This window comes from Acomys minous (assembly GCF_964271855.1).
Source record: "Acomys minous genome assembly, chromosome: 6".
Classification (NCBI taxonomy): Eukaryota; Metazoa; Chordata; class Mammalia; order Rodentia; family Muridae; genus Acomys; species Acomys minous.
In genome coordinates, this window is record NC_140487.1 from 111379394 (window position 1) to 111450320 (window position 70927).

Consider the following 70927-nt stretch of genomic DNA (forward strand, 5'->3'; position numbering starts at 1 on the left):
CCCAAGTGTCTGTTCTAAAATAAGGCTAAACTTCTGCAGCTTTCTAGAAGGCCAGGTCCTTCTGTGTCCCTACTGAGTGGGGTCAGCCTGAGCAAAGAGGCTGCGACCTCGTTTCACCACTTTTTCCTCCGTCTCCTCACCTATGAACTGAGACAGCGTGACCAGAGAGACAGAGTCTTGCATTTGAATCACAATTTAGTCTCACAACCATTCAGCAAAACAGATGGCTGTGTTCTGAATGGTGGTGCCCCTCCCCCCCAAAAAAGTGTGTGTGTGTGTGTGTGTGTGTCTGTATGTGTGTGATGTGTGAGTGTATATGTGTATGTGGGCACATGCAACTGTGAAAAGGCCAGATGTCAACATCAGGTGTTGTTCAATCACTCCCTACCTTATTTTCTGAGAGTCTCTTGTTGAACCTGGAGCTCACTGATTGGCTAGCCTGCCTGACCATCAAGATCCCAGCATCCTCCCGCGTTTGCCTCCCAGTGCTGGAATTACAGGCACATGCCGGGCTCAGGTCCTAATGCTTGCTCATCACGCACTTTACCCACTCACCGTCTGAGGGCTCCGGAGACAGTGAGAGCTCAGACACTGAAACTTAACCGCTAGTGCAACTGCGTCAAGAGCTTGGGTCTTTACAGCCATGATTACATCATGAGGAGGGGCTTGTGGGCGTGTCCTAACCCCTTCGGCTCTTCTGAAGACTTATGATATGGTGTGACACAGACTAAAGTCATCTGAAAGGAGGGAGCCTCAGTTGAGAAAATGGTTCCACGTTATCAAGCTGTAGGCAAGCCTGTGGGGCATTTTCTTAATTAGTGACTGACGAGGAAGGGTCCAGCCCATTGTGGGCGGGGCCATCCGTGGGCTAGTGGTCCTGTGATCTATAAGAAAACAGGCCAAGCAAGCCATAGGGAGCAAGCCGGTAAGCAGCACCCCTCCGTGGCCTCTGCCTCAGCTCCTGCCTCCAGGTTCCTGCCCTGTTTGAGTTCCTGCCCTGACTTCCTTCAGTGATGGACTATGATGTGGAAATGTAAGCTGAACAAACCCTTTCCTCTCCAACTTGATTTTGGTCATGATGTTTCATCACAGCAAAAATAACTCTACGATGGGTGGAAAGTGAGACTTGACCTTGGTTGGACTTTGGTGCCTCCAGAACGGTAAGAAATAAATGTCCATCCTTTATAAATGACCCAGTGTGTACTAGGCCAAGTAGATTGAGACAATAATTACCCACTCGTTAATTAAATTAATCAGCTTTGTTTTTAGACAGGGTCTAATGTAGCCCAGGTTGACCTCAAACTTGCTACAGAGTTGAGGGTAGCCTTGAACTCCTGGTCCTTCTGCTTTGACCTCCCTCGTGGTAGGATTATTGGCATGCACTACCATGCCTGGCTTTCCATTCATTTTCAAAGCCAAGTTGAGGGCAAGGCTGTATTCCAGGAACTATTATTTCCTTTGGGGGAGGGGGAGGGGCAGAGAGAACAAGACAAGCAAGTGTCCCTGCTTTCTAGAATCTTCTCTAGTCTACAATTCAGAAACTGAGACTATAGGAGGAGGCTGATGGTACAAGCTTGGAATCCCAGCACTCAAGGTACTGAGGCAGGAGGATTGTGGAGTTGAGGCCAGCTTAAACTATATAGTGAGACTTGTCTCAATTCTTTAAAAAAAAATTTTTTTTTCCCGAAACTGGGTTTCTCTGTGTAGCCTTGGCTGTCCTGGACTCACTTTGTAGACCAGGCTGGCCTCGAACTCACGGAGATCCACCTGCCTCTGCCTCCTGAATGCTAGGATTACAGGCTTGCACCACAGCGCCTAGCTGACTCATCTCAAAATTTAAAAAATAAAATAAAAATATAGAGAGGGGGTCAAGGCTCCTCAGAGACCAAGGTCTCCCTCATTTGTGAATAGAGGCACTTGAGGCTGACATCGAAGCCATAAACTGTGTGAAGAGCCATCTTACTTCTGTTCCATTTCCTGACTGAGGTTTGGCTGTACTTACAAAGGACCCAGTGATACGGGTCTGCATCACCATGTATGATCAGCTGAGGGATACAGCGGAACGGTCCCTGTGCCCAGATGGATGGGGTGAGACAAGGCCTTCAGTGTCCCCAGAGCTGAGGAGTGACTGGTGGAGCCCTCATCTCTCAGTGGTCTACAGTAAGCCTGGCGCTGTCGGGGAGGTTTTGGACTCTGCTAGGACCACTTTCTTTCAGAGGGTCCAGTTGGAGACAAGATCTCACTCTGTAGCCCAGGCTGGGTCTAGATGCCTGGATCCATCTACTTCAGCCTCCTGAATGCTGGGATGACAGGTCTGCACCACCACGCCCAGCCGGCAGACAGGAGGTGGGGTGGGGGGTGGGGGGTGGGAGGGGGGTGGGAAGGGGCAGGGGCAGGGAGTCACTACTGTCCCCAGGAATATAGATAAACCAGATCAAATCAAGGTGATTTGCTTAAGCTACAAAGCCAGGAGACTGATTGGGATCCTGAACAGTCAGAATCTGAGGTGCCCCTGAGTCTGGTGCACTCCGGAGTCTGTCCCCTTCAGGCTGCCTCAGAGGACAGGGACAATGGGGCCTATGTAAGGGGCTGCGCTCTGATGAGCAGAAGCAGAAGCGCATCACCCTTGGCCATCACAGCCACCGTGTAAATCCAAAGAAGCTCTTTCCAGATGGGATAATAGGAGAGGGGAGGGGGCTGGAGAGATGGCTCAGCAGTTAAGAGCACTGTCTGCTCTTCCAGAGGTCCTGAGTTCAATTCCCAGCAACCACATGGTGGCTTATAACCATCTATAATGAGGTCTGGTGTCCTCTTCTGGCCTGTGGGTGTATGTGCAGGCAGAACATTGTATACATAATAAATAAATACATCTTTAAAAAAAAATAGGAGAGGAGAGGGCAGGGTGGTACATACTTGAAACCATGGCACTGGACACCGAGGTTGGGAGACTGTCAGTTGCAAGCTAGCTAGCCTGGCCTACCTAGCAAAACCTTGTCTCAAAACAACAACAACCAAGAGGCTGGAGAGATGGCTCAGTGGTTAGGAGCACTATCTCCTCTTCCAGAAGTCCTGAGTTCAATTCCTGGCAACCACATGGTGGCTCACAACCATCTATGATGTGATCTGATGCCCTCTTCTGGCATGCAGGTGTACATGCAGATAGGGTGCTCATATACATAAAATAAATTTTAAAATCTTTTTAAGACAACAACAACAAAGAGATGATTGAGGGCTGTAGAGATGGCTCAGTAAAGGTTGGAGCACTGGCTGTTCTTTCAGAGGACCTAGGACTGACTCCCAGCACGTCCCAGGCAGCTCATAAGTAACCATGTGTATCTCCAGCTCCAGGGGATCTGATGCCCTTTTCTGGTTTCTATGGTTAGGCATGCACAAAGCACACAGTCATACATGCAAGTAAAACACCCATACACATAAATCTTTCTAAATAGAAAAAAAATAATAATGAAAAGAATAGTGCAACAGGGTGCCCCAGCATCCTTCCCCGGAGCTACTGTGACGCTGGCCTGGGAAAGGGGATGAGTCCAGGAAGCTTAGGAAGGGCTTTTCAAATACACGGGAGATTAAGATGAGGGCTGAAAAGCTCAGTGCCCGCTCACTCCCTCTCTCAAGGGAGTAGCCTCCAAGCTGTAGAAAAAGCAGCAGCTGCGGTGGGCTGGTGTTGCTCTCCGTGCCTGTGGTCTCAGGAAGAGGACGGTAGAGAAGCCATGTTCTCTGACCTGGAGCTGGCACAGCTGTCTCAGATCTGCTCACGCTCTGGAGGGTCGTGTCCCTTCCTCACGGCTTCCCAGCTCTTCTCCTAGCCCTGCCTCCCCCCACACAAGCATGGGCAGACCAGGAGTAACTGCTGGGATGACGGACAGGAAGAAATCCCACATCTCCACCTTAGCCATCTACGTGAGACCAGGCCCTCTGACTTGCTGTCTCTGTTTCTCAGGAAGGAATTCAGACCAGAGAAGCCGAAAACCTTCCCCAGGGTACCTTGCAGATGGAAGGAAAATTGCGGTCAAACCTATACAGTGGGAACATGTGTGTCCACTTTCCCCAATCCAGGCTGGAGCCCTAGGCATCGCTCTTCCCTCTAGGCAGAGACTGGGGTGGGGGAGGAGCAGCCTGAGGGGGTGGGGGCCATCCCACCTGTCGCTGCCGCCCAGCAGCGCTGGCAAGAAGAGACAGCCCTGCCCTCTGCCTCCACCCTCACCATAACTTCCATCCATTGTCACCACACTGTCTCAGCGCTGCTATATTTAAGACAGTTGCAAGGCTCCAAGATCACATTCTTCGCGCCCGTCCTCACTGAGCTGAGGGCAGGAAGAGACCGGAGATCTTCTTGCTGTCCCGGAGACCCCTGAGTGGACACCACTGTTTCTGTGAGTCACATGCCAGGGGCCAGGGTCTAAGGGAGCCCAGCTGAGGGAGACCCCCAACTTTCCCCAGTGTATGACCTATGCGGGGTGGTACGTACGGTGTATGTGTAGTGTACATACCTGTAGTGTATGTGTGCCTGTGGTATGTGGGCTTCCATATGTGTATATGATGGGAGTGTGATTTATACATAGGTTTACATGGAAGTCTATGATGTGTGTATGTGTTCATGGGGGGGTGTGCGTATTGTGTAGTAGGGTTAGTATTTGTGTGACTACGGTGTGTCTGTGTGTCTATAGTATAGTATGTGTGTGTGTGTGTGTGTGTGTGTGTGTGGTAGGGTATGTGTATGTGTGTGTATGTGTGTGCATATGTGTGCTATAGGGAATGTGTGTATCTCTGTAGAGTATATATATATATATATATATATATATATATATATATATATGTAAATATGTTGGAAAGGGAGCTTGTTTGGGAGATTTGAGCTTGCTAGCACCCCAACTCCCAGAACTCCATGCCTCGCTGCACTTCTCTGTGTAACCTGGGGTCTTGAGTCCTCTGATGTGAGTCCTCCTTGATATTAAAGCTAAAAATAAAGGAAGGAAAAGGCCCCTGGGGATACACTTGGAACTGGAGTCTTTGCTGCATGGGGCAGCCAGTCGGGAGCCAGAGTTGGCAGGTCCAGCGGGGATGGTATGTGAGGCCTGAGCTCTGGTTGTTCGACCCCACAGGCAGAGAAAAAGCACACAAGCACTGCCATCCCAGATCCTAGGCTTGCCAGGTTCATCCCCCATAGGGGATGAGGACACGGGGCTCTGCTGGGAAAGAAACAGCCTCCACTAGCCAGGGCCAGGCCATCGCAGCCTCCTGGGTGCTGGGGAGCCAGTGCATGTCCCAGCCTGTGTCGACCCACTGGGCAAGATCATGCACTCCAGCTCAGCCAGTACTGCTCCTCATCCCGTGGGAAAGGGCAACGGAGGCCACAAACCTGCCCCCACTTAATCCCACACTTCAGTCAGCGCTTTAAAAAGCATCCAGGCTCACCGCAGAGGAAGGGGTTTTGAGGCCAAGTGCCAGTGGGCCGCTGTGCTCATTAGGGCAGAGTATCCGGGAGAGAGCTGGGTGCTGACACCAGTGTTGGGCTTGGAGCCCTGCTCCCTACATCAGCCGGGGGTGGGGGTGGGGGTGGGGGTGGGGGTGGGGGCTGTTTCTGAGGAAGAAGAGTGGGATGAGTGGGTTTGGCTAGTTCTCTGCGTGTAGAGATGCTTTCCAGCCAGAACCAGGCCTAAATGGGCAACTGTCCTTTGGCTCTGCTGAGATGCTTGTCAGGAGCCAAAGGACCTTTTAGAGCAGCCCTTGATGGCCCCTGACCGCTGCCAGCCAGCCACTGTCTGCCCTGATGGCCACAGCTGAGGCCAGCAGAGAAAACCAAACCCTAAGGGAGTGGAAGAGATACATGTGGGAAAGATTAAAACAGAGCCAACAGATACATGCTCAGCGCCTGACGCTCAGCAGCCTAAGCCCCGCTGCCAGCGAGTCGTGTACAGCCTGCATACAGAGATGAACTAAGCAGCAAGAGGAGGCATTTTCTAAATGAGAACCAAACTGTAGAGTGCAGATTTAAAATACCAAAAGGATTAAAGGGGAGAAGAGGTCTAGGCCTGCTGTGTGTGTGTGTGTGTGTGTGTGTGTGTGTGTGCGCGCGCGTGCGCACGCGTGCATGCGTGTGTGCGTGCAAACGGTCAGTCTTGAGTGTTATTTCTTGGTCCGTTGTTCCTTTTCGTTTTGTTTTCTCAACCCCTTTTGAGGGGTCGCATATCAGATAACCTACATATCAGATGTTTGCATTACGACTGATTACAGTAGCGAAATTACAGTTATGAAGTAGCCATGAAATAAATTTATGGTTGGAGGTCACCACAACATGAGGAACTGTATATATTAAAAAGGTCGCAGCGTTAGGGATGTTGGAACCACTGCTCTAGAGAAAGAGCCTCTAAGAAAGAGAACCTCCCCGGCACACTGGAGAACACTCGGGAAGGGAGGTGGCGGATGCCTGGTAGCACAACCGTACACCTTGGCTTTGACAGGTCGTTTGCTCGCAGCCATGACTCTGCCCCACAGCGCTGGGGAGCCCCAAGCCTCCCAGACCGTGCAGGTCCACAGGCTGGAACACAGGCAGGAGGAGGAACAGGAGGAGCGACAGCACAGCCTGCATATGGGCTCTTCTGTGCAGAGGCGGACCTACCGCAGCAGGTGGGAGTGCTCAGCCCCCGCCCTGTGGGCCCCTCCCCAGCCACAGCTCCACCCCAGGAATAAAGGGGGGGGGGATGCCTAGCCAGCTGTCCAGACACATCTTAGATGGGTAGCACAGGCCTACCTTCTGAGACACCCCTCACTGACCGCCACCCCCCTCCCCCACACCACCCATCTGAATAAAAGGGACAAGGGCCAGTCCTCTGCAGACTCTGTCTGAGAAAAGACACAGTCAGTCCCTCGGGATACCCAGTAGGCTGGAGAGTGTGTTGGAGGCTTTTTTGTCACCATGACAAAGCACCTGAGAAAAATACAGTAGAAGGGGATTTTTTTTGTTTGTTTGCTTTGAGGGTTTTTGTTGTTGTTGTTTGGAGGGGGTTTTGTTGTTGTTGTTGTTGTTGTTGTTTGATAGCCCTTTATGGTGTTCATACCCGTCTTGGCTCTATTGCTTTGGGCCTGAAGTAAGGCAAAAAAAAAAAACAAAAAACAAACAACAACAAACCCAAACAAAACAAAATACCACAGTGGAAGAGTAGCCAGGAAGAGAAAAAAAAAGGGGGGGGGGCATGGAACATGACCAAGGCCCCATGACCACATCCTCCAACCAAGGCTCACCTCTAGATGTTTCTTCTGCTCCCAATAAAAACCACCAAACGGAATCCATCAGGGGATTGCCTGACTGGGGAGCCCGCAGCCCCTGGGGTCCAGCTACTTCTGGATGAATAGATCCGGCAGCTGTGGACTGAGTTTTCCACACAACTCCTTTAAGGGATACCTCATACCCAGACCCTAACAGGAGGCACAAGCCCTCTCTCTGGAGCCTGCCTGGAGTAGGGAGACATCCCTGCTCTCTGACACCCTTGCATGAAGGAGAAAGGTCATAATGAGAAGGGAGCTCGGGGGTTGCCTTCTAGTACCCTAATGTACAGCCATGGTCTTGGGAACATTGGGGAAATTCCCCCCAAGGGCCGTGACTTCTTTTTGTCCTGGCAGTGAGGAGGAACAGCAGTTCAGCTCCCAAGACTATGCTCTGGCTGCCGCCCTGGCCCTGACAGCCTCCTCAGAATTGTCCTGGTAAGTCACATGGCTGGTGCTGGATGAGGAAGGGTTGTCTTGTCTTGACCCTGGTCTCTGCTGCCCTGTTCCCCACCTCCCCATAGGCTCCCATCGACACACGATGGACCTGCCAGAAGTTCTTTTGGGGGGGGGGGGAGAAGGGCTGGGCAGAGTGCAAACCAGACACGTTCCCTGACCACCAAGTCTTATGCCACCCCCTGGAAAAGTCCCCACAGCTGAAAAGGACTGTCACCAAGCAGCAGTCCTTATTACTAAAGAGGTTCACAAGAAAGTGAGGGGCTGCCATGGGGTACAGACTGGTAACACAATTCTCGCACAGGAAGGGAAGGTCCCTGAATGCCTGCCTGAGGTACCACAGTTTTAGGAAGGGCCCTAAGCTTGGACATCGGGGCCACAGTCCTGCTGTCCTTAAGCAAGTCACGGACCTCAGCGCTCTGTCCTGGGAAATGGGGAAAGGAACACCTGTCCACTTGGACATAGCGAAAACTAGCCAGTGGTTTGTTGAGAAGCCCCCACATACCCCACTCATAAGTATCTATTTATAAAATTCTGGCTGTAAGCAGCTCATCTCACACATGCACACGCACGCGCGCGCGCGCACACACACACACACACACCTATATACGCACTTTTTTGAGATAGGGCCTCAGGTAGCCTAGGCTGGCCTCAAACTTGCTATGTAACCAAAGGTGGCCTTGAACTTTGTTCCTCCTGCCTCCTGGGTGCTGAGATTGCAGGCGTGTACTACCATGTGTGCTTAACGTGGCGCTGGAGATCTAACCCAGGGTTCTGTACATTTGAGGCAAGCACTCTACCAGCTGGGCTGTATCCCCCAGTCCCTTTTCCAAGGTGTCTATGGGCAGAAGAGGGGTCAAGGCTGTGCTTGTCCCTAAGGCGCATTGCCAAATACCACTGGTATGTTGGGATGGGGTGGGCAGGTAGGACTTCTCCTGCCTCTTTGGACTATGTCTGAGTCCCCATCCCTGTAGGGAAGCTAAGCTGAGGCACCAGTCCACCACAGTGGAGCTGGAGGAACGTGGACAGAAGCGGGTGGGCTTCGGCAATGACTTGGAGCCGATGGAGGTGGCCTTCCTACGGACGCAGAGGCTGCTGCGCCAGAGACGGGACTGGAAGGCGCTGCGGCAACGGGTGAGTGAGGCACTGGGGGACCTCAGCCTTAGAACCTGACACCCGACACATGGCCGGTCCTCACTCTCACCCACTTCTCAAAGAGCATCCAAAGGGCCTGGGTTCTGTTCCGGACGCCCCCTAACCTCAGTGATGTAACCTGAGAAAGGGTCAGACTATTCTTGCGCCTCAGTTTCCCTTCTGCGACTCAGGTGTGATTATAACAGCTCTGCGCTGAGGTAGAAAGTAAGTGAGCTTAGATTTGTAGAGTAACTTCCCTGTGTAAAAGACCTTCATAGTCGAGCTGGGCGTGGTGGCGCACGCCTTTAATCCCAGCACTCGGGAGGCAGAGGTAGGCGGATCGCTGTGAGTTTGAGGACAGCCTGGTCTACAAAGTGAGTCCAGGTAGGCCAAGGCTACACAGAGAGACCCTGTCCCGAAAAAAAAAAAAAAAGAAAGAAAGAAAAAAAAAAAAGAAAAACCAAAGAAGAAAAAAAGAAAGAAAAAAAAAGAAAAAAAGAAAAAGACCTTCATAGTCATGCAAGGTCTGATGTCACCTCCCTGCCCCTTGCCCAGGGCTTTTTTTTTTTACGGCACCCCTGTGTTTTCCATGCATTGACACCCCCCCCCCCATTACAACCCCACAGGGGTGAAACAAATAAATAGCTTCATCATCCACATTTTACAGGCAAGGAGGATGCGGCTCTGCCTGTGACCCTGTTGCTGGCCCCATAGCACACACCCTGCCCACTGAGCAATACCGCCACAAGATGGTGCCGATGAGGGCTCAGCCTGAATTGTGGGGAAGCCATCCCTGGCCCCCTAGGAATCACACACCCTTTCACCTCCAGACAGAGAAGAAGGTCCGGGAGGCCAAAGAGCTGATTGAACTGTGCTCTGGCCGGGGCCCCTGGTTCTGGATCCCACTTCGCTCGCATGCTGTCTGGGAGCACACCACAGTCCTGCTGACCTGCACCGTCCAGGGCTCCTTTCCGTTCCAGGTCACCTGGTAAGCCCCTGGGGTCTTCACCCAAGGTTCCTCTGTCTCGGCAAGGCCACAGCCCACAGACTCTGAGCTCTGTCCACCCTACACACAGAGCAACGACAGCTGCCCAGGAGCCTCAGGCCGCCTTGGGCCTTGGTTATTCTTAGGCACCTTCCTGCCGGCCTGGGCCGGAAAGACTGAACCCCTGGAGAGCCAGCCCTTGTAAAAATATGATTCTGGTGGCATGAGCCATCAGCTGCTTTGAGCTGGGCATCTTCGTCACTAGAGACTGTCTGGATAGAGAGCCCAGAAGTTAGAGACGGGGTAAGGAAGGGCAGGGCCCTGCTGGAAGAACGAGTTCAGATCTACAGTGTGAGTGGAAAAGTCAGGCCTAGCATCGTCTCCTATGAGTCCCGGTGTGGCATCAGGCTTGACCTAAGCCCCCCCACCCCACCCCACCGACCTGCTTCTGGTTTTGCCTCAGTCTCCCGTTCCTATGATAAGCTGAAGACCCCTTATCCAGCTGAATTTTGGCAAAGGGTTTAGTGTCCTATAGAGGAAGTCCTCAGAGCATGGCAAGAGCTAGGAAAAAGCCTGCATGGTTACACAAGCCTGCAGCTCTTAAGAGACCGAGGCAGGAGGATTGGGGTCTTTAAAAAGAAAAGAGGGGTGCCGGGCAGTAGTGGCACAGGCCTTTAATCCTAGCACTAGGGAGGCAGAGGCAGGTGGATCACTGTGAGGTCGAGGCCAGCCTGGTCTACAAAGCAAGTCCAGGACAGCCAAGGCTACACAGTGAGGCACTATCTCAAAAAACAAAAACAAGAACAAGAACAAAAACAAACAAAACAAAACAAAAAAGAAAAGAGAGAAGCGCTGGGAAAATAGGAGACATTTCTAGAAGCATACCAGCACCCCAGAAGCCTTACAGCTGTGGGGAATCCCCTTAACAAGGTAGTAGATATGGGGTTGATCATGGCCACTTCCTAGTAGGAGGCACATTGTCCACAAAGCAGATTCCAAGGGCATGCTTCGGCATAAGAAAGGGATTTCAACAACGTTTGCTGTCAGTTTCACAGTCCCAGGCCCTGCCAGGGTCTCACCCTCAAGGAATGCTTTGCCCAGGGGGAACTGGCCGCAAAGAAGTGTATTCATGGACCCGCTCCAATCAAAGGGCAGGGGGAGGGGAGGAAACGGCTGGCTGGTGTGGTCTGAAGTGTCCAGGAAAGCGTCTCAGAAGAGGTGGCATGGGAGCTGCAAAAAACAAAAACAAAAACCATAAATAAACAAAGAATAGAATAGACTTTTTGTTTTGTTTTTCAAGACAAGGTTTCTCTGTGTAGCCTTGGCTGTCCTGAACTCACTTTGTAGACCAGGCTGGCCTCGAACTCACAGTGATCCGCCTGCCTCTGCCTCCTGAGTGCTGGGATTAAAGGCGTGCGCCACCACTGCCCACCTAGAATAGAATAGACTTTGACCATCAAAATGCACCATGAAAGCTAAACATACAGAGACCGCAGGACTGTGGTCCCCACCTTCAGGAGGCTGAGACCTGAAAGTCACAAGTCTGAGACTGGCCTGGGCTGCCCAGTGAGACACTATCTCAAAGAACAACAGAAGATTTAGGCAAACAGTAAGAGCCTCTTTCCTGAGCCCTCTCTGGCTGGAGGGGCGGGCAGGATGAGGCTAAGGGCCTGGCAGGCCACGGGCAGAGCTCCAGCTGCTACTTCTTGAGAGGAAGACGGAGCCTGGCCAGCCTGAGGTGTCTGGAATGTTTCTGACAGGTGTGGGCTAGGGGCCTGGCCCTCAGAGCCTGGAGAGATGTGTGCCAGATTAGGCACTGCCCTCCCCACAGGAGACTTAGAGGAACCCCTTCCTTAAATGGGTATAGCCTGGGGACAGAGTGGGTGTGCCTCTGTTGTGTGGCCATGGAGAGAAACAGTGCACTCAGAGAGACAGGCGAGGGCCAAAGAGGGCTCATCCTGAGGCTGGGGCGCCCTCTGTCGGCAACAAGTATGCCCTCTTCTTCAACCTCAGCTACCTGTACTTGGCAGGAAGAGGCATTTCTGCATTCACCCCTGAGATACACACATGCACTGGTGCACCCGCGCGCGCGTGTACACACACACACACACACCACCATCACAACAACAACAACAAAAATACTGAGTGTGTTTAGTGTTAGGCACTAGCCTAACACAAATGAGCCTAGAAGGCAGTCCTCAGCAGGGCTATACAGGCACGAATGCACACATGCACACAGGCACATACACACATGCACAGATGCACACACACGCATGCACGCACCCCACACCGGTGCCCAGACCCTATACCCAGAAGCCCTAATTTTATCAGGACACAGCATGAGGTAGGAACTTGGTTTTCTCCCTGGTGTCTGGACGTAGCACTGGCCACTGGCGACTCTGCCCACAGTATCCCAGCCTTCTTCCAGGGACAGGGCATAGAGGAGGTCAAAGTGATGCAAAGTGTGTCAGCAGCAGCAGCCATGTGGCACCTGTCCTCGCTTGCTGTTGACCATTGCCATGTGGCCACAGCTCCCAGAGAGAAGGACAAGGAGACAGACAGTATGCTGGCGAGCTCCACGGTAAATCCTGTTTTCTTCAGGATTCGAGCCTTGGCTCCCAACTTGCCTGACACTGTGACCCTGTAATACTCTCCTCACGCTGTGGTGACCCCAACCATAAAATTATTTTCGTTGCTACTTCAGAGCAGGAATTTTGCTGCGGTTATGAACTGTAATGTAAATATCTCTATTTTCCAGTGGTCTTAGGTGAGCCCTGTGAAAGGGTCCTTCAACTCTCGAAGGGGCCGTGACCCACAGGTTGAGAACCACTGGATTACTGGAAACTGATGTGGGGGAGCAATGGGTGGTCTCTTATGCAGACCCCACAAGGCCTGTATCCAAACTCTGCCCATAATAAAAAGCCTTCGGTGCTGCTGAGACAACCCCGGGGCTCATGCGCGCTAAGCTAAGCCCTGCACCCCAGCTCTGTGCAAAGACCTTTAAAATCGTCCTTGGATGATTTGATTGAGAGCTAAAAGTAAGAACAGAAAGCCAGATGTAGGGGGGGGTGCACGCCTGTAACCCCAGCACTAGGAAGGCTGATCCCTGAGGATCGCAAACTCAAGGCTCACGTGAGCTACAGAGGGAGGCCCTGTCTCCAAAGAAGATGGAGAAGGCAGGGAAGAGGAGAGAGGAGGAGGAGGAGGAGGAGGAGGAGGAGGAGGAGGAGGAGGAGGTGGAGGAGGAGGAGGTGGAGGAGGATGAGGAGGTGGAGGAGGAGGAGGAGGAGGAGGTGGAGGAGGATGGGGAGGTGGAGGAGGATGGGGAGGAGGAGGAGGAGGGGGAGGTGGAGGAGGAGGAGGGGGAGGTGGAGGAGGATGGGGAGGAGGAGGAGGAGGAGGAGGGGGAGGTGGAGGTGGAGGAGGAGGAGGAGGTGGAGGAGGAGGGGGAGGTGGAGGAGGATGGGGAGGAGGAGGAGGAGGAGGGGGAGGTGGAGGAGGAGGAGGTGGAGGAGGATGGGGAGGAGGAGGAGGAGGGGGAGGTGGAGGAGGAGGAGGTGGAGGAGGAGGGGGAGGTGGAGGAGGATGGGGAGGAGGAGGAGGAGGAGGGGGAGGTGGAGGAGGAGGAGGTGGAGGAGGAGGAGGAGGAGGAGGGGGAGGTGGAGGAGGAGGAGGTGGAGGAGGAGGGGGAGGTGGAGGAGGATGGGGAGGTGGAGGAGGAGGAGGTGGAGGAGGATGGGGAGGTGGAGGAGGACGGAGAAAGAAGAGAAAAAGTGGAAGCAGCAGCAACTGGGCTTGGTGGCTGCACGCTTCAGATGCCAGCCTTTGAGATGGAGGCAGGAATATTAGCACTTCATGGTCGTCCTTGGCTACATTTCAAAATCAAGGCTAGCCCAGGCGACCTGAACCCCAATCTCAAACTTCAATAAATAAATAGCAGTCATCTTAGGCATCTGCCCTGGGGAGTTATAGAGAGAAACTTCTGGGGCTTTCATTGGTACAGGCCCCCCAAAAGCGGTCAAAGTACAAGGCCTGGTCTCCGGTGTGCCCTGAGAGTACCTCTGGCAGGTACCCCAGACTCTGAGCATCTACAGTGAGCAAGGCCAAGGAAGTGTTACCCCACCTCAGGGTCACGACAGTCCTGCAGAGTCAGCCCTGTGTGCAGGGCCAGCCCTGTGTACTCCCATTTCCCAGATGAGGACAACTGAGGCCAGTAGTGAAAGTTCCACCAGACAGGGGTGTTGGCAGCTGGTGAGCAGCACATTGCCGAGGCTGCAATCCAGGTATGAAGGCTCTGGATCCCCCAACTCACCGCAGCTACCGTTGTCCCCACAGGTACAAGGATGACATCCGGATTGATCCCCGCCTCTTTCCAGCCGGCAAGTACCGAATCACCAACAACTACGGGCTGCTGACCCTGGAGATCAGGAGGTAAAACCACAGACCCTGCATGGCCCCCCATGACCCCCAACACCACTGAGGCCAATCCTGGGCTCTGGCACCCCAGTTTACTCATCCTCAGACATGGAATAGGATGGGGAGGGGCCCTCGAGGGTCCAGCAAGACTGGTCTTCGAAGCCCCGAGTACCAGGGAACATGGAGCACCAGGGGGCTCTTAGCTTGCTGATGGGCACATCCTACTGCCTACTCTGTCACCAGGGTACCTTGGACAGACATGGGGTTTTTTTTGGGTACACACACAGGGCTGGTCTGGCTGGTGATGAGACCTAGGCCTGAAACTGAAGATCTGGGCACTGTGCCTGGCTCTGGCACAGACTGGCACTAGGCCTCAGCGAGTCTGATGCCCTGTGTGAAAGGAGGAAGTCCTGCAACTGGTTTTTTGACATAGAGATGTCAAGAGGGCAGGAGGCTGGGCCTCCTGGAACCAGGCACGGACAGCTGCATTGAGTTTCCGTTGCTAGGCAATTCTGGCAGAATGACGTCACCACTCTGTCACCACTCTGGTCTTCCACAGTTGGTCACAACAACGATGCAGGATGATGTTTCCAAAGCCCTTTCCTTTGAGCTGTTTTAGACTGGTGTCAGATCTCTAGTGTGTGTGTGTGTGTGTGTGTGTGTGTGTGTGTGTGTGTGTGTGTGTTTGTGTTTTCAGAAAAATCCAGTGACCAGCCCAAAGACACAGAGCCCAGGGTCTTCCCATGTAGCCCAGGCTCCCTTCCCACCCAGCAGGGTGTGAGTTCCTTGCCCAGCATCCTGTGAAGTTCCTTCCTCCCTCCTTCTCAGATGCACAGTTGAGGACTCGGCCACCTACACCGTGCTGGTGAAGAATGCCTACGGCCAGGCCTCTTCCTTCGCCAAAGTTCTCATCCGCAGTGAGTCCAACCCATCCCCAGCAGGCCAGGCCCCAAGAGCCCACGACCAGCAGAAAGCCATGAACCTATGGCTGCACACAAGGAAAGGGTCAGGGTGTTGAGTTGAGACTGGGGACCCGGAGACCTTTGGATTGAGCGAGCCTCCTCTCTCAGACTAGCAAGGACAACTGGGTGAGCTGATGGCATAAGCATAACTGGGCAGGAACCTCCGCCCCTGGGGACTGATGTGGAGAGCCTCCAGGGGGAGAAGGAAGGGCAGGGCGGTCGTCCCCCAGCATTCAGTATGCATCGAGCATATGCTGTCTCTCTCTCTCTGCTGTGCTGGCCTTGAACTTAGCTCTGTGTACAGACGGGGTCATGACAGGCATGGGTCAGTCACTAAGCTTCAGGTGTGCTAGGTGGATGGATTAGAAAGGGGGACTGAGCCGGGTGTGGTAGCGCACTCCTTTAATCCTAATGCTTGGGAAGCAGAGGCAGGCGGATCGCTGTGAGTTCGAGGCCAGCCTGGTCTACAAAACAAGTCCAGGACAGCCAAGGATACGCAGAGAGACCCTGTCTCAGAAAACCAAAAAAGAAAGAAAGAAAGAAAGAAAGAAAAAGAAAAGAAGGAAGGAAGGAAGGAAGAAAGGAAGGAAGAAATGGGGGCTGTCCTACAAGTGGAAGACAAAATAGACTGGGTTTCAGACCCCACTGGCCATGGACAGACCTCCATAAAGAGCCCCTAGCCAACTGTTCCAAATGACCTTGTCAGCGCATCTCCATAGCGTGCTGGACTCTGACCCAGACGAGGGCCTCCAAGAGGGCGGCGCAGCAGCAAAGGGAAAGGCAGCCCTCCCTGACCACGGCCCTTCTCAGCTTTCTCCTGTGTCTTTTCCTACTGGACTTGTCCCTCCTAGATGATGTCCCATGAACATTCAAAACTCACAGCTTATAGCAGGTCAGACACCCAGGCATTGGCCAGACCTGGGTTCCCATGCTGCCTCTACCCCAGCTAGGCGTGGGGGACCTGGACAAGCCACCCAACCTCTCTGAGGTGCGGTTTACTTAACAGTGGGGTTCTGTTCCCCGCTCATGGATGGTCAAGTGGTGCAGATAAGTTTGATGCACTGCCGCTGAGAGATGTCCTCTGTCCCTCTGTGAATGCCACACCTGGCATGAGAGGCCCCACATAGTGCATTCTCTCTGTCATCTCTGTCTCTCTGTTTCTGTCTCACTGTCTCTGTCTCTGTCTCTGTCTCTGTCTCTGTCTCTGTCTCTGTCTCTCTCTCTCTCTCTCTCTCTCTGTTTCCCTGCCCAACCAGGGCAGCTGTCCAGCCCTGCCCTCCTTGCCTGTCACAGTCCTTGTTAAACTGTCCTTTGCAGTCCTCTACCCTCTGTGCATTCCTGAGATAGCTCTTGGGAGGCAGCTGTCCCTGTCACCCAGCCAGGTTCTCCGTGTAGACATCTGAGCTGCCCCATAGGCTGTGCCCAGAGTGAAACCCAAGGTCAGACACTATTTCTCTCTATGCAGCCCTCCCCCTTCCTCCTTCCAGACCTCTGCCCTTCCCTCCCCTCCAGCAAGGCCAGCAATTCAAGGATCCCTGCCCGAGGCATGAACCCACAGATACGACAACCGCCCCTCTGTTTCATCTCCATAGTGACAGGGGGTCTCTATGCATGTTCCCCTGCTGGGAGATGGGACCCCAGCTTCTAATACCAAGTCTCCCACCAGCCCTATGGGCCACCTGGAACCTTCCTCTCCCCTTTCAAGACCTTACTCTGGGGACCAGGGTCACATCATGGCTCAGGCTGCTGGGGCTAGCCTGGGTAACTCTGCCTCAGTTTCTCCATCTGTGAACATCAGCAGAATTAAGCTAGGGGCTGCTGCTCTTACCTCCAGAGTCCCTGGCCAGGATCGTCCACTTTGAGGACAGTGTATGATCCCATCAGCAAGTTCAGACAGACGAGGAAAACCAGCATTTATGAAGCACCTTCTGTGTGCCAGACGCTCAGTAGGGGCTTTATTTAAAAAAAAAAAAAAAAGTTTGTTCATAACCCACACCACCAGGGAGTAATCACAGCTCCCATTTTGCTAGTGAAGAAACTGAGGCACGGGAACACAAAAGACTTGCTCCAGAGCTGCTACAGGAGGTCACTGACACATCAGAAGTCAAATCCACACCCACAACCATGTCCCCAAATGTAGCAGGATGGTCGGGGCCTGAGCCCTCTCCAGCTGCAGTTGCCCTGTTTTTTGCAGATTACTTGGGGAAAGATGCTGGTTTCGACTCAGAGATCTTTAAAAGTAAGTGGGATGGGGATGGGGGCAGGGCATCTGGGATCCCCGTGGTCCTTCTGAGAACAGTCACCCTTGCCCATAAAAGCTATTCATGGAAGGCGGGCACAGGTGCTGACCCCCAACTGACGCGCTGACTTTTGTGGTTTCCCCCTCCTACCCCCCAGGACTTCTTTCCCTATTAAGTCACCTGTAAGAACTGTAAATAGAGGGTGTGGTGCTGCACGCCTTAAATCCCAGCACTGTGGAGGCCTAGGCACTGGATCTCTGAGTTCGAGGCCAGCCTGAGCATGTTCCTCCAGGACAGCCAGGGTTACACAGAGAAATCCTGGGGAGAGCGGAGGAGGAGACTGTGTATCCTGACCCAGAGGAATGGGGACCGCCCAGAAGAGTCCTTGCTTTCATTTAGGCCCTGGGACAGGCTTGTGTCTTAAAAGACTTTGATCTCACGTTTCTGTCCCCACCCAGGATCTATGTTCGGCCCCAGCGTGGAGTTTACGTCGGTGTTGAAGCCAATCTTTGCCCGAGAGAAAGAGCCCTTCTCCCTGACCTGCCTCTTCTCAGATGACGTGTTGGAAGCTGAGCAGAGAATCCAGTGGTTCCGAGATGGTGAGGCCACAGCCTTCCGAGCCAGAGCCCTGCTCCCTCCCAGCACAGAGACAACTCCCACCCCCGACGCCCCCCCTGCCCCCTCCCCCCTCCCCCCCCCCCCCCCCCCCGCGTCAGCCATGCCCCTCAGAAGACAGTGCTGGGCACACCTTGGGTGGGGCCAAGGTGGTCCTGGTTTATTTTCCTGTTGCTGTCATACAGTTTCCTGACAACACCATCTTAAGGGAGAAAGGGTTTGTTTTGGCTCACAGTTCAAGGATACAGTCCCCCAGGGCAGAGAAGTCAAGAAAGTAGGAGCCTGAAGCAGCTGGTCACACCCCAGCGACAGCTAGGAGAGAGGCGAGCGAAGAATGCATGCTTTTCCCGGCTCACTTTCTACACTTAGACAGTCCAGGAATGGCTCCACTCCCAGTGGGTGGGTCTTCCCCCCTCAATGAATGCAACCAAGTTAATTCCCCCACAGGCAAGCCCTGAACTCACAGTCTTACACCTAGTCTGATGGAAGAGGCTCAGTCCTGTCCTCAGGAAGCCCAAGGATTGTAGGGAGGATCATAGCTGCTTCTTGAAGTTCTCTCAGTCTGAGAGAGGGGATCAGTCTGCTCTCAAGAGCACTCTGGGGGTGTTGGGGCATAGTTCCCTCAGGCCTTAGCTGCCTCAGATTTGCCCCAGCTTCCATAGAGTCTGGTCACACAGCTCCTGTCTGTCTCTATGGGCTCCAAGAGTAACAAGACCGCCAGGTGTGGTGGCGCATGCCTTTAATCCCAGCACTTGGGAGGCAGAGGCAGTAGAATCGCTGTGAGTTCAAGGCTAGCCTGGTCTACAAAGTGAGTCCAGTATAGCCAAGGCTACACAGAGAGATCCTGTCTCAAAAAACTGAAAAAGAAAAACTTAAAAAAAAAAAAAAAAGAGTAACACTTTGGACTCCAAGACTCCACTTAGAATTCAGGGCCAGGAGTGGGTAGAGCTTCCACTGGGGATTTAAGGAGTTGCGTGTCAGAGAAGGCCACTATAACCACTGCCAGTGAGGTCTGCCCAGGTGCTGGCTTCATGTGTCACCTCCTCCCTGCAATGAGCAATAAATGACATTCAAGACAAGGGACCAGAGACCAACGGTAGGGGGTCAGGACAGGTTGTGCGGCTCACCACAGACCTTTTGAAGGCCATGTATGTACTCATGCATGGGTGCGTGCATGCATACATATATACATGCGCTTGTGTGAGTGTGTGAGTGTGTGTCTGTGTGTGTGTATGTATGTGTGGTGTGTCAGTTCAGGATGCATGTATGCATACATGTTTATGCATTTACCTGTGTGGGTGTGGGTGTGTGTCAGTTCAGGATGAGTGCATGCATACATATGCATGCGCTTGTGTGTGTGTGTGTGAGAGTGTGTGTGTATGTGTGAGTGTGTGTGTATGTGAGTGTGTGTGTGAGTGTGTGTGTATGTGAGTGTGTGTGTATATGTGAGTGTGTGTGTGTGTGAGTGTGTGTGTATGTGAGTGTGTGTGTATATGTGTGTGTGTGTGTGTGTGAGTGTATATATGTGTGTGTGTGTATTCAGGATGAAGAGCTCCAGGGAGGCTCAGGGGAAGGGGCTAGAGCGGGCTACTCTGTGAGAGGAGAAGGCACCTGGCCCTCTGGTCCTGACCATGGCCAGGCCTGCAGCCTAAGGGCAAGAAGTTTAACCACCCTCCCCGTGCCCTTGCCTTGAGCCCAGGAAGGTGGCACCTGCTGGGCGGGGCGGAGTGGAGGAGCTCTGAGGGACAGCTGCAATAACAAGAGCGATGTGTTTTCCCAAACATGTCCATCATTCAGAATGGAGTGCTGACAGGAGGGAGGAGGGGAAGGACTCCTCTCCAAGGCAGCTCAGGGCAAGGCTCCGAGAGCCTCACTCACGGTCTCTCCGATGACCTCTGACCCCTCTGCCCTTCTCACCATGTGAGGCCCAGGCCCTTTACTGCGCTCCCAGCTCTCAGTAAGACTTCTTACATTAAGTGGGGGGGGGGGGGGGGCGGGGAGGTGCACGCCTTTAATCCCAGCACTCAGGAGGCAGAGGCAGGTGGATCACTGTGAGTTCGAGGCCAGCCTGGTCTACAAATTGAGTCCAGAACAGCCAAGGCTACACAGAGAAACCCTGTCTTGAAAAACCAAAAAAAAAAAAAAAATTTCTCGCCTACCATGCATAAAGCAGGATTATATCCCCAGGACGACATGAATGGGCCGTGAAAGTGAGGGCCTGTTGTCCTAGCACTCAGGAGTCAGGGGCTGGGGGATCAGAAGTCCCGGGGGGACTCATCTACTGAATCCCCTTTACTGAGTTTCCAGACTTCACGCGGCTCCTTCTCTTTCCCAGAGAATTCCTCATTTCTCACCGGCTAACTAGCTCCCTAAACCTTTTGTTCTCTCCTTGAGTCCCCGCATTGCCACCAAGCCTTGGTCCCACCCTCCAGGTGTCTCCAAGGAGAGTTTAGAACCCACACCGACAGATCCCCCGAACATTCTCAATACCTCCACTGCCAGCCTCAGCCTCCAGCCACACCAGCTCCCTCTGGCAACTTCCCAGAGCCTCCAAAGCCCCAAGTGTCTCTGGGCTCCTGGGTGAGGCCAGGATCCCCCGCCCCCCCCATGATCTCCCACGGAACCGTCTTCCCTTCCACAGGCAGGCTCCTGAGGTCTTCAGCCCGTAGGCAGATACTCTATGCAGACCGCCAGGCAGCAGTGAAGGTGTCCTGTGCCTACAAGGAAGATGAGGGTTTCTACACAGTCCGAGTTTCCTCCCCCTTTGGGCCCCAGGAGCAAAGTGCCTACGTCTTTATAAGAGGTAAGCTGACCTGATGCTCTCAGAGCCTAGGTTCGTCTGCTGTAAGATGAAGATGTCGGGTTGATCTCTGAAGGTCCCTGCAGTAGCATCCTGTGGATCCAAAAGAGACACAACCACATCTCCGCAGTCTCTGAGAGTAGATGTGGTGGGGACCAGGAGCGGTGGGGACCAGAAGGGAGGGCTCTGGATAGTGTTGGAAGGCTCTGCTCGCTGTCGGAGTTCTGCTGTCTAGGGGCTTGAGTCCTGTCTACACTCAGCTCCTGGTGTGGTCAATCTATGAGCTGAATGCCCTTGAATATGTTGCTGTACATCTGACAGACTTAGTTTCTCACCACCAAAATGACGTCAAGCACTCAGGTGCCTAGCATAAAATGGACACTAAATGAGAGACTGCCGCCCCTCCTGCCGGATGCTGCCGTCTAGCGGAGGCCAGCTCAGTCCCCAGGCACTGGTCCTCCAATCTGAGGCCCTGGAGGACTCAAGGGAAAAGGAAGTCAGGTGGGTCGGGAGGAGGTCTAGCTCCCAAATGGTCTCAGGCTGAGGATGAACCCCCTTTTCTCCCTCCCCCGGGGTTCAGATGCTGCAGCTGAGATGCCAGGAGCCCCAGGCTCCCCGCTAAATGTCCGATGCCTGAATGTGCACAGAGACTGCCTGACCCTGACCTGGGCCCCGCCCAGCGACACCCGGGGTAGCACCATCACGGGCTACTCCATTGAGCTGTGAGTTGTATTCCGGTGGGTGTGGCAGAGCCACTTGGGCAGGGTACTGACGAACAGCTTGTGTGTGTGTGTGTGTGTGTGTGTGTGTGTGTGTGTGTGTGTGGTGGGGGGAGGGGGTTGGCGCAGCACAAGAGGTGGAAAAAGCAAGCTGCATGCTAGGACTGTCATCCCTGATTCACAGAAAAGGGCAAGGGCTGTCTATAAAGAACAGTTTAAAGACAGTGCAAGGAGCCAGGTGGTGGTGGCACACACTTTTAATCCCAGCACTCGGGAGGCAGAGGCAGGCGGGTCTCGGTGAGTTCGAGGCCAGCCTGGTCTACAAAGTGAGTCCAGGACAGGCAAGGCTACACAGAGAAACCCTGTCTCGAAAAACCTTTTAAAGGAAAAGAAAAAGAAAAAAGAACAGTACAAGGGTGTCCAGGTTTCCAAAGCCCTTTCACACTGATGCCTAGAATTCTGCTACAAAACCATGAGGTGCTTTGAAACTTGAGTAGCTGTCAGTTTGATGGCTAGGTGATCCTCCAGAGAGGGCAGGAGAAACAGAGTGCTGCCTCCTTCGTGGGCTAGGGATGCAGACACTGGAGCTAGGGAGAAAACCAGGCTTAAGAGTAGACTGCTCACTCGGGAGGCAGAGGCAGGCGGATCACTGTGAGTTCGAGGCCAGTCTGGTCTACAAAGCGGGTCCAGGACAGCCTAGGCTACACAGAGAGACCTTGTCTCAAAAAAAAAAAAAAAAAAAAAAAAAAAAAAAAGAGTAGACTGCTGAACTGGGCGTGGTGGCGCATACCTTTAATCCCAGCACTCGGGAGGTAGAGGCAGGCGGACATCTGAGTTCAAGGCCAGCCGGGTCTACAAAGCCAGGACAGCCAGAGCTACACAGAGAGACCCTGTCTCGAAAAAAAAAAAAAAAAAAGACTAGACTGCTTTGTGTGCCTGGGCCTGTGCTCAGTTTCCTAGCTCTCTAAGTGCGCATGCCCGTTGTGGAGTGACTGGCAGGGCCGGGGGAAGACAAAATGGGAGTCGGGATCAAGGTTCCCATCATGGTGTCAGGGACATGGCAAGCTCTCCAGAGCACTGCATCTTCCGATCGGCGATCAGTGTGGTGGTAGCAGATGGTGAGGAGCCTCTAGGCTCTGGCTGGAGCAAGGCTTCCGAGTGGGAGACGAGGGTAGAAGACAGCTGCAACTGAGTGCAGGAAACAGCCCCTGTTGGGGCTCAGACTGGGAAGGGCTGAGAGTTGGGGTGTGTTTCCACAGGTGCCAGGGTGATTCGGAAGAGTGGATGCCCTGCCATGAGGCCCCCGGGGGAACCTGCCGGTGCCCGATCCAAGGTCTCGTGGAAGGGCAGAGCTATCGATTCCGAGTGCGAGCCGTCAGCAAGGCCGGCAGCAGTCTCCCTTCCAAGGCCTCAGAAGCGGTTGTCATGGGTGACCACGATGCACCCCAGAATATGGGTGAGGTCCTGAGGGGACATTGTGGGGACCCAGCCAGGGCACTCAGAGGGGACTGCCTCGATAGGGAAGAGGTAGCTTGGTTTCCCCTTGTCACTGCTGTTGGCAAAGCACCTAGCAAAAACAGTACAGGAAAGGAAGTGCCCACTTGGGCTCCAGTGTGAGGGTACAGTTCATCACAGCAGGACAGCTGTGACCCCAGGAGCACAGAGCAGCTGGCCACATTGTATCCATGATCAGGAAGCAGAGAGACATGACTACCACTGGCCATCATCCCAATTTCTTCTTTTTAGCAAGTCCAGGTCCCCAGCTCACAGAATGGTGCCGCACACACTTAGGACGGGCATTTCCGCCTCACTGACTCCCTCATAGTCACACTCAGAGGCCTGTTTCCGTGGTAACTATTAATCCTGTCTAACTAACACTAGGCATCCCAGGGACACATGGCTCAACCTCCAGGAAGTCCTAATCTGAGCCAGAAAAGACCCTGCTCAGCCCTAGTGAGATGAGAGCTCACGGTCTTTACTCTTTTTCTTTCTTTCTTTCTTTCTTTCTTTCTTTCTTTCTTTCTTTCTTTCTTTTTAAAAATAATATTTAAAGGTTTATTTATTTATTATGTATACATTGCTCTGCCTGCTTGTACCCCTGCAGGCCAGAAGAGGGCACCATAACACATTATAGATGGTTGTGAGCCACCATGTGGTTGCTGGGAATTGAACTCAGGACCTCTGGTAGAGCAGTCAGTGCTCTTAACCGCTGAGCCATCTCTTCAGCCCACGGTCTTTATTCTTAAGTCCCCTTAGTCTGATGGAGGAGGCACAGTCCTATCTTTAGGAACCCCTCCCCTTCTGGGGAAGAAACAGCCAGTCTGGTAGAAGGCACCAGGCCCATCCCTAGGAGATGCCTGGGCAAGTTCCAACCATAGCTGCCACTTCAGGTGCTCTCGGTTTGATGGAGACGATCAGTCTGCCCTCAATAGCGCCATCTCAAGCCAGACAGTGGTAGTGCATGCCACTCAGGAGACAGACAGAAGGATCTTTGCAAGCTCAAGGCTATAAAGTGAGTTCCAAGACAGCTATTATTACAGAGAAACCCTGTCTCAACAAACAAACAAACAAACAAACAAACAAACAAACAAAAAAGAGCCCTATCTGTGGGGGTGTCAGAGACACAGCTCTCCCAGCCCTTGGAAACTACCCTGCCTTGGGTGTACCCCAACTCTGTGGAGTCTAAGCACACAGCCCCTGTCTCTGTCTCCATCTGCCCTAAGAGCAAACAGGAGTCCACTTTGGACTCCAAGAAACTAGACCCTGAAGGCTCATCCCTGAAGCAGCATGACCAAGGACTGCCAGGCAAAGTAGGACCGGGCAGGATCCAGAACCTGAGGTCATTAGCTGACCTCTGACGCAATCCCCTGTGCTCCATCCTACCTCCTAGAGATTCCCTTTGGCCTGGGCAGCAAGATCACCATCAGCAAAAACGATTTCGAAGGTACGTGCGAGCTCCCCCTGCCCCATCACAGATCTGAGACTTGCGTTTGTTGACTATTTATGTTTGAGGTGTAGGAGGGTCTCCTCAGAGGAAAGCAAGCACAGGGTCCCTGTGGACTGCCTGGCTGTGCCTCTGTGGAAGAGATGGCGTACAGGTGGCAGGGCCTCAGGGGAGCAGGGGCTGGTGCCGGCTTGGGTCTGGGTTTGCTGAATCAGCTAGGACAACACCCCCCCCACCCCCCACCCCCCACTTCCCGTCCCTCCTCCTCCCCTCCCCCTCCCCCACCGCCATGCTCCCAGCACCCTCTGTGAAATGTGAGGTTGAGGTTGAGTCTATGTGGATGTTTTTTTTTTCTTTCTTTTTAGGGGGGGTGGGGGAGAGTGTTCCAGACAGGGTTTCTCTGTGTAGGCTTGGCTGTCTTCTTGGACTCACTTTGTAGACCAGGCTGGCCTCGAACTCACAGCGATCCACCTGCCTCTGCCTCCCGAGTGCTGGGATTAAAGGCGTGCGCCAGCACGCCCGGCGTCTTTGCGGATCTTTGAGGGACTCCTTATCTCTCCCTTGATGACTCTTGATTCCAGATGCTGTGACCATTCCCTCAGCCCCAACCAATGTCCATGCCAGCGACATCAGAGAGGCCTATGCAGTTCTGAGCTGGGAGGAGCCCAGTCCCCGGGGCAAAGCCCCGCTGACTTACACTCTGGAAAAGGTACAGATGTGAACGAGGAAAAGCCCCAGGATAGCCTGGCAGGCTACAGGTCTGGAGTGAGGAGGTGCGGGGTATGGAAAACCCCAAGAATGGCCTTGGGGCCTTCAGAGATGGGAATTTGCCACCTGGAAGGGCCTAAGCAAAGCCTTAGTCTGAGGCAGGAGGATGGACTACAGGGCCTTTATATGCTGAAAGCCCAGATACTTACAGAGAATGCTTCCTAGGTCAGATAGCTGTAATTATAAGGAGATCCACTGGGTTCCTGGACACTTCCCTTCTTCCAGGTCAATGTCACAGGGTCACACTTAGGGCCCAGCACTCGTAGGCCACGTTGGGTGGGAAGTGAGGCTTGAATTCATCAGACATGGGCCACGTGGCATGTCTAACACTAGGAAATGGTCCTCACTAGGGACAGAGACAGAGCAGGAGAGACTATGAAGGAGGTGGAAGGAAAGTGGCCAGGCCAATCAGGAGAGAGCATTGATGGGATTCAGCCAACCCCATGCTCTGCTGTAGGAGTCTGAGGCAGTTTCCTAACCTCGCCTGCCCTCCTGTGATTCAGTGTTCTCCATCCTTGATTGGAAAGTCTGCCCTGGGGGGTGGCGGAGGGGAGCATCGCACATAGCTAGGGCTGGTACCTGTGGCTCGCTTGCCTCTCAGAAGGCCGAGTCCGGAGTTAGTAAAATACATAACTGAAGCTATGAATCTAAAATGTCCAGGGAGGAATCACTACCTCTGCTTGTCCAGAGAGCCCTCTTCTTACCTTCAGCCTTAACTCTCTGTCAGAAGAGAGCCGTGGATCTCTTTTGTGGGCCTGGGAACCCAGCTAAAGTACATACTGAATTCTGATCCTCCTCAAAAGCCAGGCATGGCAGGGGGCTCCTGTAATCCCAGAGCTGGTAGAAACAGGGCTGGGAGGATCCTAGCTGGCTTGCTGGCCAGTTACTGTAGCCAGGGGGTGAGCTCCAGGCTCATTGGGAGAACAACTGAGGGAGATATCCAGTGTCAACAGCTGGCACGCACACACACACACACACACACACACACACACACACACACCATACATACTCATACACACATACACCACACATACTCACATTCTCCCACACATTCACACACACATAACCACACATACTACACCCGCCACACACACTCGCACACACATGCACACTCACACACACATACCACACACTCACACACATCACACATACACACGCAGGTCCCCACCTGCTGCAGGCTAGTTCATTCCATTATAACCTATGAACACACACACACACACACACACACACACACACACACACACACACACACGCATGCTATCCGCACACACAAACATAAGCACAAAAGAGATTTGTTTCCTGGGTTGTGGAGTAAGGTCTGCCCCTCGGGGTCAGGCTGCTGGGCTCAAAGCCTGCCTCTGCTAATCAGTTAACAGTACGGCCTTGAGCAAGTTGTTTGTGTTCACCCTTCTGTGCCTCAGTTTCTTGTCTGGTGCGTGGTAGTGTCCTCTGAAACCTATGAATTTTTTTTTTTTTGAGGGGGTGGGTTCTAGGCTCAACAGCCATGTGGGCCTTGGGGAAGAAGAGGCAGAGAGGCAGGATCAGGGAGGCCTCACTGTGGCTCTCTACCCTCCGTCTTCCCAGAGGCCCAGGAGTCATGGTTGCCTCCTGAGTCCCTGAGAGAGCTGAGCTGGTGCCACTCACACCTGTGTTTCCGGGCCCTGTCTGAATCTTGCTTGATGGGTGATTTCAGACACCTATGTTCCCTCCCTGGTGTGGAAATTTACATGTACTTTGCAAAGCTTTCCTGAGAATTCACTGGCTTAGTCATCCATTCTCCCATGGGCTGAGACCCATCCTGGCCCTGGGGACGTGGGAAGGTAGGGAGGCCTGAGAAACAAGCTGAGGCTATTAAAAAAAAAAAATGAGGACAAGAGCCCATTATGTAGTGGGAGAGTGCCAAGGAGTGACACAAAGCAGGGGGGGCTTAGAAGTTGTAGGTATGACTGGAGGCCTGAGTTCTTAGTAAGTACCTCTAAGAAGGAGCCAAGCAGGGCATGCTGGCACATGCCTTTAATCCCAGCACTCAGGAGACAAGTAAAAGAATGTTCATGAGTTCAAGGCCAGCCTGGTCTACAAAGTGAGTCCAGGACAGTCAAGGCTACACAGAGAAACCCTGTCTCGAAAAACCAAAAGAAAAACAAAACAAAACAAACAAACAAGAACAACCACCACCACCACACACACACAAAAAGAAAGGAGCCCAGAAGATTCTAGAACATTCCTGGTACAGACTCCAGCAAGTACAAAGGCCCAGAGATCAGATCCAGACTCTGGAGAGCAACAGGATGACCCAAGGAAAGTGAATGGTGGCCAGATAGGTAGTAAGTCACAGGGACATTTTTTGGTAACAGGTCAGAAGGACATGGGAACCTGGGAAGGTAGTGAGGAGACAGGGACTTGCTGCTATAAAGGAACCCTCTGAAAAAAAAAGACCAGAGCAAGGCATGCTGGTGCATGCCTGTAGTCTCAGCACTTAGACGATACAAGCAGGAGGATCAAGAGTTCTAGGCCAGCCTCAGTTGAGTTTTAGGCCAGCCTACACTACATGAGACCCTGCCTCAAAAATCAAAAGGGGACGGGAGGTGTGGTTCAGCAATGGATCAGAGAACCAGAGTTCTCATCCGAGCACCTCAAAAACCCCTGTAACTCCAGCTCCAAGGGATATGATGGCCCTCTTCTGGCCTCTGGGTACCCACACACAAAAATAATAAAATAAATTTTTTTCTTTTTCTTTTCTTTTTTTTTCAAGACAGGGTTTCTCTGTGTAGCCCTGGCTGTCCTGGAACTCTCTCTCTCTCTGTAAACCAGGCTGGCATCGAACTCATGAAGATCTACCTGCCTCTGCCTCTGCCTCCTGAGTGCTGGGGATAAAAGCATTCACCACCACAGCCTAGCATAAATCTTTTTTAAAAAAATAACAACAACAACAACAACAATAATAATAAAAGGACGGAGTGAGAAAGGAAAAGAGGAAAGAAGAAAAGGAAAAAGAAGAGAAGAGGTCCAGGCTGTGGTGGTGCACACCTTTAATCCCAGCACTCAGGAGGCAGAGGCAGGTGAATCACTGGGAGTTCGAGGCCAGCCTGGTCTACAAAGCGAGTCCAGGACAGGCAAGGCTACACAGAGAAACCCTGTCTCAAAAATAAAAATAATAACAATAAAATAAAAATAAGAAGAAGAGGAAGAGAAGTTAAAGTTACAATGACAGGGGTCAGTTAGACAAGTTAAGTAATTCCTGTGACTGGTAAAGCTGGCCTGAATCAAGGGTACGGTGGGAAATAGGAAGGAGAAATTAGAATTCGACCCCAGATGTGTTTTGAGGGTGGGGTTAACTGGCTTAGATTTGGGCCTCTCGTTCTAACGGTTTGGGCCCAGGTGACTGCAGGTGTGAGCCACATTGGAGCTCACGGTAAGTTCTGGCCACGCCTGGGTGAGGAGCTCAGCAGGCATCAGAGTGGGGAGGTTGAGGAAGCGGAAGGAGGGGCGATCAGATGCGCAGGGGCGGTGCAAGCTGCAGACAGCCGCTCTAAGAGCCTGCAGGGGAAGGGCCGAGCCCACAGCCAGGCTCTGGCAGCCACGGCACCAACTCCAGCTGCTCTTGCTCTTCAGTCCGTCATAGGGAGCGGAACCTGGGAGGCCATCAGCTCCGAAAAGCCCATCAAGTCCCCGAGATTCGCCCTCCTGGACTTGGAGAAGGGGAAGTCGTACGTCTTCAGGGTGCGAGCCTTGAACCAGTACGGCATGAGCGACCCCTCAGAACCCAGCGAGCCCATCGCCCTGAAGGGCAAGCCAGGTAACAAGTAATGCTACTGTGCCACGGAGGAAAAAAAAAAAATACGGGCTACCCTGGATGTCAAACTCAGAAATCAGCCTTCGAGGAGGGGCCTTGCTCACTTCCCTACCAAGGAGGCGGAAAAGCAACATGGCCTCCAGCCTGTAGAGTTTTGAGGCAGCAGAGATTGTGTGCCTCTGAGCAGCAGGCTTGGGGAGGGGTGGGCGTTCTGCCCACCCAGATCAATGGCTTCCAGCCGACAGAGTCTGGCTCGGGTTAGCCCAGGCACTGGGTGTGAGTGAGTGTGCCTCAGTTCTAAGGTCTCCGGTGAGCCTCCTAAATGGGTAGACTTCCTGTGCAGGCCCCTACTTCCTCCTCAAGTGGCCAGACAGTTCCAATGTTTGACCTGGCTCCCTGGATATACAGAGTGTCCTTACTTGCCAAACTCACCTTCCTGGGGTCCTTAGTAACCGTCTCCCCAATTTTTGGCTCCTCCTGAATCCCCCGTGGCAGCTCCATCCTACCCGCCTTCTCAAGGCGCGTCTTCTTCCGAAGCCTCTGCATTCTTGGGCTCTCTGCTCTCTGAGGAGATCAGATCTGAGGGCTCCCTGGAGCGGATGTCATCCTTGAGGAGCTGCCATCCCAGAAAGGTCTGGAGAGAATATCAAAGCCCTGGATTTGCCCCACTTTAATACTTTATTCACATCTATATGGATACATACATATATACACAAATATGTACAAATATACATAAACCATATATAATTATACATAAATTATACACATGGATGTGTCTTAGTCACTGTTCTATTGCTAGGAAGAAACGCCATAACCAAGAAAAAACTTAGAAAAGCCAGCATTTAATTGGGGGCTGTCTTACAGTTTCAGAGGTTTAGACCACTATCACCAGGGCAGGGAACATGACGGTAGGCAGGCAGACATGGTGCTGGAAAGAGACTGGGCCTGAGCTTTTGGAACTTCAAAGCCCACCAGCAGGGATACGCTTCCTCCAACAAGGCCACGCCTCCCGGTCCTTGTAATCCTTTAAAGCAGTCCCATTCCCTAGTGACCAAGCATTCAAATATATGAGCCTATGGGGAGATTCTTACTCAAATCACCACTGTATGAATACGTGTGGCACATATAAGTGGGTTAATGGGCAACTGGTATTTTTCTTTTTTTTCTTTTTTTCTTTTTAAAGATTTAGTTGTTATGTATACAGTTACTCTGCCTGCATGTACACCTGCAGGCCAGAAGAGGGCATCAGAAGACATTATAGATGGTTGTGAGACACCATGTGGTTGCTGGGAATTGAACTCAGGACTTTGGGAAGAGCAATCAGTGCTCTTAACCGCTGAGCCATCTCTCCAGCCCCACTGGTATTTTTCTTCGATCCTGGTCTGAATGACATTTCACTTTGATTCTGGGCCTTGCTAAATGAATGGTTTGTGATTAGATGCCCGGAGCGCTAGACCACCTCAGAGGAAGACACCAGTACAATTCAGGAAAAGAAAGGAGAGTTGAGAGAAAAATCAAAAGCTTTTTTTTTTTTTGTATTATAAACATGGATTTTGCCAGGTGTGGTGGCACACGCCTTTAATCCCAGCACTGGGGAGGCAGAGGCAGGCGGTTCTCTGAGTTCCAGGCCAGCCTGGTCTACAAAGTGAGTCTAGGACAGCCAGGGCTACACAGAGAAACCCTGTCTCAGAAGAAGAAGAAGGAGGAGGAGGAGGAGGAGAAGGAAGAAGAAGAAGAAGAAGAAGAAGAAGAAGAAGAAGAAGAAGAAGACGAAGAAGAAAAAGAGGAAGAAGAGGAGGAAGGAGGAAAGAAAAGTAGATTTTACTGTATAAAATAAAAAAAAAACAACAACAAGAAAACCAAGAGAGAAAGGTAAAGAAGAAAGAAAGGGAGGAAAAGAAGAAGGGAAGGAGGCCAGGAGGAAATGCCTCTCTCCCCATGATTCTTCCTGGGGGTCTCTGAAGTGAGCACAGGGTTAGCACATTCTCCCTTCCCCATTCATCCATCTAAGGTTCTACCCACTCACCGACCCACACACTCACCCACCCACCACCCACTCTAACACACACACACACACACCTACCCACACATGGACACACCCACCCACACATGCACATACACACTCACCCACCCACCCACTCGAGCACACAGAAACTCACCCACCCACACATGGACACACACACTCATGCACATACACACACGTACACACACTCATGCACACAGACACTCACCCACCCACTCACACATGGATACACACACGCACTCATGCACATACACACACATATGTACACACACACACTCATGCACGCGCACACACACACACACACACACACACACACACACACACACACACACTCACTCACCTGCAGGACGCCCTTCCTGGGGGCCTTTCCCAGCCTAGGTTGCTGACAGGATGGCCAGTAGTGGAGATAAGGAATAGCAACGGGAGGGAGGGAGGGCGTCAGGCTCCATGGTGAGGGCAATGACCCAGCTCTGACTTCTAGCAGCCAGGTGCTGCTTTATTCATACAGGTTTCACAGAACCTGTATGACAGACTAGTGATTATCCAAGTGGTGCAGAGTATGTGTTTGTTTTTTCATTACATGTCCAGGGTTACAAGTTCAGTCACAATTACAGAATACAAATAGGACAGTTTTTCTATTATTACTATTATTAGCCCTATAATTCCAATTTAAGGAGTCTAAAGAGGGTTTTATCCAAAGCAAACACATTTATTATATGAAAGCCTGCTTTTAGGTTGGCGGTGTTTGCTGTTTGAAAGCACTGCAAACAAACAGGAAATACCTGAGCTGGCCTTTTTATGAATTGTTAATACTAATTCCTAACTCCTTTTACTATATGCTTCATCATCTACACCATAAAGTAGGAAAGGTTTATTTTAGTCAATCTATCTTATTTACTGAGTTTTATTCCTTCAGCAGTGTACCCTGTCAAACTCTCTATCTTTAAACTACATTTCAGAGCACTCTAAGCCTACAATAAAGAGAGACCTTGAATCTGTAACTTATTTTCCTGGACAATCAGGGTTTGTCAATTGTCTCTGTTTACCCACCAATTATACTGTTGAGCTAGCTCAGGAGCAGGCGCCCCACAAAGATTCCTGGAGTGATGGCCTCATCTAGCTATGTGCTTATCTGTTCTTAATGTTCTCCAGGGCACGAGAAAGACTTCCAAGTGGTGGCCTGATAAAGTTAATTTTAGGATTTTCCTAAAACGACTCAGACATAATTTTTCTCAGGAAAAGACATAAAGTGAACCATAATGCAGAAAATCCCCAAGAATGCAACACAAAGAGACCAAAACCTAAAAGTTACAGACAGAAGCACAGTGATTGCAGCAATCCGCTCAGCTTTGCTGGCTTCATGACTCTTACCATTTCAGTGGATATGGCTGTGCCACTCACTCACCAACCCATATGTGCACACACACACTTACCCACACATACATACATGCACACAAACTCACCCACCCACACATACATGCACACACACACACACACACACACACACGCTCACCCACCTGCCCATATGTACACACACACACTCACACGCTCACCCATACATGCACATACACTCACCCACACATCCATAATGCACACACACAAACACACACACTCACCCACCTGCCCATACTTGCACACATACACAACACCCATATATGACACACATCCACTCACTCACCCACACATGCACACATACACACTCACCCACCCACACACACACACACCCATACACGCACACACTCATACACACACACACACACTCACACACACACTCACACACACACACATACACACACACACTCACCCACCCACACATGCACACACACTCACACACTCACCCACCCACCCACCCACACATGCACACACACACACACACACACCCATACACACACACTCACACGTGCACACACACTCACACACACACACATGCACACACACACCCATACACACACACACATATCCACTCATCCATCTACCATACATGCGTGTGCATCACACATACAAACAACCGCCCCCCCCATCCATTTAGCGAATCATGGAAGTCCTAACTCAAACAACTTGGTCATTGGAAACCATGAAAATCAGAACAGCAGCTTCAAGAAAAGAAAACCAAGTTGTCTTTTTTTTGTTTCTGTTTTGAAGACTGCCGTTAAGGGCTGGGGAAAGCTGTTCCAATTGAAAAAGGGTGAGTGGGAGGGAGGGGAAAGGACGGGGGGAGAGAGCAACTGACTGAGAACATGAATGTAGTGCTTGAGTGAGGAACAAGATGGCTTTTAGGTCAGGAGAGTGAGTGTGAGACACACTCAGCTTGGGCGGTCCCAAAGCCTGTAGCCGGTCTGGAATCTAGCCACCGCCTAGCCTGCTAGGGAAGTCCTCCCGAATCCCCCATGCCCCTTCCCGCCCCAGCTCAGTGTCCTCTCCCTGTCCCCTCTGTTTTCCAGCGACCCTCCCTCCTCCAGCTCAAGTGCAAGCCTTCCGAGACACGCAGACCTCTGTGTCCCTTGCCTGGGAGCCTGTGGATGGAGGCGCGGAGCTCCTGGGTTATTACATCTACTCCCGGGAAGCAGGGGCGTCCGAGTGGCAAACAGTGAACAACAAGCCGGTCCAGGACACCAAGTAAGTCCGTCCCACCGGCTCCTGACCGGGACATCCCAGGCTGGCCACTGCTCTGAGTCCTTCCATCGTCCTGTAGTAGGTTTCCCAGTTCGCGGCATCCTGCAGTTAAGATGGTTGTTTATGCTGCTGCTTTAAAGATGGAGGAACTAAAGCACAGACCTCGCCAAAGCTCTGATAATAAGTAAAGGCAGAGGACTTGGACCAAGGGGGTCTCCATTCATAGCGAACACACTGTTAGCAGGAGTCTGAGGGTAGAGGGCCCTTCTGTCAGACAGCATCCCCCCCTCCCATAGAGCTGCAGGAAGTGTGCGCGAAGGAAAGAGAGGCCTGTGATTCCAGTTTTAGCCATTGGAAACGGGCTAGAGAAGACAGTTTTCTACAAGCCAGGGTGTCCTAGAAGGGCCTGGATGGCAGTTCTCTGGAGGGTCATTAAAGGGATTTTCAAGTATTGAGTCTCAGTGTCACTCACTGCAGATTGAATCAGAACACTGTTCTCCAAAATTGAGGCCAGCATCCTAAGCATGCATCCAGTGGCACTGGGCAAGGGGTAGGCTTCCCTGGCCTGGACCAGCCCCCTTTTATATGGGTTTTTTTTCCCCGAGATAGGGTTTCTCTGTGTAGCCTTGGCTGTCCTGGACTCACTTTGTAGACCAGGCTGGCCTCGAACTCACAACGATCCGCCTGCCTCTGCCTCCCGAGTGCTGGGATTACAGGCGTTCGCCACCACCGTCCAGCTCAGCTCTACATTTCTTAAAAGTGAGTTTATTTATTGTTCTGGGTGCGTGTGGAGGTCGGAGGTCAGCCTATGGAAACTACTTCTCACTTTCTACCACATGCATCCCAGAAACCAAACCTAGTTGGTCAGGCTAAACTCTCTGTCCAGCACCTCATCTTAATCTTTGAGACAGGGTCTCTCTCTCTCTCAGTGAGCCTGGAGTTCACGAACTGGCTAGGCTGGCTGGTCAAGGAACTGTAGGGATCCTGTCTCTCATACCCACATACACACACCCACGCAAACACACACACACACACACACACACACACACACACACACACATACACATACACACATACACACACCCTATACAGATGTTACACATACACAACTCTTTTGCACTGCTGCTAAAGACAGAGAGACAGAACTTGTTTTCTCAGGCATGTGTGGCACATACTTTACCAACTACACCGACCACGTAGGTGATGGAATCTAGAGCAGCTGTTCTCTACAACCCTAAAGGGGACATTCTCCATGCGCCATCTCATATGTCACTATGAGACCAGGACAGTACGTCAGCCGGGAGCCTTCTAACCTCATCTCACCGGCGAGCATTTATCCCGTGAGGCGGTTCAGATGGCGTCAGCTGTTTGGACACCCCTGACGGCTGAACTCTTCTCTCCCAGGTTCACAGTTCCTGGGCTGAGGACGGGGAAGGAGTATGAATTTTGCATCAGGTCGGTCAGCGAGGCTGGGGTTGGCGAGAGTTCAGCGGCAACGCAGCCCGTCAGGGTCAAGCAAGCACTGGGTGAGTCCAAGGCCAGACCAGCCTGTGGTCTTCAGGGAAGCCTGGCCTGGGCAAGAGCCAAGCTTTCTGCTTACCCTTTTCCTTCAAGAAGGAAGTGACAGTGGCCTGAGGCCATTGTGTGCACTGATCCCTGCCTCTCTAGGGAGTGGGAAGGCTCCCAGCCTCAGAGATCAGACACCCACAGCCTTTAATGGGGGGACTCCTAAATCAGGGTGCCCACCCACAGAAGAAGCTCACCAGCACCCTGGGGCCCCATTGCCCAATTCAGCACCCCCCCTAGGGAGCCTTCTCCTCAGTCCCTGTCTCCTACAGCTACTCCATCAGCCCCATATGACTTTGCACTCCTAAACTGTGGAAAGAACGAAATGGTCATTGGATGGAAACCCCCCAAACGGCGAGGAGGTGGCAAGATCCTGGGCTACTTCGTAGACCAGCATGACCCCGAGAAGTCAGACTGGCACCCAGTCAACAATCAACCCATCCCAAGCCGGGTGTGCAAGGTGAGGCTTGCGTGTGGCCACAGCCTGCATCACTACTGCTATGTAAGGTACAGAAAGCACAGCAGGAAAGCCTCCGGGTTCCCCAGGCTCTGCCTCCCAGGAGCCCCTGGGACAGCCATATTGGAACCCCCCAGAGGTCTCCTGTGATGCCTGATCCCACTACTATGGTGCCTCCCCGTTCTCTGCCCCAGCCTCAGCTTCCACAGTCTGACTTTCCACCTCTTCAGGTCACTAACCTTCAAGAAGGCCATTTCTACGAGTTCCAAGCCCGGGCCTTGAACTGGGCAGGTATCGGTGAGCTGTCAGCACCCAGCAGCCTGTTTGAGTGCAAAGAGTGGACAATGCCTGAACCAGGTAAGGGCCAATAGACCCAGGCTTGTCCCCACCTTCCCTCATCATACCATCAACACGGATGCCTCTGCCTGCCCTGGGCATCCTGTCTTGCCGTGTTGGTCCTGACCCCACAGTCTGCACGAGCTGACTCTGGAAACCCTGACACAGACGATATTAAGCCTGCCTGAGGGAATTCTAACCGGACCACCACTGTCTCCCACCTTGACACTACCTGAACCCTTTCTGACCAGATATTTCATTGACCCCTCCCCCCACAAGGCCACACTGTTGGAACAGTCAGTTCCTAGATCACCCAGGACTCTGAGTTCATCACCCCCAAACCCAGTCCTAGGCCAGCGAGGACAGTCAGCCACCCTAAGTGCTCACTGCTCCTGGAACCTCACTGGCTCTCTCACACTCTCTTCCACATCACCTGATTCATGCGTTCTACACAGAACCTGCCCCAGATGCTGGGAATAGCCCAGCGATGGCACACTTGTTAGCCTGTGGGATGCCATGCGATTGCAAGTAGCTAACGTCAACTGAGTATTTGCTGTGTGGGTGCATTCTGTGAATGACCTCCCTGTTGCTTTCTATGCCTCCATAGACTAGAACTGTTGCTACCTCACCTTAGAGGTGAAGAGACAGGAACACAAAAGTTAAATAACTCCCAAGTCCCCATCACTGGAAAGGGTAGAGCTGGTTCTGGAGGTCATGACCTCAGCCTCCATCTTTGACATCCAAGTGGCAAAAGTTGTCTCAGATGGGAGTAGGGAAGGTCAAGGAGGCTTCTGGAAGGAGATGATGCTGAGCACATCTCAAACAGTTGGCCAAGTTTCAGGCCCAAGGTCAAGTGTTGTGCAACCAAGGCTGGCCAGGTCCCACAATACTCCCAGGAGGCACTTCCAGACTCAGTGATGGCTGACAGTCTACTCAGCTTGCTGCCCACCTGTCTGGCTAGAAGGCAGTGTAGATGGATGGTTGGCTAGCTGTTGCCTGACCGAACAGCCCCACATCTCTGCCCATATTTCATCCCCATCCCTGCAGGCCCCCCATACGATGTGAGGGTGTCTGAGGTACACGCCACCTCCCTGATGCTGCAGTGGGAGCCCCCACTGTATATAGGAGCTGGCCCAGTCACAGGCTACCGTGTCAGCTTCCAGGAGAAAGGCTCTGAGGAGTGGACACCGGTCACCCCAGATGCCACCTCCGGCACCCACCTCAGGGTAAGTTCCTGCTCCTCTGTCCTCCCTGCCACTGCATTTGCCAGAGCCACACAACATGCAAGGTTCACCAGTTCTTTACTTAATAGCAGCAAAGGACCCAAGAGGGAAGATGACTTTGCCCAGGGTCACATGTCACATGGTGGTAGGTCTGGCTGGCTGGTGGCATTACCTACTCCATGCTGGGCAGACATTCCCCTAAAAACTCACCTGAGAAACAGCCAGCTATAGAAGCATTCAGACACACATATCGTTTGACCCCCAAAAATTTGCTTCTGTGATTAAACCAAAGAGAAATAGCAAGTCGTGTGTGCAGATACCCAAGGACAGTCGTGAGTACTCTTTATAATGGCGGAAGGCGGAAGTGACTTGGAATCTGTCACTGGGGGGTGAGGTGCTGAACTAATTCATAAGTGGGTCCTTAAGAGGAAGCCAACAAGACAGTGCAGGAGAGGCAGTGGTATAAAGAATAAACTTGACCGATGTGTATATATCGATTGATGTGAGAACATATATCGTGTGTGTGTGTGTGTGTGTGTGTGTGTGTGTGTGTGTGTGTGTGTAGGAAGAAAAATAAACCAGAACAGTGTGCTTAGATAGCATGTATCTACCATGGCATATTCATTACGTGTAAGTACACATGCTTCTTAATTAATTTGGTGATAAGAGTGGAAACTCAGGCTGGGATTACAGGTGTGTACCTAGGTTATATTTCTGGATTTTTTTTTTTGAGACAGGGATTCTCTGTGTAGCCTTGGATGTCCTGGACTCACTTTGTAAACCAGGCTGGCCTCGAACTCATAGAGATCCACCTGCCTCTGCCTCCCAAGTGCTGGGATTAAAGGCGTGCGCCACCACCGCCCTGCTTGTTCTATTCCTTTCTAATTCACCCATAAACTTGGGTTAGCTCCAGAAGAGAAGCGAAGCTGAATGCAGTGGCAGTGGCCATCATTACATTTTATACCAACAAATGTCCCTACCAAACAGTGGCTTCGAAGCTGAAATGCTTAGATGACATTAGGTCTTCCAGACACAGGAGTATTGATATATGGTGAGGTAAAAAAAAAAAAATAGGTAGACGCTTGACAGTCCCTGGGTCAGTGTCCCCACAGTACAGTCAGCCATTGCATGCCCTTGGATGTGTGTCAGTCCAGGCCAGGGCAGATGGCCACGGTAACTTGGCACCGGTTCCCACCTTGGGATGCTTGGCTGCCGCTCAGTAATTCACTAACTGTGCTTCTTGACACCTACTTAGTCCCAGATCTGGACCAAGTCCCGGACAATTTAAGCTAAACATGCTGCCATTGGCATTGGTGACGAGCGACACCGTTCTGTGATAAATGCTACAATGGAGAGGCAGCCGAGGGATTCCAGGAGACCGAGGGAAGGAAGTCCGAGCCACTTCCTGGCATCTTTGTATGGGGCCACAGCTGGATAAGGAAGCCTGGCTCTGGGGTGCTCAAGGCAGAGACCTCAGCGAGGACAGAGGCCAGGGACCCTGGGGGAGCTGTGGAGTGAAGGTAGCTTATGTGGGAGCAAGAGGCAAAGAGGTTTAGACACCTTGGAAGACTTTGGGTCTTCAACATCAGAACTTGAAATTGATCCCGAAGACTAGGTGAAAATGTAGGCGTAGTCAGACGGACAGAGAGAAACACAGACTGGAGAGAGGTCCAGGGAGACACCTTTGAGGGAACCGCAAGACTAATCCAAAGATGCAGAAACCGAGTTTCCTTCAAGCCACGCTGGGCATCCCCAGCACAGTGCAGTCTGTAATCCCAGCTACTCCGCAGGCTAAGTAAGGCAGGAAGATAAGTTTGGGGCCTGCATAGGCAAAAGAGCAAGCTCAAGGCCAGCCTGGGCAACTAATTGAGACTCTGATTCAAACTAAAATGTTAGAGCTGGGGCTGAGGCTCAGTGTAGACTGCCTGCCCAGGATGCACAAGGCCCTGCGGTCGACCCTCAGCACCACCGAAGCCAGGCTTGGTGGTACACACCTGCAATCTCAGGGCCCAGGAGGTAGAGGCAGAAGGATCAGGAGTTCAAGGTCATCCCTTGACTACATGTCTGGCCTACATGAGGTTGTTTCAAAAAATTTTATTAATCAACTTTGAGACAGGATTTCACTGCGTAGCTCTGGGTGACCCGGAACTGGTATGTAGTCCAGGCTAGCCTCAGACTCATAGAGATCTGTGCCTCTGTACTGAGACTAAAGATATACACCATATCCGGGTAATGTTTCCCCCATTAGGAATGTAATTCAGGGCTAGAGAGATGGCTCAGAGGTTAAGAGCACTGGCTACTCTTCGAAAGGTCCTGAGTTCAATTCCCAGAAACCACATGGTGGATCACAGCCATCTAAAATGAGCTCCGGTGCCCTCTTCTGGCCTGCAGTTGTACATGCAGCCAGAGGACTGTATACATAATAATAAATAAATAAATCTTTTTTTTAAAAAAAGGAATGTAATTCAGTGGCAGAGTATTTGCTTAGCATGCGTAAGGGTCTGGGTTTAATCTCCAGTACCAGTAAAGGGAAGAAAGGAAAATAGCCGACCAAAGCATGGAAAGTGAGCCTAGGTCTGCCTCAGAGCCACTGAAGAGAGAGAGAAGGCAGTATCTGTGAGAGATGAGGATTGCAGGAAGGCGAGGGTACACGGGAAGACAGTGAGTTACATCCAGTCAGGTTCCAGGACTGAATTCCTAGAGGACCAAGCCAGACAGAGAGGCCAATAGAAAACTGGAGCTGATGGGCAGACCTGGTGGCACACGCCTTTAATCCCAGCACTCAGGAGGCAGCGGCAGGCGGATCTTTATGAGTTCGAGGCCAGCCTGGTCTACAAAGTGAGTCCAGGACAGCCAAGGCTACACAGAGAAACCCTGTCTCAAAAAAAAAAAAAAAAAAGAGAGAGAGAGAAAGAAAGAGAGAGAGAGAAAAGAAAAGAAAACTGGAGCTGACAGGCAAGCCTGGTGGTGCATGCCTGTAAGCCCGGGGACATAGGAAGTAGAGCCAAGAGAAGCAGGCGTTCCAGGCCAGCCACAGCCACATAGCAAGTTCAAGACCAGCCCAAGCCACAGGAGATCCTGTCTTAAGACAAAATTTAAAAAAAAAAAAAATTAGACCTTGGAAGCCAAGAATGAGGATACAGCCCTTCACAGACCAGAGGGTAAGGCCGAAGAATGCTGAGTCCCAGGCCAGCTTGGGCAGCATACAGAGGCCCCATCTCCAAACAAAAACTAAACCGCCCTGGATGCCAGGAAAAGGGCACGTTCCCCGCCTGCTCCAGCCCACGAGGGGACCCAGAAGCTCTGGCCAGCGTCTGCTAGAGTGCATCTTCCCTGTCCTCAGGCTTTGCTCTCCTACCTCCAGGTATCTGACTTGCAGCCAGGAAAGCAATACATGTTCAGGGTCCAGGCCATGAACTCAGCTGGTCTGGGACAGCCATCAGTGCCCACTGACCCCGTGCTCATGGAAGACAAGCCAGGTAGGATGACCAGGGAGGGCCAGGCTGCCCTGAGGGACTATGGTCTGGATGCAGGGGGAGGGGGGAGCTCAGGGAAATGATGGGAGGGGCCTGAGGACAGAGCTGGAGGCTGAGGAGTCTATGGACCCTGCCCCACCTGCCACTCTTCCTACCCATCTCAAGCTTCCCTGGTGGCTAACTCCTCACTCCTCTTCCCCACACGCCTCTTCCACAGATGTAAAGGCATCTTCCACGCTGCTTTCTTTGTGGGGGGAGGGAGGCGGGGGTTGAGACAGGGTTTCTCTGTGTAGCCTTGGCTGTCCTGGACTCATTTGGCAGACCAGGCTGGCCTCAAACTCACAGAGATCCGCCTGCCTCTGCCTCTACCTCCCAGGGGCTGCGATCAAAGGCTAGGGCTGCGATCAAAGGCTTGTGCCAGGACGCCCAGCTCATCTTCTATGTTTTCTATGCCATATGCATGAACTTACGTGACTCCTTCAACCGCTCCCCAACTCCATCTCAGGCACTCCCTATGGCTTTGCCCCTATTGAGCTCACTGGACCTGCTATCCATGTCAGAGTTGCTCCTAGGTCCTCACACCGTAGAACTCACTTCCAGTGCAAATCCATTAAAGCACCAAGGCCCATGCCTTGACCAAGACTCCCCTCCTCCTCCACCCCCCACCCCACCCCCAACCCCCATGTTGCTAACTATAAGTCAGTTCACTTCCTAATCTATTAGATATTCAACCAACAAATACGTGGTGAGGTCCACACTGCACAGGGGACATAGCTGTGGATGAGAAAGCACGTATCTGCTGTTATAATGGGGAAGATGGGGCAGAGGTGAGGTTTGCGGGGAGCAGGGGTGGATGGGTGGTAAAGGCAAACTAGCCAGGGGTAAGGCAGAGAGACCCAGCTCAGTGGTGGAGGACTTGCCTAGCTCTGGGTTTTGTCACAGCACTGTAGAGATGAAAAGGACTTTTTAGAGACAGGAGTCTGGTGTTTTGTTTTGTTTTGTTTTGTTTCTTTAGTTTTTTCGAGACAAGGTTTCTCTGTGTTATCTTGGCCGTCCTGGACTTGCTTTGTAGACCATGCTGGCTTCGAACCCACAGCGACCCTGCTGCCTCTGCCTCCTGAGTGCTGGGGTTAAAGGCGTGCGCCACCACGCCTGGCCGAGACAGGAGTCTGATGTGGTGGTCTACACCTATAACCCTAGAACTCCAAAGACCAAGGTTGTAGAACTGTGGATAGCCTGGACTACCTAGTAAATTGAAGGCCAGCCTGGGCTATTGTAGCAAAATGTTATGTCAAAGAAAAGAATTAGGAGGGGCAGGGAGAAAAAGGCGGAAGGAGAAGGAAAAAGAGGAAGTGGGAGGCAGGAAGAGGAAAAGTCAGTCCAGAAAGAAAGACCTCTTGGAGGAGGGTAACATGAGTTGAGGATCATAAAAGGCCTTGGAGGTCACAAGAGGTCTAATCCAGGGAGCGACATGACCACAGTTATAATAAAGAAATCGCTCTTGTCCCTTCCTGGATCTCACCCCAGACGCCCAAGAGATTGAAGTTGGCGTGGACGAGGAGGGCCAGATCTATTTGGCTTTCGAAGCCCCAGAAGCCCCTGACTTCTCTGAGTTTCAGTGGTCCAAGGACTACAAAGGCCCACCAGACCCGCAGAGGGTGGAGGTGGAGGATGAAATTAACAAGTGAGTGTTGGCGAGGGGGGGTGGGGGTGGGGAGGACAGCACCCAAGGGTGGCAGAATTGATAGGGAGACACACAGGTTGGCCAAGGCCGTCCCCGTCTGCCATGAGTGTCCTGGCCGCCAGCTCATGGAGAAGCAAGAGATGGTGAATGCCTTTAGGGTCAGAAATGAAGACATTCTTTGGGGAATTCTTTTTTTTGGGTTAGGGGCCATGAGAGCCACTGCCTAAAATCCTCAAGCAGACGCGGAGTCGCTGGCTGCTGGTTGCAGACCCTGCGCCACACTGCCAGCTCTAGAGCTTTTGCTGGTCCACAGGGGACCTCTGGGGTTGCAAGGGTACAGCTGTCCCTGCTGTCCAGCTTGGCCAGGACCTAGGACGGGGGCACAGGCCTGCCAGAGCCAAGATTCTCTACCTCCTCCCCCCCCACCCCAACTTTCCCTGTCCCCATCCCCATCCCCACAGACCGTGAGGGTGTCTTGTGCATACAACCCTAAAGCCCCCATTTCAGAGCATCATCCTACCTCTGTCTGCCAGGTCCAAGGTCATCCTGAAAGAACCTGACCTTCCGGACGTGGGTACCTACTCAGTGGTGGTCGCTGATGCTGATGAAGACACCTCAGCAAGCCACACGCTGACAGAGGAAGGTAACAGCCTCACTCCAGGACAGCCCCTTGGGGAAGCAGACCCCCCCACTTCTGGAGCTCAAGCACCCACAGAAGCCCAGTGGGCACTGAGGCTCAGCCTGCCCAGAGCTGGATGCTGCGGTGCTCGCCCCTGCAGAGCCTGCCATCCACAAGGTGCTTCCCTGAGCTGGGGGAAACTTAGGCGACCTTGGAGTGGCTTAAAGCACCTGCAGCATCTCACACTGTGTGACCAGAGCCCACTGCGCTTACCGCCAGCTCTGTGGAGCGTGTGACCCCAAGTTGATAGCAATGCAGAGCTCTCTTGGGACGCCTCGGCACGGAGGCCCCTAGGACGGCTGTCGCGGAGCCTGTGACTTAATGCCGCCTCTGTTTTCCTCCTTGCCCCTCTCTGCCCCAGAGCTGAACAAGCTGAAGAAGTTGAGTCATGAGATCAGAAACCCAGGTGAGCCCTGAGGTGTGGCTTCCTGCGGTTCCTAAAGTCCCAGGAACATGTGCTGAGCAGAGCTGAGTCAGTCAGAGAGCAAGACTATAACCTGGGAGCAAGAGAAAGGGGAACCCCAGCCTGGAGGACCAGAGGCCAGAGGCATATTGATGGAGAAGTGACAGCCAGCAGGGAGCCAGAACTGTGCAGAAGAGGGAAACAGGTGTCTCTTATCAGCACGAGCACCTCCAACATCATCACTGTCACCACTGTCACCACCACCAGCACCATCACTATCACCACCATCACCGTTATCATCATCACCATCGTCACTACCATCACCCATCCTATCATTACCACCATCGCTATTGTTGTCACCATCATCACCACCATAAAATCACCACTGTCACTATCACCACCACCATTATCACCTCCACCGGCATCACCATCAAAATTGTCACCATCATCACCATCACCACCACCACCATCACCACCACCACCACCATCACCACCATCACCACCACCACCACCATCACCACCACCACCATCACCACCACCACCACCACCACCATCACCACCACCACCACCACCACCACCATCACCACCACCACCATCACCACCATCACCACCACTACCACCATCACCATCACCACCACCACCATCACCACCACCACCACCATCACCACCACCACCACCACCACCATCACCACCACCACCACCACCACCATCACCACCACCATCACCACCACCATCACCACCATCACCACCACCACCACCATCACCACCACCACCACCACCATCACCATCACCACCACCACCACCATCACCACCACCACCACCACCATCACCATCACCACCACCACCACCACCACCACCACCATCACCACCACCACCACCACCACCATCACCACCACCACCACCATCACCACCACCACCACCACCACCACCATCACCACCATCTATCATCATCAACACTACCACTACCATCATCACCATCACCACTCTCACCACCATCCCTGTTGTCACCACCATCCCTGTTGTCACCACCATCCCTGTTGTCACCACCATCCTCAACACCACCATCACCACCCATCGTCGTCGTCATCACTATTGTCACCACCATGACCACCATCACCCATTATCCCCACCGTTGTCACCGCCACCACCATAATCACCATCATCACCATGGCTGTTGTCCCCACTCCGTCGCCGCCATCCTCATCAGCTCTTGAGACATCTGGACATGAGACCATCTAAACCACTTCCCCGCCTTCTCTCTGGATGGTGGAATCCTTAAGCTCAGACACTTGATCATATACTGGAATTGTTCCAAATTTCCTGCCCAGCCAAGTCAACAACGGGCAAGGTGAAGGCCAGACTCCCATGATTAAGGTCCCTTGAAGAGGAAATGTGTTTCTGAGATCAGTTCAGTCTACAGAGAGTTTACAGGCCTCCAGCCAGGCCCAGCTCCTTCAGGCTCTACAGAGATTCCACCACCACCACCCCCTCCTGCCATTCACTGCCAAGGGTGGGGCAGGTGGGCGGGGCATGGTGGGGCAGGTGGGCGGGGCAGAGCTGGTTGATGTTGGGAGGCGCTGTGAGAGGCAGAGGTGGGGAAGGAGGCAAGGGGAGCCTGCAAGGGGGTGGAGCTAGGAAAGTGCTGCGGGGAAAGGGCTCCCGCCCACACCTTCCTGTGTCTTCCAGTCATCAAGCTGATCTCTGGCTGGAACGTGGAGATCCTCGAGCAGGGTGAGGTGCGGCTGTGGCTGGAGGTGGAGAAGCTGTCGCCCGCAGCAGAGTTGCACCTCATCTTCAATGAGAAGGAGATTTTCAGCTCACCGGTAAATGGTGACCACAAGCCCTTGGGGAGGCTCTCCTGCCCCAGTGCCTCACCTGTGAGCTGGTGCTTGTGACCAGCTGTCATTTTAGAAATAGCTGCCGCTTTGGCTGTCCCAGCAGCGGCGTGGGAGGGGGGGGGGCGCATGCGCAGATGGCTTTCAGTATATGGGGGGGTGCTGTTACTAAACAGTGGGGGACATTTCCACACCCACTGCCACTTTCAAGTGTCCTTCCCAGCATCCCTAAGGTGGAAGCCTACGCTTTCTAAGCCTAAACCTTGACAGACACTCAGGGAAAGAGTTTTTCTTCTCTTGGCCACTTTACACCTGCTTGTTCATTTTCCTGTTTCAATCCTTTGCTTTTTCCTCTCTCATTTCAAGTCAGAGCAAGGGCCTGGGGCTGCAGGTCAGTGGTAGTCCATTGTATCCAAGAATCTACCTGCCAACATACACAGGGTTTTTTGTTCTTTAATTTATTTTATGTATGAGTGCTCTGTCTGCATATATGCCTGCAGGCCAGAAGAGGGCACCAGACGGTTGTGAGCCATGACGTGGTTGCTGGGAATTGAACTCAGAACCTCTGGAAGAGCAGACGGTGCTCTTATCCACTGAGCCATCACTCCAGCTACCAACACAGGGTTTTATTTTAAACGATACTTATATAAGGGTGTTGCATGTTTCCATTTTTATGCATAGGGAAGATAAGTAAATTTGTCAGAATGGGCAACTGACATTCAATTGTTTTTACCTGAAAGCATATCGAGTTCGGCCTCAAGACAGTACAAATTCACCAGTGTGAATTTCGTCTTCAAATGGCAAAGCAGTCGCCCAAAAACATGGATTAGAGACAGAGGTGCAACTCAGTGGCTAGACCCTGAGTTTGAACCAAAGAAGGGAAGAAGGAAGGGTGGGTGGGAGGGAGGGAGGGAGGAAGGGAGGGAGGGAGGGAAGGAGGGAGGGAGGGAGGGAAGGAGGGAGGGAATATATCTTCCAGAGAAAGGGGTGATGGTTTGGGTCAGAGTAAACATCAGACAGATGGCAGGAATGTGCGAGCAGCCCTGTGGGTGCCAGTGTCCCCCTCTCTGCCTCCCTCTCTGCGTCTGCACACCACAGGAGGTTTTCCCTGGGGCGAGAGGACCAAAGCAGGGAGCATATTTGAAAGCTGTCTGTAAAGGGAGCCTGTCACACGCTATCAGCGGTGCTGTGAGGTCTAGAGCAGCGGTTCCCAAGCTGTCCCAGCCCCTTTAGAGATCCCACCACCCTTTTGCAGGAATCTCCTAAGACCATTGGAAAACACAGATCCATTACAATTCACAACAGTAGCAAAACTACAATTATGAAATAGCAACAAAATAACTTTATGGTTGGGGGAGGGGGAGTCACCTGGACATGAGGAGCTGTGTTAAAGGGCCACAGCATGAAGAGGGACTAGATCCACTGGTCTAGAGGCTTCCGTGGGCCTTGTTTGGCTCACCCGCCATCCTTACAAAGCACACAAGCCGCTCGTTCCCTTCAGCCACACGTGCAAACAGAGCCAGGAGTAGTAAGGACCTAAATGCAGAGAATAGAGCGTGTAAGCTGTTAGTGTGCGGCAAAATATGAGTGGCTGACTGGTTGTAAGTTACACGCCTTTAGTCCCAGAACATGGGCATCAGAGTCAGGTGGCTCTCTGAATTTGAGGCCAGCCTGGTCGACAGAGTGAGTTCCAGGACAGCAGAGCCTATACAGAGAACTCTGTCTTGAGAAAAAAAAAAAAAAATCAAAGCCAAAAAAAAAAAAAAAAGAAAAAGAAAGAAAGAAAGAAATGTAATGACTATAGTTCTAGAGTGTGAGTATGAAATTGTAATAGGAATGCTGGGTAGTGTTAGCCTGTAATCTCATCAGTTAGGAGTTAGAGACAGAAGGATTGGAAGTTCAGGGTCATCCTCAGCCATAGGGCAAGTTGGGACCAGCCAGGGGTACATGAGACCCTGCAAAGAAAGAAAGAAAGAAAGAAAGAAAGAAAGAAAGAAAGAAAGAAAGAAAAGAAGGAAGGAAGGAAGGAAAAGAGGGCCCCGAGGGCTGGAGATGGCTCAGTGGTTAGGAGCAGTGGCTGTTCTTGCAAAGGACACCCAGGTTCCCTGCACGGCTGTGACAGCTCCCACGAGTTCTAGAGGATCTGATGCCCTCTTCTGGCCTCCTTGGGCACTGCATGTGCTACTGGCACACAGGCACGCAGACAAAACACCCATACGCAGAAACTAAAAATAAATCTTTTAAATAAAAAAACGGAGGGTGGCTAGGTGTGGTGGCCCAGTGGGTAAAGGCACTTGCTACCAAGTCTGAAGGTACCAACTCAATCACTAGGGTCCACAGAGTAGAAGAAGAACACAGAACTGACTTCCACAAGTAGTTCTCTGACCTCCACGCATGTGCAGCGGCCTAAGTGTTCCCTCCGCAACACACACACACACACACACACACACACTTAAAATGTAATGACTTTTTTTTTTGTTTTTTTGAGACAGGGTCTCTCTGTGTAGCCTTGGCCATCCTGGACTCGCTTTGTAGACCAGGCTGGCCTCGAACTCACAGCGATCCGCCTGCCTCTGCCTCCCGAGTGCTGGGATTAAAGGCGTGCGCCACCACGCCTGGCTAATGTAATGATTTTTAAGTTAAGTTATTTTTTAAAGTGGAAACTGAAAATAAGCAACAATGTGACACAGCGCGGGAATAGAACTTATTATTAAATTATAGTTAATTTAAGCTCGGGATGCTGGGGAGTCCCAGTCTACTCAAGCAGGAAAAGGTTACCCTCCCCCGGTCCCTGGAGGTTGACAGGAATTTGTTCCACCAGAACCGCAAGATCAACTTCGAGCGAGAGAAGGGCCTGGTGGAAGTTATCATCCAGCAACTGTCCGAAGATGACAAGGGGTCGTACACCGCCCAGCTCCAGGATGGAAAAGCCAAGAACCAGATCACGTTAGCCCTGGTGGATGACGGTCAGCCTGGTCCTGCTCCTCCCTGGAGCACACGCCCCCACCAGCTCGCACCGTCCCGAGCCTCGCAGCTCACAGCTCTCTCCACTCACGCCGCTTCCTCCCGATGTCTTCACAGATTTTGACGCGCTTCTAAGGAAAGCGGACGCGAAGAGAAGAGACTGGAAGAGAAAGCAAGGTAAGGAAGGGGCCGTTGATCGGTTCTGGAAAATGCCAATCCATCCAGGGAGAGTCACCACGATCTGGTCAAGTCCTGCCCTGATGACAGAACAAAACTTCACTTTCTCAGCCCGAGAAGGCAGCGCTGCCTTAAAAGTTCTTTTCATTTAAGGGGACCCCAGGCCCCTCGCTTCTCCTCAGTTCTTGCCCTGGTCTTGGAGAGCAGGGTCTCTGGCAGGCTCCTACCTAGTTGGATTTCCCTGTCTGGCCACGAGGTGGCGCCCTGGCTCCTCCTAAAGCCCAAGGCTCGCGGGTATGTTCTCTCTTGTCCCCTCAGGTCCCTATTTCCAGGAGCCTTTGAAGTGGAAGGTCACGGAGGACTGCAAAGTGATTCTGACATGCAAGGTAAGTCTCCAACCCCACTGCCAACCCTGTCATCAGCCCAGCGGCGTCACCTGTGTCTTGTCCCTCGGAATTCTATCTCCTGTGCCTGGCTGATCCCACAGCTGTAAAGGGGCCCCTGGGTAAAAGAGGACACACACACACACACACACACACACACACACACACACACACACACACACACGTTGCATTGTGTTGCGTGTTCCGTCAGCCTTAAGGTAGATCTCCCAGCAGCTCTCCGAGGCCTCAGAGGGTCTGAGAGCTATGTTGAAGGGGCTCCCTGTGTTTATTATAACCCTTGACCAGACACTGTTCAGTGCACTGAGGTATGATTTAATTTCCCTTGTCTCTTCACCAAGGCGTGACTTAATTTCACCTGCCTCACAGTCACCCATGGTTTATCACGCCACCTCAGAGATAAGGAAAACAGTAGGGGAGACAGCTGAGGACACAAAGAGGACAGGGGCCCAAGTCCCAACCAGGTCACCCTGACTCCCAAGCCCAGACCCTTCCAGCATCTCGCAGCTCCTTTGAGAACGTGTGTGTGTGTGTATGTGTGTGTGTGTGTGTGTGTGTGTGTGTGTGTGTGTGCCCCCTCACTAGCTGACGCGTTCTAAGAAGAAAGCCACCAGCACTCAGTAAGGTGCTGGGCATACCTAGTTCCCTTAGGCCTCTGGGCACCCACAGCATAGGGCAGACCTACTCAAACAGTGTGCCTTATGCTTGACAGAATCAGGAGACATTCCGACACTCAGGAAGTTCATTAGTTATGGGGCAGGAGAGGCACTCTGGGATGCTTCCAAAGGACTTCCTGGAGGAGGTGACATCTGACTTCATTTAAAGGCCTTCAAGTATTTACAAGGAAAACAGAGGAAAAAAGTCAGGACCCAGAGGCCAGCAGATGAGGCATATGGTGTAAGGGAGGGATCAGCTGGCTTTAGTGCACAAGTCACAGAGGGTCACGTGGACGGAGCCGCGTAAAGAAAAACGGGTTTATTTTAAACTATTTATTTATTTGTTTATTTATTTATTTTTTCGAAACAGGGTTTCTCTGTGTAGCTTTGGCTGTCCTGGACTCGCTTTGTAGACCAGGCTGACCTCAAACTCACAGCGATCTACCTGCCTCTGCCTCCCAAGTGTTGGGATTAAAGGCATGCGCCACCACCACCCAGCTTTTTTTTTTTTTTTAGTTTATGTGCATTGGTGTGAGGGTATCAGATCTTGGAGTTACAAACAGTTGTGAGCTGTCATGTGGGTGCTGGGAGTTGAACCAGGGACCTTTGGAAGAGCAGGCAGTGCTCTTAACCACAGAGCCATCTCTTCAGCCCTGGGTTTTATTTTAAAATGGAAAGCCTGGTGAAGTCCCCTCATGCTCTGTCCTCCTCAGGTAACCAACACCAAGAAGGAGACTCGCTTTCAGTGGCTCTTCCAAAAGAAAGAGGTGCCGGGGGGACAGTACAACCCACAGACCGGAGACGGACATCACTGCTTTGAGGAGGTAAGCGCAGCGGGGCCTCGGAGCTCACCCCCTCAGTGGCCAAGAGCACTGGGCGGAGCCTGAGTGGAGCTGGTCATATAGGAGCGCCAGAGCCCAGACAAGCTAGATACAGGCGATGGGGAGCTGTTCTTCCAGCCACCCCCAAATTCCAGTTCTTAGCACCCACATGAGGACGGTCTGTCTGTAGCTCCAGTTCGCCCTCTTCTGGCCTCCGTGGGCACTACATGCACAGGGTGCACAGACATACAAAGCAAGCACTCACCCATATACATAAAATGTTTAAAGAGAGTGTTTTTTAAGACATAAATGCCAGGACCTGGGAAAGTAGTTCGTGCATCTTTCAATGAAAAAAAAATTAAAGCCAGGTGTAGTAGCTCACTCCTTTAATCCAAGCACTTGCAAGGTAAAGGTGGGGGGGGGGAGGTATCTGTGAATTTGAGGCCAGCCTGGTCTACAAAATGAGTGTCAGGACACAGAGCACACAGAGAAACCCTGTCTTGAAAAACAAAACAAAACCCAATGTATGCAATTTTTTTTTCAAAAACTCAAAATTAACATTAAAAACAAGGACATACAAGTCTCAAAAGACTGGCCCAGTGTGACTTGTTACTGATTTTTCCTGCCTCAGGATCCCAGGCTTGGAATACTAGCCTGTGCAATCTTAGGAGAGTCACTGGCCCTGTCTGACCTTACTGCTCTCTGTGAGCTCCCTGCCCAGTCTAGGGTTGAGGACAGGATCTATGTCCCCCAATGAGGCAGGCCCAGAGAAAAGCAGGCTTGGAGCTCGGTTCTTTCCTGGGTCCCTCCACACAGCCCCAGGACTAAGGCCAGCTGGCAGAGAAATGCAAAGCTGATGCCCACCTGCCAGGTGCCTCTCTCTGCCGCTGAGTTCCAGAGCCTCTGGCAGGTGCTGGGGACACTGGACAATTGATCATCGGTTCCTACTAGGAAGAACATATCAAGGCCAGGGTCTTCTCCTCCACCCTTGATCTTGTCAGCCTCTGTCACTGTTAATTAAGCATGCTCCTCAACAGGGGCATGGCATTCAGTGGGTGCTTTGTATTCATAGAGTCGATGCAGGGGGACAGAGCTTTCTGTCTTTCCTAGTATTGATCCCTGGGTCCTGGCAGTCCCTGGGGCACGTGGACAGCAAGGACACCAGAGCTGCTCCACAGATGGGTAAACCGAGGCTCGGACGGACGAAGTTCAAGGACATGTGGGTAGGGTAGGGTCAGAAGTCACTCCCCAGTGAGGGCAGCCATGTCTGTTCTACAAGACTGAGGCATGCCTGGTCTCCTGTCTACCCCAGTGCCCACTCTCGGGGCCTTTGCTCTCTCCATAGTCACCCCAATTATCACTGGGTACTTTATGGCCTTCTGTAAGTTAAAAGAAAGAAAGAAAAGAAAGGATTGTTGAGCCAGGCATGGTGGCGCATGCCTTTAATCCCAGCACTCGGGGAGCAGAGGCAGGCGGATCGCTGTGAGTTTGAGGCCAGCCTGGTCTACAAAGCGAGGTCAGGACAGCTAAGGCTACATAGAGAAACCCTGTCTCAAAAAAAAAAAAAGAAAGAAAGAAAGAAAGGATTGTTGACTTTTAGGGGGAAAACCTACCTCTGCCTTGGATCCCCAAAGTTACTATGTGGAGGTAGCCTGGGTGAGAGGGACCTTTGAGGAGCCCCGAAGGAGTAGCCTTCTGATGAGATGTCACTTCTGACCTCTGCTTCTCGCCCCAAAAGCACAGCCCTGAGCCAAGGGTGAGCTTAGATGCCTGGCCTCGCACATGAGGCGGCCCCAGCACACATGCTCCGGATTTAAAAGACCACACACACATGCCAGAAGGACTGCATGTTCTGAGCCGAGGGAAACACGCTTCCTGCCGGGGACCTGCCGGGGACCTGCCGGGGACCCTTGCTCAGGGAGAGGAACATTCTTATCCAGACAAGGTCTGCCCGGCTCCAGGTGCTGAGCTGGCCAGGGCCCCAAGGAGCCACATGGGAAGCCAGACAGAGTGCTCACTATGTCTGCCCGCAGTACACACACACACACACACACACACACACACACACACACTCCTCACATGCTTACACACCCTCACACACTCCCTCACACATAGTCACACCCATACAAACACATTCACTCACACACATTCAAATACTCTCATACACACAACAAACACACTCACACACATATGTACACTCACACACACACGCTCACACACTCTCAGACACTCACACACACATTCCCTCACACACGGTCATTCACACCCATACAAACACATTCACTCACAAACGTACAAATCCTCTCACACATACAAACACACTCACACCCACTCACACTCACACGCTCTCAGACACACATGCACACACTCTCACACATACACACATGCACCCACTCCCTAGACCCACCAACTTCATAGCTGACAGAGGCCACACAGGGGTGGGACCTGGGCCCTGCTGACTGGCTGTCACCTCTCCCTCTGGGAGCCTTTGCACACACTGTCATCCTCTTCCGTAGTTTTCCAAAGAAAACCAGGGAATCTACAGAGCCGTGGTTTCTGACGACAGAGGGGAAGATGACACGATCCTGGACCTCACGGGTGAAGGTAGGGACCTGGTGACATCAGAGATGAGTTGCCAGGGCTATGGGGAGGTCACACGGGAGCAAGGGATGGTGGTATGGCATGGGGCCTAAGATTTATGGGCTCTCCGTGACACTTGGGGAAACGGAGGCACAGAGAGGTTAAGTGAGTTGTCCAAGGTTGCACAGCCAGCCACTGGCAGGGACCTGATCTGTGTGCTGCAAAGGTATGACAGTTAATCCAGGCCTGATCACTCCGTCACTCACCACCCAAGAACCCCTCCCATTCCCGAGTTTCCACTCTCAGCGGGGTTCTGAGCACCCTTCTCCACCACCCCTGGACATCCCTAAGGGAACCCACCCAGCTGACCACTTCGTCTCTCTCCAGCCCTGGATGCGGTCCTCACTGAGCTGGGCAGGATCGGCGGTAAGTGAGTTCGCCCTCCTCTTTGCCTTAATCTTGGCCCGATGCTGGGGAGCCTCCAAGGATTCTTCCAGCAGCCTTAGCGGTGGGGATGGATGTGGCGCCTGCCCCTGGTGACGGGGATGGAAACCCCGTGCCCTCCCCCCCACCCACCCACCCACCCACACACACACACAGTAAGGCGCAGTAATGTGACTCCCACAAGCAGGCTGGGCCCAAAACACGCCACGCGCGTGTGACTCACCTTTGGCCTCTGCATCCTCAGCTCTCTCTGCAACCCCCCTGAAAATCCAGGGGACCGAAGAGGGGATCCGGCTCTTCAGCAAGGTCAAATACTACAACGTGGAGTACATGAAGACCGCTTGGTTCCACAAGTAGGTTGGCCTTGGCCTTGCCTTAGCAAACCAGAAGGTCCTGCGCATGCGCTTTTCGGATTTCTCCTCCGCCCGCTGCCTAATCCTCCCGCGAGTCCCAGTCCCAAGCCATAGGCAGAGGGGAAGGTCTTAGCCCAGATGCAGGGATCAGGAAGAGTCGGCCATTAGAGCGATGGTGCACTTGTGGGGCCTCTGCAGCCTTGGCAAACCCAGGTAGCCAGGATCGGTAGGCGGGTTCAGGCAGAGAGAGATGTGGAAGGGAAACCAGGTCCCTGCCTTTAATCCCAGCACTCAGGAGGATCGCTGTGAGTTCGAGGCCAGCCTGGTCTAAAAAGTCACACGGAGAAACCCTGTCTCGAAAAAACACAAAACAAAACAAAAATACGATCTCCCCAGAGTTTTTTGGGATTTTGTTTTGTTTTGTTTTGAGGTTTGGTTTTTGGTTGGTTGGTTGGTTGGTTTTGGTGTTTTGAGACAGGGTCTCTCTGTGTAGCCTTGGCTGTCCTAGACTCGCTTTGTAGACCAGGCTGGCCTCGAACTCACAGCGATCCGCCTGCCTCTGCATCCCGAGTGCTGGGATTAAAGGCGCGCGCCACCACGCCCAGCTCCTGAACTTCTTTTCAAGTGCATGCCTCAGCCTTACGGAGCTGACTTGGCTGCACCTATCCCATAGGGAAGCCGGGACTGACTTGGGAAAATATGGGCAGTAAGAGAGAGCGGGGGCTGCAGAAAGCTTTGGGATGATGGGGGCGGGGGCGTCCCATCTCCAGCCAGACTGTCTGAGCCCTGAGACAAGAGGCGTAGGCAACAGAACACCAGGACTGCGTGTCTTCCTGGATGAGATCTAAGGAGAGAAGGAACCTGGTTTCTCAAGTTAGGAGAGAGTGACTGGGCAGAAACGCTGAGGGGGTTAAAATGGGAATGAAGAGGTGAGGTCAGAGCAGGAGCTAAGAGCAGGAGGTCACTGCCGCAGGGGTGAGTGAGTGCCAAGAGCGGGAGGTCACTGCTGCAGGGGTGAGTGCAAGAGCGGGAGGTCACTGCTGCAGGGGTGAGTGAGTGCCAAGAGCGGGAGGTCACTGCTGCAGGGGTGAGTGCCAAGAGCGGGAGGTCACTGCTGCAGGGGTGAGTGAGTGCCAAGAGCAGGAGGTCACTGCTGCAGGGGTGAGTGAGTGCCAAGAGCGGGAGGTCACTGCTGCAGGGGTGAGTGAGTGCCAAGAGCGGGAGGTCACTGCTGCAGGGGTGAGTGAGTACCAAGAGCGGGAGGTCACTGCTGCAGGGGTGAGTACCAAGAGCGGGAGGTCACTGCTGCAGGAGTGCCATTTGCTCATTGTCCCAGCCTGCAGGACAGATAGAGACTCAGGCTTTGTATGCAGTTGATCTGCCATGGGATTTGAGGAAGCAAGGAAGGAAAGAAAGAAGGAAGGAAGGAAGGAAAGAAAGAAGGAAGGAAGGAGGGAGGAAGGAAGGAAGGAAAGGGTGTTTGGCTGCTGAGTGAATGGTCAGACGATGAATAAAGCTCTGAACCATGAGTGGATGAGTGGATCTATTGCAGCTGTCTGGTGGATGGTCATACGTCTCAGGCCCCCACTTGAAAACAATACCCCAAAAGAGGGGCTGTGGACGGGGGGCGGGGGGTCAGACCCTCAGTGACCCTAGTGTTTCTCTGCCTTTGCCTTCAGAGACAAGCGTCTGGAGAGCGGCGACCGGGTAAGGGCGGGCACCACCCTGGATGAGATCTGGCTCCACATCCTGGACCCCAAGGACTCGGACAAAGGCAAATATACCTTGGAGATAACCGCAGGGAAGGAAGTCCGGCAGCTCTCAGCAGACCTGTCTGGCCAAGGTGAGCCACCCTCCTGTCTGTCAGTCTGTCCGCTGAGAGACCTGTCTAGACAGTCCCATGGGGTTAGGCACCATGGCACACATCTCTAGCCCACGCTCGAAAAGCAGGAGGACCAGGAGTTCAGGGTCAGCCTCAGCTACAGGGTAAGTTTGAGACCAGCCCACACTGCCTGGAACTTCGTCCTGCTACAAAGGATGCATAGGTAACGAGATGCCTCAGGGTTAAAGCCACCGGTAAGCAAACTTGATGCCCTGAGTTCAAGCCCTAGAACCCACATAAAAGTGGAAGAAGAGAACGGGCCGTGTGAAGTTGTCCTCCGACCTTCACATCCACGCACAAATTAAAAACAACAACAACAACGGAAAAATGTTAAAGGAAAAGTCTATGATGAGGGCAGACGGGGTGGCACATCCCTGCAATCAGCACGGAGGAGGTGGAAGCAGGAGGAAAACAAGTTCAGTCAGGCCGTCCTTGGCTACGTAGAAGGAACTTGTCTCAAAACAATAAAATAAAAAGCTGGGAGTGGTGACGCACGCCTTTAATCCTAGCACTCGGGAGGCAGAGGCAGGCGGATTGTTGTGAGTTCGAGGCCAGCCTGGTCTACAAAGTGAGTCCAGGACAGCCAAGGCTACACAGAGAAAGCCTGTCTTGAAAAACCAAAAAAAAAAAAAAGATAAAAGAAAACCCCAGCGGCCTGCTGGGAGGCTCTCCCTGCCCTGTGAGACTCCTGGAGTTGGGAGGGAAGCTAGAGACAGTCCCCTCTCAGCCCTGTCTTGCCTTCTTTGCCCTACAGCTTTTGATGACGCCCTGGCAGAGCACCAGCGACTGAAGTAAGTTTTCCTACACTCTCCCTGTGAATCATGGCGCTACTCAGGCATAAAGGGACTGTTTCTAGGCCCCCTACTGGGAACTCTAGCCAGCCCCACCTTCCTCATCTCACACAGTGAGAGAAGACACATGCGACCACACTGTGCCTCTTTCTGTCTTTCAGGGCCTTGGCTGTCATTGAGAAGAGTGAGTGCCTGGTGGTCTCCTTCGGCATGTTCCTGAGCCTAGACCGTCTTCTCTAGAACCCCGGTCTCCTGTCAGACTGCCCAAGTCTCCTCAGCAGGCTCTGGGGACATCTGGGCGCTAGGTGTAAAAAGACAGCTGGCTGAGGAACCAGGGGCTACTGGAAGTCAGCTGGGCAGGCCTGGTGTGGGTCTGGTGCCAAGCAGGTGCACACAGCCCTTGGTGGGAACCCGGAGGCTGGGCTAGGCTTCCCGAGTGGGCCATAGAAAGGGGATGGCCTGGAACCTGAAACTGAGGCTTGGGGGGCTCGGGGGGTCAGGGGGTCAAGGAGTGATGGTGGCTCTAACCCAGAGTCAGTCCCAGGCTCAGGAAATGTGACAAAGTTCCCGAGATACCTGGGAAGCTGCCACCAATCCATGTTCAGATCTGTCCCACTTGTGAGCCTCCCCCCGCCCCCCCCCACCTCTGCAGTGTAGCCAAGGCTACACAGAGAAACCCTGTCTCAAAAAAAAAAAACAAAAAACAAAAAACAAAAAAACCAGCCCAGTGTTGGGAGAATAGCTCTCAGGTCCCTCTGGCCCAGTGATGGGAAATAGGGATTCTGGTGAAGGACAGGGGCTGCCCCCCAGAGTCCCCCAGCCTTCCCTGCCTGACAAGGGAGGGACATAGACTGCTATGAGCATCAAGGACACTGCAGGACCATCAACACAGAGATATGGGTGCCTCTCTCTCTGCATGATTGTTTCTACTGTCCCCGAGTAACACGAAGGACAGGCATTGGATACCTAACTGCCGTCCTGACAATCCAAGGTTCCGAGTGACCGTGCAGTGTCCGCTGACCTTGGGGAAGCCAGCAGAGCCAGAAGGCAGCCTCACGTGTGCTCAAGCCAGAAGGGACCCTCACAGCACCACCTAGTCGTATGCCCAACACAAATGTCCCCTCCTGTCTGGGACTCCCACAGAAGGAATTTGAACTTGACCACGTGTGGTTGCTGGGCCTTGAGAGGTTGGAGGCAATGAGAGAATGGGTTCACCTCCCTCAGCTGTGGAAAGCTGGTGCAAATTCCCATCCACGACAGTGTCCATCCCTGGGACCTTCGCTGTCTGACTCAGGGGCCTTCTCCCTTCCACTGGACAGCAGCCACCTGCACCAGGCTTTTTGTGCATTTGAGACACATGGGCTAGGTCTCCCCAGGGCCTCTGATGCAATATGAGGGACACATTTGACTCTCTGCTTAGTAAGTCATAGTCACACTGTCTTCCTCTGGCCACCAGGATCTTCCTTGGACCACTCAGGGTTTCCCAAAAGATGTCACTTTCCCTGGTCCCCTTCTTGGCTCTCCCCTCCACTTGGTCAGAGAGAAGGGGTGTTGGGTAGAATTGTCAGCTCTAGTCCAGAGCAATCTGTTCAGCATCTTTCTCTTGAGGACGGATGCTATTCCCTGTCTCCTGGGTACCACTGATCATAGTGAGCTCAACTCCATGGCGAAAACAGCTCACATATCATGTCTTCTACCTGGGGAGACAAAGAACATGGGACAAGATGTTGAGGAAAGAACTAGAAAGAAGCCTCCTTGATACGAACCCTCTACTTGAAGAAAGCTACAGGGCAGAGCAGCGGGAGGGCAGCTGGCAGGACTTCACCACTCACGTGATTTCTCTCCATTCCAGATCGGGCTAAAGTGGTGAGGGGCCTGCCAGACGTGGCCACCATCATGGAAGATAAGGTACCATTCCTCCCAGCCCACAGCCAGCCGCCCCATGCTTGTGTTCCCATGAGGATCCCTTCCTGGTCATGCTACAGTAGAATGCTATGCATTGAAGAGCCAAAGGTCACGGGCTGGCCAGAGAGGCCGGACCTGCCACAGCTGGCCACGTGACTCCATGATCACATGTGTGTCAAGGAAAACCAGAGCCTGGCGTCAGACCCCTGTGCTCAACCCAGCTCTGTCCCATCTTTAGGCAGCCTTGGCAGGAGAGCCTGCCACCTGTGACTCTGGCTTCCATAAGAGTTGAACTGTGTGACCCCCTAAAAGCTGCAGTGTTTTCTAAAGCCTGTCTGGTGTTTGCTCAGTACATATCTCTGCTGATTTTGTCCCTGAGGCAACCACTGGAAATAGGGTATTGACAGCTGAGGAAACGGAGACCCAGAGTGGTTAAGGGACTGGGAAAGTTACACAGCGTGAAGGGCAAGGCTGAGGTTCTTAGCCTAGCAGCCCACTTCCAGAGCCTGTGAGTTGATCATTATGCAGTTTGCTGCCTTAGGCCTCACTCAAGAAGCTCCACACTCAACCCACAAGCCTTTGTGTCTAAGCAGTACAGTCTTAGGGGCTGAGGTGGTTCAGCATTTAAGAGAATTAGCTACTCTTCCAGAGGACCCAGGTTCAATTCCTAGCACCCCGATGATGGCTTACAAGCATCTGTAACTCCACTTTGAAGGGATCCAGTACCCTTTTCTGACTCCTAAAGGCACTGCACATATGTCTTGTACATACATACATACACACATACATACATACATACATACATACACACATACACACATACATACACACATGTGCAGGCAAACACTCATACACAATTTTGTTCTGAACTCACTCTGTATCTCAAGCTGGCCTCCAACTCAGAGATCTCTCCTTCCTCTACCTCCCAAGTGCTGGGAGTAAAGGCGTGTGCCACTGCTGCCTGGCATCATACACGATTTTTTTTTTACAAATTATAATCTTACTTGTGCGGTAATGTCACAACCACATATATCTTACCAAAGACCAAAAATTGCAAAGTGCAGGTCATTTGGGGTAGGCCATTACTAGAGAATGTCTAAGATTCTTTCCAGTAACTTTTCCTGTAAAAAGTTGAGGGTTGGAGAAGGTGGGGTTAAAATAAAACATGTCTCCTTTCATGGGCTACAATAGAACATAGGGAAGAGCTGGGGGTGTGGCTCGGTTGGTAGAGCAACCTCTAGTGCTGCAGAAAACTGGGCTTGCCTGTATCCAGCCCTTAGGGTGTGGGGACAGGAAGACAGAAGTTCAAGGTCATCCTCAGCTACCTAGCCAGTTCAAGGCCAGTCTAAGGTACATGAAACCTTAGAGGGGTTTGGGGGTTGTTTTGTTTGGATTTTTTGGTTTTTCCGAGACGGTTTCTCTGTGTAGCCTTGCTTGTCCTGGACTCCCTTTGTAGACCAGGCTAGCCTCGAACTCAGAGATCCGCCTGTCTCTGCCTCCCTGAGTGCTGGGATTACAGGGGTGTGCCACCATGCTCACCTTGTTTTTAAAATACACAAATACATGCATGCCCACACACACACACACACACACACTTTGTTCAGAATAAGCTGTCTGTACTAGTAGCTCTCCAGTGCATAAAAGTGAATGCAGAGTCCAGGTTACAAGGAAGTAAAATTGTTTCCTTCCCGTCCACCAAAACAGACCCTGTGCCTGACCTGCGTCATCTCAGGAGACCCCTCCCCTGAAATCTCCTGGCTAAAGAACGACCAGCCTGTCTCCTTCACTGACCGGTACCACATGGACGTGAAGGGTACCGAGGTCACCATCACCATTGACCGGGTCACCAGCCAAGATAGTGGGCGCTATGGAATCTTCGTCAAGAACAAGTATGGCTCAGAAACAGGCCAGGTCACCATCAGCGTGTTCAAGCACGGGGAGGAGCCGAAGGAGCTGAAGAAGATGTGATGAGGGCTGCTCAGCGACAGCCTGAGATCCACCCTCCATGGACCAGCAGGCCAGCCGAGGGTGGGGGATGGGGGGTGGAGGGGGCAGGGGGGGGAGGGGGGGAGGGGGGTGTCAAAACCTAACACAGGCCACAGGGGTGGGACAGAGACACGACAGAGCTGCCTCTAATACACCAAAGAGAAGAAGCAAAGATTTTTGCTGGGGTCCACAGAGGAACTCCAGGAGGGTGTGGGGGTGAGCACTTAGCCTTAGAATTTGGAAGCTGGGGTACAGGACGCGGTTTCCACAAAAGCTCTTTACAAGCCTTGCCTTGCTCATCCGTCGATGGGCATTCCTAGCAACTCCAAGGGGCCTCATGAAAATCCCTTATCAATCTTTCTCAGTGGGTCGCAGCAGGAAGCCCCTTTGCTCCGCAGGGGGTGGGTTGGCAACGCGCGGGGTTTGGTTAGTTTGGTTGTCACACCTCCGGAGTATTTCCTGGCATCAAGTAGAGTTAAGGCCACAGGTGACGGTAAGCACTGTGGCTCCCACAGCACAGAGTATGTCCTTTTAGGATAGGATTGTCACCATTCTCTGTGTCCGTCACTCATTGGAAGTACAGCATGCTCAAGACTGAGGTTAGTCCCGGAACTACAAAGATAAGCATTAGGCAGGCTCGCGCTCCCCTCCCCTCCCCTCCCCCGCAACCACCCTACCCCCTCACTCCCCAACCCCCACCCCAGCACTCAAAAATGAACTTGGGTGCAGGGTTAGAGCCAAGGCAGGAGATCACAGAGCTCACCGACGGGGACAAGTAAAGTGTCCTCACTGGTCAGAGGATGTGAGCAGCGGGCAATCCAACTGGGGGATGCAGGGCTTTACAGCTCCCTTCCGCACTGGGCGGGACAGCGCTGCTGTGCCCCGAAAGCTGAATCCAGTTGGGCTGTGGAGATGGGAAATGGACACTTCAGGAGCAGACATGGTGGAAAGCAAGGATAGAAGGGAGCCTGCCCAGGTGTTCTGGGATGCCAGGCATATGTAGCTGATGCCCCTTTAGGACTTCTTCCTGCATGGAGCCTATGTGGCCTGCGACAGGCACCTCGGCTGGCCTTACTCCATGGATCTCGGCTGGACAGTTCTCTGCCTTCCAGTCCAGTTTCCTCCATTGAAAACAAGATGTGGGTTGGGGCTATAAAACTCTATAGCTGTTTGTTGTCAAATCTTAGGTGATTTTTGAAATTATGAAGGAGGAAATAAAAAAAAAATAAAATAAAATAAAAACCTGTGGTCTCATCCTCAAGAAGCAGCACCTGCCTGTGGTTTCTGCAATGACCTTGGAACTGAGGGACAGAATGAAGCAGCCCTCAGCCTGGCAGCTAGTCAGTGCCCCCTGCAGCTCCTGTTCCGGGCTCCACGTGAGCCTCAGGACACATGCACCGCCTGCCACACAGTAATAGATAAATACATAGGCAGACAGGAAGGGAGAGAGGGATGGAGAAAGAAAGAAGGAAGGAAAGAAAGACATAAAACAAGATCAAAAGCAATTTCCAGGGCCTGTCCAGCTGACACTAAATTTTCATTTTATTATTGCTTTCCACACCTCTGTTCTTTTTTTTTTTTTTTTTTTTTGGTTTTTTGAGACAGGGTTTCTGTGTATATCCCTGGCTGTCCTAGACTCACTTTGTAGACCAGGCTGGCCTCGAACTCACAGTGATCCGCCTGCCTCTGCCTCCCGAGTGCTAGGATTAAAGGCGTGCGCCAACACGCCCGGCCACACCTCTGTTCTTGATTTTTCCTTTCCCGTGAAAATATGGTGTAGAGAAAAAAATCTCCCTCCTGGCGCCCCCTCCTGTTCACAAATTCCATTGCTAAAATTGCTTTTAAAACAACAACAACAAGGAGTCTTTGCTGCTTTCCTGTGTCTGTAAAAAAAGAGACCATTTCAGTGATGTTGGGAAGCCTATCAGCCATGATGGAACATAGTAGGAGCGCCCCCTGTTGGCATGGCTTGTGTTTGCACTCTAAGAAGTGGGGGAAAAGTGAAAGCCTATCCTGGGGAAAACCCGGAGTGTATTTATTCATCAGGTGACCAGCCAATGTGGGGACAGAAACTGGTCCTTGCTGCTGCTGCTTTAGAGTCTATGTAGTACATTAATAATAGGTGGGCTTTTAAAATCTCTGATCTGATAACTCCTATATCCTGGGCATCCCTGAGCCTGGCTCTGATGTCTGTTCTGACTCTCACATGCAGTCTGCTTTTCATCCTGCCTTTGTGTTTGACTGTGGAAAGACAGACCACACAGGCAAGGGCAAAGTAGCAGCCATAAATAATAGTCAACTTTTAAAGGAAAGATGTGAAGTGTGGGGAGGAGAAATATTATCTTGAGTGTGAGTGGGTCTCAGGCTCTGGGAGAAGGGTGGTCTCGTGTAGCCCAGACTGGCCTTAGCCAGCTATGTAGCCAAGCATGACCTTGAACTCCTGATCCTCTGTCACCATGCATACCAGTTTATGAAGTGTTGGGGATTGAACCCGGGACTTCGTGAACGCTAAGTCAGCACTTTGCCAGCTGAGCTGACGCTCTGGCCCTGAACCTCAGGCTTGAGAGAACCTGCACCCAGTCCCTGAGTTCCCCACACACCCTCAGGCTTTTGTCTTTCACTCCCCAAGGTGGGACGAGAAAACTACGTGGCTGGCGTTAGGTGTTTTTGCTTCCCTCCGCTGATTAGGTGAGGTGGTCCTAAGGACAGGTTCCGGTGGGACTAAAATGCCCTAGTGTGTTAAAAAAAAAAAAAGGCTAATTTTCCCTCCTTCTTTTGAAGTCAGAGGGGATTTTTGTCAGCTCCCACTGTGAGGACATGGTCTGGCTCCTATGGGCAAAACTCCCAGATGGCTGGATCCACTCGAGTTCTCCCTTGGGCTTGGTAGACTGGGTCTCCAAAGATTCACCAGCTGAGGCTCAGGTCCCAAGCCCAGCACGGGCTCCCAAGTCCTCGTGAGGTTCCCATGTTCACCTCTCTGTCTCTTCACCATATCCTGTGACCTCAACCTCTCTGACAGATGGGCCCAGAAGAGTGGTCTCTTACTTGTTAGAATGGAGTGACCTATAACCTTATAGACCAGAAGGCAAACCGGAGACCCCGCCCCTCAGAGTACAGCCTCCCATGACGTCCAGAGAGCTGCCTGAGGTTCTTTTTGACTTGTCGTGACCCTGACGAAAGCAACTTAAGAGAGAAAAGGTTAATGGTAGCTCACATCTCAGAGGAACGGGGAAGGCAAGGCGGCAAGAACTTGCAGCAGCCGGCCACTTAACAGCTGCAGTCAGGAGATGTGTGTGTGCGTGTGTGTGTGTGTGTGTGTGTGTGCATGTGCGCATGCACGAGCATCATTTTAGAGCTCGTCAAGTTGACAATTAGCACTAACCATCGCAGGGCCCCTGGGACCTCCCACTGTCACTCTGACCCTTTGCCTTAGTCCTAAGGAGCTCTGCAGTACCACGGGGACAGGACCCAGCGGCGGGAGAGTCTCACTGAAGGTTATGAACCGATAACCCCCGCTGGGTCTTTTCCGTCTCCCGGTTCTATCTTCCCTGAGCCTGGAGTAAGTGGCCCTTGGGTGCCCTGGCACAGTGAAGTCAGACTGACCAACTTCATTTTGTGTATATCTACCAGCTTGGAAGCCTGGCCTTCCCTGACTGACCCTTCCTAACCTGCTTTAAGATCCCCTGCCTCCTGCCTGCTCCTTCCCAGCATCTTGCTCCTCGGCTATGATTCCCATCAGTCTCTGACTTCTCCTGGGAATAGCTCAGTTCACCCACACTGTCTCTGGGGCCCCTGTGTGGGGCAGTGTAAAATAAGGAACCCTGACTCTTACCCCACAGAACCCATTAGCAATACACAAGTAAAGAGTTCTCAGCTGGGCGGTGTTGACTCATACCTTTAATCCCAGCACTCGGGAGGCAGAGGCAGGCGGATCACTGTGAGTTCAAGGCCAGCCTGGTCTACAAAGTGAGTCCAGGACAGCCAAGGCTACACAGAGAAACCCTGTCTCGGGATAAAAAAAAAAAAAAGAATTCTCCAGAACACCATAATAGATTTTCCAACACCTTAGTCTTGCAGAAGGCCCAGGTCAAATATGCAGGCTGGAGGAAGCACAGGCAGCCAGTAGGGTTCCCTCAGAAACGAGGTCAGGCAGGTCCTCTTTTTCCCACAGTATTTATGCTACTGTTCACAGAATAAGCAGTGTACATGGTTATGAGCCGCCATGTGGTTGCTGGGAATCAAACTCAACACCTTTGGAAGAGCAGTCAGAGCTCTTAACCTCTGAGTCACCTCTCCAGCCCGCAGTGTACAATTCTCGGCATTTGACAGGAGAGCCCCAGGTACAGCAGGCTGACAGGAAGCAGCAGGCCAGTGTAATAATCAGCATAAGCCATGGCAGCACTTCCAGGTGGGTACTTTCTATACTCAACCTCCCCTACCCACAAACCCCCGCTGATTGCCTTGTAAAAATTTCAAATAGCTTTAAGCAACATAAATGACATTTTCACACCAAAAAAAAAAAAAAAAGTTTCTAAAGCAACGTTCTTCAGATGTCACCAGCGCCAGTGAGGGGAAACCAGATGTTTGATCTTCAGCATTTGAGAAAAATGTACTGTAGAAGTTGGAAGCTGGAGACAGTTCGGCAAAGGAAGGTCTTAGGTACCCACAAAACAAATTACACAGCCAGTGAGGAATGTGCCCCACCTCCCTGAGCCTCCCAGAAATCCATCAGTACTGAGGGACCTTTTCCAATGGCCTGCCCTATGCTGGCTAAACTACAGAAAACGGAGCCGGGCATAGTAGAGCAGGCCTGTAATCCCAGCACTCCAGAGGCAGGCAGATCTCTGTGAGTTCGAATCCAGCCTGGTCCTCAAAGTGAGGTGCAGGACAGCCAGGACTACAAGAGGGACCCTGTCTCTAAACAAAACAAACAAACAAAAACAAGAAACTTAAAGGCCTTTTCATTCCCAATGAGGACTGTTGGTGAGGAAAAGGGTCTTCAGGGTTTTGCTTTAAATGCTCTGTTAAAACATGAAGTAAGAGGAGAGAAACAAGAAAGTTAGCAAAACAGTGATATTTCTTGGTGGGATGTGGTGGCTCAAATCAGTAATCCCTGAAGGAGAGATAAACCTGATTTTTAGGATCCCAAGGGTGGGATCGGAACGGTCTTGTGAGAAAATAGGTGAGGTTAATCCACTGGAAGACCGACCACCTCATGCAGGAGCTTGATTGTTACCAGCTGAAAAGATTCCGTGATATATAAATGAGCTGAAAACTGGAGGCAGGGCTTTTTGGAGACTTCGGATAGTTGTGGCTGTTTATCGCTTCACTTCGAGATGCTTCTAGAGAGAACCGCTTGAGGGAAGGCTTGGGGCTCTGGCTCCTGCTGAGGTTCCGGGTTCTGGTTACTCCGGGTTCCAGCAGAAGAAATTCTGCTGATTACGCCAGAAGAATCATTCCTCGGAACTGATATCCTTACGGTTTTGTTATTGTGTTCCTTAATCCTCTTTTCCTATTGGTTTGGTTAGTTGGGTTATAAGTGACGTATGCTCGGTTAATAAGTTGTAGTAAAATATATTGGTTAAGAAAACTGAGCCTACAAATCCCAGCACTAGGGAGGCTGAGGCAGGAGAATTGCTGTGAGTTCCAGGCCAGGCTACAGAGTAGAGACCCTGTCTCAAAAAGCAAAAGTATATTATACACACAAAATAGTGATGCCATTTGTTGTTGTTTTGTTTTGTTTTTGAGACCGGGCTTCTCTCTGTAGCCCTGGCTGTCCTGAAACTTACTCTGTAGACCAGGCTGTCCTCAAACTCAAGAAGATTCGCCTGCCTCTGCCTCTGCCTCCCGGGAGCTGGGATTAAAGGAGGGTGCCGCCACCACCCCACATAGTGATGATTGGTGTTTTTTGTTTGGTTTTTGTTTTTTCATAGTGATGATTCTTAAAACCTGGTCATGGGAAGCTGGAATTCTCTCTAGTTTTGTGTATGTTTGACACTTTTTCCCATAGTAAATTTAAAAAATACCCAGAAGGGGAAAACGCCCTCAGCAGCCTTTTCATCTGGAGTCACCTATGTATCAATTATTTTAGGGCAGTGGCTCCCCCCTTCCTAACGCTGTGACCCCCCCAACCATAAGATGATTTCATTCCTACTTCATAACTGTGACTTTGCTACTGTTATAAATCACAAGGTCAATGTCTGATATGCGACCCCAAACAGGTTGAGGTACTTATTGAGTTCAGTCGCATGAGTGCAGACTCCTTCTCTTGTGACTTATGCAGCCTGTTGTTTCCCGACTGTCCTAGCTATAATTAACAGATGCTCTATCAGAAATACTTCTCTGGCCACTGAGGTGGCTCTGACGGTAAAGGGGCTTGCCAAGCACTCCTCACAGTGGCTTTCCGGAACGAACAGTGAGCAGTCTGCCAGCTGATATGTGATGTGTCTCCTGACATCTGGCATAATCTGGGTCACAGTCGGAAGGGGGAGTTGGTGAGTGCGGGCTGGAACTCACACCTCAAGGCTATGAGAAGGTCCGTGGGCACTCACAACACGTGCACGGTTGCTTCTATTTAAAGGGGCCTGGATCCTCTTACCTTATGGGATTTTTACTTTCTTTTGGCATTTTAAACAGTAATATCTCTGGCATTTAGCAAGTTAATTTGTCATCTTTTAAGATATTATTTTACGTTTTGTTTACTTATATTTTGTGTGGTGTGTGTGTATGTGTTCAAGTGAAGGTACATGTTTGAAGGCCAGAGGTCAAGTCAGGAGTTCTCTTTCTCAATAGTGTTCTGCCTTTTTTTGTTTGTTTGTTTGTTTGTTTTTGTTTTTTGAGACAGAGTTTCTCTGTGTAGCCTTGGCTGTCCTGGACTCACTTTGTAGACCAGGCTGGTACCGAACTCACAGTGATCAGCCTGCCTCTGCCTCCCAGAGTGCTGGGATTAAAGGTGTGCGCCACCATGACTGGCCCACCTTATTTTTCGAAACAGGTTCTTTTGTGATAAACCTGGAGCTCACCAGTTTCACTTCTACACTGGCCAGCAAGCCCCAGGGACCCTACTACCTCTGTCTTCTCAATGCTGAGACTACGGGTTCAAGCCTCCATGCCCAGCTTTATTACATGGGCACAGGGGATATGAACTCAGGTCCTTAGGCTTGCAAAGCAAGCACTTTATCTACTAAGCCATTTTCCAAGACCCTGGGCCAGGTTCTTAAAGAGCAAAATATGTTCTTTCCCCTCAAGGAAACTATTTCATGACCAACTGAGCTATGACATAATTAGGTTATTTTTAACGTAATTATCTGTTCCACAGAAGCCTCAGCCTGTATATTCCTGTGTGCATAGCTAATTAAATGTAATTAATGCTAGTCTGAAGGGCACTTACAGCTTGAGGGCAAGGTAGCAAGCTCTAATTAATAGCTTTGCATTTTTTCCCCTCCTACTGGATATAGCTTTTGGCCACTTGAGTCTTTTGTTTATGTCATGGGAGATTAAAGTTGTGGCTAATTAGGAGGTTGGCTAACAGATTGCTCTGTGCCCATCAGATAGCACTTGGCATCATGGCTCACTTTAGTAGCAGATTTGCTGGTGGGAGAGCAGAGGCTAAATTTTGCAGAAGGTAATTTTAGTTAAGAAAAAAATTTAAGGCCAGGTGTGGTGGCGCACACCTTTAACCCCAGTACCCAGGAGGCAGAGGCAGATGCATTGCTGTGAGTTCGAGGCCAGTCTGGTCTACAAAGTGAGTCCAGGATAGCCAAGACTACACAGAGAAACCCTGTCTCAAAAAAAAAAAAAAAAGAAAGAAAGAAAGAAAGAAAAAGAAAAAATTTAAATTATGTGTAACTGTGTGTGTGTCTGTGTGATGGTATATGCACATGCATGTCGGTGTCTGTAGAGGCCAGAAGAGGGCGCCACATTCCCTAGAGCCGGCGAGTTGCAGGTGGTTGTGAGTCACCAACATGGGTAATAGCAGCAAGGGCTGAGTCATCTCTGTCCCCACACAGTAGTTTGATGAAGCAAAGCTATTAACAGACATAGAAAGTACAAAAACAGACTTGTGTTTGTTTAGCCCAGTAGCCCACTTCTCTTTACACTCTCACATAGAAATCCATAGATACTATCACCTTACATTGTGTTAAATGGTCCATTGGGTTTTGTTGTTGTTGTTGTTCTTGAAACCATAGGGTATTTATGTGTTATTAAAAAAAAATTATAGAGCCGGGTGTGGTGGCTCACACCTTTAATCCTAGCACTCGGGAGGCAGAGGCAGGTGGATCGCTGTGAGTTCGAGGCCAGCCTGGTCTACAAAGTGAGTCCAGGACAGCCAAGGCTACACAGAGAGACCCTGTCTCCAAAAAAACCCAAACAAATAAATAATTATAGTGCTATTTTGATTTTTTTTTTTTTTGAGGCGGGTTCTCATGTAGATGTGGCTCACCCTGGCCTCCAGGGAAACGTGTGGCCCAGATGACGGTGAAGAGCTCATGATCCCTGTGCTTCTACCTCCCACACGCTGTGGTTACAGGGAGACACCGCCACATCCAGATCTTTTCGTTGCGGACCAGCCTAGCCTGGAACTCAACTATTTAGCCCAGGCTGGCCTGGAACGCAAGGTGATCCTCTGGGGTACCTCAGTTTTCCCTGGGCTATGATTACAGTAACATGGTGGCACACCTGGCTAATTTCCACTTTTAAGCCAAATTCTAGATTCAGTTAGACTCTGGCTGGCTTGAGAACAGATGCAGAGCGCCCATGACTGAGACCTGGTGCGGTCCTTCCCACTCCGGACTGAGTCCCCATGACTCTGACACCAGTGTCCTGCCCACTCCAGGAAAACGGAAGAATGTAGGGAGGAAGAAAAAAAAAACCCCTCTTTGTTGGCAACAGAGAATGAAGGCAGAAGGCTCACAGATAATTATCAGCTGCAGGGATTTGGCTGAAGGTTCTCTGAGGGAGGAAAGCTGTCCTGGGGCCTTCCTGCTAAGGCCTCCAGTGACTCCGCCAAAGCCTCTGGGCGCTGTTGTAGAAGGCTGCTGTTGCAATGCGTGCTCAGCCCATTGCAAGAATGGGGCCCCGGAGCTCCTGCAGCTGTGGGCAGCTGTGTCCTTGTGGGAGAGAGATAAGGAGCAAGGACAGGTGAGCGCCACCCCCACGGCCTGGCGTCTCCCTCTGCTTCCTGACTCCAAGTGCCTTAGGTGATTGTCTCCGTGCCTCAGCCGTTTATCTCCCCGCTGGGAACAAAGACCCCCAAGTAGCCACTACCGGAAGACAGAGCTTCTTCCTGCTCACAATTGCAGGACGCGCAATCCAGCCTGGCAGAGATGAAGGGACAGGACCACGCGGCGGCGGGCAGCGGGCACAGTCAGGAAGCAAAGCGCTTTTTATTCAAAGGGAGACGCTAGGCCCTGGGGGTGGTGCCGCCCACATTCAGGATGGGGCTGTCCACTTAATTAAGGCAGTGTAGACACTCCCTCACAGGCTCAGCCAGGGCTTTGTCTGCTAGGCGATCCTCGGGCCTGTCCCCAGTTGACCTTCAAGATTACGTCACACCTAGTAAGATGCTCAGAATGGTGAACAGGGGGTGGAACCCATACTCTCCAACCAGCGTATGGAGCTGCGTGATTTGCAACAGCCAGAAAGAGGAAAGAGGAAGAGGAAAGAGAAAAAGGAAGCATTTCCACCGTCTGTCAACAAACGAATGGGTAACTCCCGTGAAATACATACATACAGATAGAAATGTATGTACGGATATGTTACATACAGACGGATGAGCATATATAGACATATAACTGAATATTAATTGGCCTATTAAAGGGGTGAAATTCTACACAGTATATGACAGATAAAATGTAAAAGCAAGATACAAAAGGAAGCATACAGTATGATTCTACTTAAACGAGGGACCTAGAATAGGCCAATTCAAACAGGAAATAGGACTGAGGTTGCCTGAGATTCCGGGGAGGAAGGACAGGAGAAGTTATTGCATGGTGCAGAGTTGGATGCTGGGCATTTTCCAGAATAGACAGTGGTGTGACTGCAAAACACTTCAAAACAATTAAATCCCAGCACCTGGGAGGCAGAGGCCGGAAGGATCACTGTGAGTTCTAGGCCAGCCTGGTCTACAAAGCAAGTCCAGGACAGCCAAGGCTACACAGAGAAACCCAGTCTAGGAAGAAAAAAAAAAAACAAAACAAAACAATAGAGCCAGGCGTGCCCCAGCACTTAGGAGGCAGAGGCAGACAGATCTCTGTGAGTTCAAGACCAGCCTGGTGTACAGAGAGAGTTCCAGAACAGCTAAAGCTGTTACACAGAGAAACTCTGTCTCAAAAACAAAAACAATTAATTAACAACAACAACAAAAATAATGGAAACAATAATTTTGAACCCTGGTTGCTCTGAGGTGAGAGGGTAAGGTAACAACAGGCCCTGAATGAGGCAGGAGGAGGAAGAAGAGGAAGAGGAGGAGGAGGCGAAGTTCTGGCCTGAGACTTGAAATGTGAGAGAGAGTCAGCCTTGAAGAGAATATCCCAGGGGAGGTAGCCATGGGCAGAGGGGAC

The 70927-nt window shown here is 51.8% G+C and overlaps 1 protein-coding gene across 1 annotated transcript; it reads left to right on the forward strand.

Annotated features, from left to right (window-relative positions):
• Positions 1-4220: 4220 nt before the first annotated feature.
• Positions 4221-60429, forward strand: MYOM3 (myomesin 3). The gene is made up of 37 exons (XM_084788381.1): positions 4221-4388; positions 6477-6642; positions 7636-7716; positions 8709-8868; positions 9699-9856; positions 14189-14284; positions 15098-15186; positions 17426-17470; positions 17930-18070; positions 20728-20889; positions 21467-21608; positions 22865-23061; positions 24496-24549; positions 25131-25258; positions 28930-29113; positions 33575-33749; positions 35151-35272; positions 35585-35772; positions 36000-36126; positions 37153-37331; positions 40693-40807; positions 42332-42488; positions 43022-43131; positions 43529-43573; positions 45257-45393; positions 48227-48371; positions 48487-48546; positions 48865-48932; positions 50317-50427; positions 52941-53028; positions 53392-53430; positions 53693-53801; positions 55481-55644; positions 56438-56474; positions 56636-56658; positions 58327-58382; positions 60084-60429. Exons 2-37 carry the CDS (start codon positions 6494-6496, stop codon positions 60345-60347), a joined length of 4305 nt encoding a protein of 1434 aa, XP_084644507.1. The 5' UTR covers positions 4221-4388; positions 6477-6493; the 3' UTR covers positions 60348-60429.
• The last annotated feature ends 10498 nt before the right edge of the window (positions 60430-70927 follow it).

Coding starts and splice junctions, on each gene's coding strand:
- MYOM3 (XM_084788381.1), top strand. CDS start 6,494: ATGACTCTGCCCCACAGCGCTGGGGAGCCCCAAGCCTCCCAGACCGTG. Junction 8,869..9,698: donor GGAAGGCGCTGCGGCAACGG/GTGAGTGAGGCA, acceptor TTTCACCTCCAG/ACAGAGAAGAAGGTCCGGGA. Junction 33,750..35,150: donor AAGCCGGTCCAGGACACCAA/GTAAGTCCGTCC, acceptor CTTCTCTCCCAG/GTTCACAGTTCCTGGGCTGA.